Source organism: Hemitrygon akajei, chromosome 16 (genome assembly GCF_048418815.1).
Source record: "Hemitrygon akajei chromosome 16, sHemAka1.3, whole genome shotgun sequence".
Taxonomy (NCBI): Eukaryota; Metazoa; Chordata; class Chondrichthyes; order Myliobatiformes; family Dasyatidae; genus Hemitrygon; species Hemitrygon akajei.
The window spans coordinates 9203822-9275910 of NC_133139.1; the positions used below are offsets into that span (position 1 = coordinate 9203822).

General features: G+C 43.4%; 2 protein-coding genes across 3 annotated transcripts in view; one reads left to right on the forward strand and one right to left on the reverse strand.

Annotated features, from left to right (window-relative positions):
• Positions 1 to 641: 641 nt before the first annotated feature.
• LOC140739733 (uncharacterized) lies at positions 642 to 46924 on the forward strand. 2 transcript variants are annotated; one of them, XM_073068200.1, is made up of 7 exons: positions 642 to 840; positions 23507 to 23604; positions 27980 to 28026; positions 32751 to 32898; positions 39576 to 39719; positions 42464 to 42540; positions 46047 to 46924. In XM_073068200.1, exons 2-7 carry the CDS (start codon positions 23514 to 23516, stop codon positions 46701 to 46703), a joined length of 1164 nt encoding a protein of 387 aa, XP_072924301.1. In that variant the 5' UTR covers positions 642 to 840; positions 23507 to 23513; the 3' UTR covers positions 46704 to 46924. The 2 variants fall into 2 exon arrangements, with proteins under 2 accessions (XP_072924301.1, XP_072924299.1); XM_073068198.1 differs by having other exon boundaries at positions 643 to 826.
• Positions 46925 to 63020: 16096 nt separating this feature from the next.
• amh (anti-Mullerian hormone) overlaps positions 63021 to 72089 on the reverse strand; it is a 52142-nt gene continuing 43073 nt past the window's right edge. Inside the window, exons 6-7 of the mRNA XM_073069471.1 lie at positions 66186 to 66357; positions 63021 to 64054 (exon numbers count right to left, since the gene is read on the reverse strand). Coding sequence (XP_072925572.1) covers positions 63097 to 64054; positions 66186 to 66357 — 1130 coding nt within the window. The 3' untranslated portion in view covers positions 63021 to 63096. The remainder of the gene's footprint in view (positions 64055 to 66185; positions 66358 to 72089) is intronic.

Below are 72089 nucleotides of genomic sequence, written 5' to 3' on the forward strand. Positions count from 1 at the left end.
TCAGGGAAGTTTATTCGTCATGTACACCGGGAAAGCACTAGATCCTTTCTCAACTGTGTTTTTATTTATTATGTAATTCAATATTGCTGCTTATATGATGCTCTGTGCCTGTGATGCTGCTGCAATATGTTTTTCATTGAACCTGTTTATACATGTATTTCTGCATTTAACAATAAACACAAATTGGACCATAGTAAACAAAATGTTTTAATTTTAATGAAAACTTATAACACTGTATAGAAACAAATTTGTTGTTTAAAACATATCAAAGACGTTATCAAAAATTTGCTGTCAGATTTTTATTTCAAATCACGGATAAAAATTGTAACCTTTTATGATACAACCGTCTTCAAGTACAACCTCTTCTCATGATTCTTCCCATGTAACAAAACCAGGAATCACAACAGTTTTCGTAAAGAATTTTATAATACTTTGCTTCAGCCTAGGGATACGTTTATCACATTAGGCCCAGAAGAGGTAGAAAAAAAACTTGGACCTATAATGAGTAATATCTATTTATAGCACATTAGCATTTAGTCGTCTTTATTGTGAATGGCTTCAAGAGATGATGGAATTAGAGGTCTTGCTGCCAATAATACACACTTCAGTTCCAGGCTAGTTCAATCCCACTGCTCAATCGTGGTGTTGCTTTCATTGGTGTCTGAGCTCTTCATCATTATCACACATGATTGGTCGATATTTTGATTCCACTGGAGCTGACACCTGTTGGCTCCCATCAAGCCTAGACTGAGGCAGAGAAGACGCGAGGGGCAGCCTAAGAGCTCAGCACGGCTTAAAGTCAGGACTTTCCTTCTCCAGACTGAATGTGAGTCTTCTTTGGTAACGTATTTATCTGGTTTTCCTGTATTCATTTAACAATTAATAGGCTTATTACTCATTAAATTTTACCACCCCTGGAGTCCATTACTACTTCTGGAAGAATTGCTATAAGGAACTGAAACCTGCAGATCCAGCAAATTATTGCTGACTTTAAAACAATATTGTCAAAGCAAGTAAAGAAAATGAATAAATTCTTGTGCCTAGGTGGGTTTTGGTATTTGAGTGTGTGGAAAAATTGAGAACTGTAGGTAACATAACCTTATTCTTTGGCAAGAGCAGTATGATTATCTTACTAAATTTAAATTGTGACTGTTTCTCTATAACCCAGTGACATTGGCTCTAAATATGTTTTTTTCCTCAATACTTGAATGTTAACTTACTTGAATGTATAATAAAGCAGACAGCCAGTCAGGTTTGTGAGTGAAATCTAAATCACTCAGCTCAAAGCCTCAGGTCGTTATAAGTGTAAATGAGTTGGTCTCAATATAGAGATGTATAGATTATATAGGTCAATGTCAGCCGAATGCCCTTTTAAACCTAACTGATTGTATTACAGTAATTTTTGTGGGATCCTTAATACTCTCCTCCCCACTCTCTCAGATAAAATAAAACAATAATGCTTGAAAGAGTCAACAACTCAGACAGCACCTGTGGACAGAAAACCCAAGTGAATGTTTCAGGTCTTTCCTGTTTACTTCCAGAATGTATCATTGCAATGCCAAGATAACCAAAAGACCCCTGTATTTCCCCATTGAGGCAAACATTTTTACTGCTGGTCGGACTTGAGCCTATTGCTTCTCTTTCCCTTTGACCTCATTTCTTTCTTTCTCCCTGGCTCCGCAGCCCTTTTTCCTATCTATCCAGATGTCTGTTCTTGTCCCCTTTGACTGTGTCTGCACGTGGATACTTGCTCAAACCTAATCTATACCTACTCTACACCTTTATGATTCCCCAACCGTTCTATAGCCTGTTGGTGCTTCAGGCTTCACACATGGTCATCAACACCTCTCGCAGTGTTCCTCTGAAGGCCTCCAAAGTACTCAACAGAACCTCCTCTTTAACCAAACTTGCCATCCCATATTTCTACTGGAAGTCTGCCTTTAGGTGGCTGATCTTGTTAAACTTGGTTCTGCCCATGCACCCCACCTACCACTGAATCTGCCACCCAATGGATCTTTGCTCCTTCCATGTAATGTGTTCTCTTATGGAATGCTCTTTCATTTAGCTGTGTACATGAGTATGGTTGAATGATGATTAAACTTATTTAAAAGTGGTTGTTTTAGGAACAGCTTCTACCCCTCCACCATCAGATTTCTGAACAGGCAATGAACCAATCCATGATCACTATCTCACTACTTTTGGTCTCTTTTTGCAGTACTTAGTTAATTAATCTCTGTAAATTGTTGAAATTGTGGACTGATTTTTGGTGCAGTTGGGTGGTTTGAGTATTTCAGAAACTGCTGAACTCCTGGAATTTTCACACACAACAGTCTCTAGAGTTTACAGAGAGTGGTGTGAGAAACAGAAAACATCCAGGGAGTGACAGTCCTGTGGGCAAAAATGTCTTGTTACTGAGAGAGGTCAGAGGAAAATGGACAGACTGGTTCAAGCTGACAGGAGGGTGATAGTAACATAAAAAAAACACACATTCCAACAGCGGTGTGCAGAAGAGCATCTCTGAACGCACAACACATTGAACCTTGAAGTGGATGGGCCATAGCAGCAGAAGACCACGGACATACACTCAATGGCCACTTATTAGGTGCAGGAGGTAGTTAATTGCGGCCACTGAGTGTATGTCAGTGATATTGAACATGATTCTGATTATGGGTAACAAAAATCTTGCTGAATTCTCCTCTCCCACCAATAATGTGACGGTGGTGTGAGCTAATCACCAAATCTCACCTTCAGTTGAGTCTATTCTTTAAGTGGCTCGACATCTTCCATCTCTATCTTTGAAGAGGAAATAGAGGCAGTTAATATAGTTGATGTAATTTCTCTAGATTTTCAAAAGGCCTTTGATAGGGCATCACATTGTAGATTAGTAAATATGATTAATGAATGTGGACCCATACGAGGATTACCACCTTGTCGTGATGGAGAGGCTTGTGAGTTCCTGAGATCCCAAGAGCACTGCCGCCTGGGGTTTAGCCGTCTGGTGCTAAGCTTCTGGTAGGGCCACCCATGGCACTTAGGTCAAGGGGGGAGGTTCCAGACAAAGAGCAATCCAGCCTAGACCTCAGAAGATGATGACAACATCACACCGGCAGAGAAGGTGGAGGAAGGTTGCAGCACTGAAGGGTCCCAAGTCATCTTGCATTCCATGCCTCTGGACCCTGACCCCAATCCCTCAAAGACCATGTGGTGGCTGCCCGTGCATCAGCCTCCCCATGTTAAATAAAGTTACACACAGGCATTCCCCTTGCTCCCTCAAGCCCTTTGGAGAACATCATACTCGACTCAAGTGATTACAAGAAGAAGAAGGATCCAATAGAATAGCTTACTAGTGCTGAAGAATTGGAACTTAACTGTAGCAAAAAGTAGGTTTCTACATAGAGGAATAATGGAACCACCGTCATTCACACTTTAACAGGAACATCATTGTGAGTGTCTTGTCTAGCTGCAGTGAAGGAGCTGCAAGGGATCAGACCGCAAGATCCTACAGAGGACAGTAAAATCCACTGAGAGGATCACCAGGGTCTCCCTTCTCCTACTTGTGGCATTTACCAGGAGCATTGTATACAAAGGGCCCGAAGCACTGTTGAGGATCCCTAGCACTCATCCCACAATCTCTTTGACCACTACCATCAGGAAGGAGGTACAAGAGCATTAGGACCAGGACTGCCAGATTGGGTAACAGCTTCTTCCCTCAGGCTGTGAGACTAATGAATACCCTGCCACCACCGAGGTCTTGTCACTGGGACAGCGAACTGTTTCCCGTTTGCCGGTGCTGCACACTTCACGTGCATTTTGAATCATATTGTATTAATTTATTTGCGGTACTGTTTGGTATTCTGTGCTGTGTGTGATACATGTTTTGTGGGTGCACCGTGGTCTGGGTGAGTGTTGTTTTGTTTGGTTGTACGTATGTACAGTCAGATGAGAATAAGCTTGAACTTGAACTTGTATCAACCACGTACACTTGGAAATAGGGCAACATCTGGATCCTTCAGCAGTTTCCCTGAGGTTTCCCAGCATCTTGGTGGTAAACACTGAGACTTGTGCCAGCTTCATGATTGAAGACTCTGTGGTAATTTCCAAATTGTTGGGGGGAGGGGAAATAAGGCGGAAGAAGACATTAACAGGTTCGAGGAAATAGATCTGTATAACATCTGCACTCACACCACTCAATGTGAGATATTGCTTCTTATTAGGAAAATAAATGAAACCCAAAGAGCAGAAGTTACTCAGAGAGCAGAACTCAGGGTGGCACAGTAGTCTAATGTTAATGCATCACTTTGCAGCATCAGCAGTCACTGATCTGGGAACATCTCCCAATGTTGTCTTTAAGGAGGTTGTACGTTCTCCGCTTTCCTCCAGGTGCTCCAGTTTCCTACCACATGGTTAGTCAGCGGTGGGCGTGCTATGTTGAGACAGGAATCGTGGCAACCCTTGTGGGCTGCCCAGCACAGACCTCGCTAATTTGATTTGATGCAAATGATGCTTTTCACAGAATGTTTCAATGTACGTGTGACAATATAGCTAATCTTTAAGCGTTATCTTTAAAATTGTAAAGTAACAGGATAAATTATTAATTCCATTTTGTTAAAAAGCATAAGCCAAGCTCAATTTTGATGAATGGTCATTGACCTGAAATATTATATTTGATTCCCTTTCCTGGATGCTAAAAGCCATGTAGGCTACATCAAAACCACTTCCCAACCTGATAATTATTTCCAGTATTTTCTGTTTTTACTTCAGATTTCCAGCATATACATTCAGTAGGCTCTCTACCTCATGTACCTAATAAAGCCAATGAGAGTAGGCTCACAGTCTTCTGCTGCTGTCACCCACCCACTTCAAGTTCAACATGTTGTGCATTCAGAGATGCTCTTCTGCACACCACTGTTGTAACGTGTGATTATCTGAGTTGCTGACCTGTCAGCTTGAACCAATCTGCCCACACTCCGCTGACCTCTCTCATTAACAAGGCGTTTTTGCTGACAGAACTGCCGCTCAAAGGATGGTTTTTTTTTGTTTATCAAACCACTCTCTGTAAACTAGAGACTGTTGTGTGTGAAAATCCCAGAAGGTCAGCAGACTTTGAGGTGCTCAAACCACCCGGTCTGGCACCAGCAATCATTCCAGGGTCAAAGTCATTTAGATCACATTTCTTCCCCATTCTCCATTCCCTGAGCAAGTGTGGCTCAGAGGACTAGAATGACCTGTTCTGCACTGTATCTCTAAATAAATAAATACATATACTGCATGCACAATTGAAATTACAGCAGACTTGAACCTGAGCTTTAATAATTCACCGTGCAGTACAAGTCGTAAAATAAAATTTGCATATGTTTTTCCTTTAGATGAATAACTGAGTTTTACTTTAAGTGTTCCTTAAATTCACATTTGAATAGATGGAATATTCAAATTATGCTTCAGGAGATAATAATAACCAGTGACACATTATTTGAGCGTTGCTTTTTAAAGCTCCTGAACAATTAGCAGCAATAAAAGCAAGAAAATTAGTTTTAGTCCCTAAATAATTCCTCAATAAATATAAGGCACTGGGAATATTGGCAAGAGTCACAGGGCAGTTGTGTGCAAAATGAGGAAGATTGTATTTCAAGATTCTCAGTTATAATTCTCCAGAATTTGAAAGTATAATTTACTGGGGCAGGTTAAAGCTGCCCAACCCATCACTGACACCAGCCTAGCCACCATCAAGGACACATATACAGAAAGGTGCCGGGGAATGGCTAGTAACTTCATGGAGGGTCCCTCCCACCCTGCTCATGGACAGTTTGTCCCACTCCCATAAGGGAAGAGGCTTCGTAACATCCACGCCAGGACCACCGGACTCAAAAACAGTTACTTTCCCCAAGCAGTGAGGCTGATCAGCACCTGCACCCACTAACCCACCCCTCCACACCCCCAACCACCACTACTTTATCATTTCCTGTCAGAATCACCTCATGCAGACACTCCTGTGCCTAGAGTCACTTTATGGACATACAATCACAGCATATATATAAGCTAATCATGTATTTATAATTACTTTGGGGGGTTTTTTCTTGTGTTCTTTATGCACATTGTGTTTTTTATGTGCTTTAGATCTGGAGTAACAATCATTTATTTCTCCTTTGCACTTGTGTACTGAAGAAAGATAATAAATAATCTTGAATCTTGGTACAGTACTGTGGATCTGCAAGTTTGTGGTTACTTGGATGAGATTTTAAATCATATCTATTTAGTTAGATATTGAGATACAACCATTTTTAAATGATGTTATCCACTGACCCTTTTAGTTTTCAAGTAAAATATCATGTCATTTATATCCCTGCTATGTCAACGAGCCTGGATTACCCTCCTCCATAAAAACAGTGGGTTGTATTTCAGCCATGCAATCTTGAGAGTCATGCTTTGAACCGTTTCCCAGAAGTGAGATCATAGACTACGTAAAAACAAAGTTACTTTCTTTACAACATAACTTAACTGGAATGATCGTAAATACAAGAGGTTCTGCTGTTGCTGGGAATCCAAAGCCACACACACAAAATGCTGGAGGAACTCAGCAGGTCAGGCAGCACCTACGGAAGGGAATAAAGAGTCGATATTTTAGACCGAGAACCCCTTGCCCCGAGACATCGACTGTTTATTCCTTTCCACAGATGCTGCCTGACCTGCTGAGGTCCTCCAGCACTTTGTGTGTGTTCCAACTGGCATGACTTGCTTTCTCTGACTTCAGGGAGCAACGTTTTACTGCATAAATGGTGAGGTAACAGTCATAGGTCAAAGTACAAAATTCAAAGAAAATCTTATTTTCAAAGTTCATACTGTGTATGTCACCATATACAGGTTCATTTTCCTGTGGGCATATTCAGCAAATCTATAGAATAGTAACTATAACAGGATCACTGAAAGATCAACTAGAGTGCAGAAAACAACAAACTGTGCAAATGCACATATAAATAGCAATAAACAACGAGAATATGAAATAACGCGATAAAGAATTCTTAAGGGGGAGATCAGTGGGGTGGAAACATTTCAACAATGGGGTGAGTGAGTGCAGTTATCCCCGTTTATTCAAGAACCTGATGGTTGAGGGGTAGTAACTGTCCTTGAGCCTCGTGGTGCAAATTCTGAGGATCTAGTACCTTCTACCTGGGTACAGCAGAGAGATGACCTGGGTGGTGGGGATCTCTGATGATGGATGCTGCTTTCCTACAACAGTGTTTCATGTAGATGTGCTCAGTGGTGGGGAGGTCTTTACCCCTGATGTACTGGGCTGAATCCATTACTTCTTGTAGGATTTTCCATTCAAGGGTGTTGGTGTTTCCATACCAGGCTGTGATGCAACCAGTCAATACACACTCCACTACACATCTGTAAAGTTTATCAGGGTTTTAGATGTTATGCCCAATTTCTGCAGACTCCTAAGGAAGTAGAGGTGCTGCTGTGCTTTCTTCGCAATTGCACTTGCATGCTGGGTCCAAGACAGGTCCTCTGAAATAGATAGGAAGATAAAGTGGGGTAAAAAAAACCGAAAATAAACAGGATCAATGCTAATGAACTAGTTTGTCAACCTACTTAAATTTCCTCTCCTAAAGCAACAACATACCTCTAGATATTTAGCTGAAACAGAACTTATCTCCACTCCCTCCGCACCAATCCTAACCTTGCCATCAAACCCACAGATGGGGTGGGGCTGTAGTGGTCTGGCAGACTGACCACCGCCTTGCTGAGGCCCAGGGACAATTGGCAGACACCTCCTCTGACTTGCCCCTCGAACAGGTTCCCACTAAGGAGCACCAGGCCATTGTCTACCACACCTTATTAACTCTGGGGATCTCCCATCCACTGCCACAAACCTCACCCCGCAGCTCCCATTTCTACCTCCTACCCAAAATCCACAAACCTGCCTGTCCAGGTAGACCCATTGTTTCTACTTGTTCCTGCACCACTGAACTCACATCTGCAGACCTCAACTCAGTTTTATCCACCCCCATCCCCCAGTTCAGTCTCTTCCTACCTACATCCGTGACACCTCACATGCTCTTGATCTTTTCCAATGATTTCAAGTTCCCTTGTCCCAAGCATCTTATTTTCACTATGGATGTCTAGTACCTATGCACCTCCATCACCCACTAGGAAGGCCTCAAAGCTTTCCATTTCTTTCTGAACATCATAAGACCATAAGGCATAGGAGCAGAATAAGGCCATTTGACCCATCAAGTCTGTTCTGCCATTTAATCATGGCTGATCCTATTTTCCCTTCCTCAACCCCCCCCCCCCCTCCCCAGCCTTCTCTCCATAACCTTTGATGCCAAATCCAATCAGGAACCTATCAAACTCTGCCTCAGATACACCCAACAACCTGGCCTCCACAGCAAATTCCACAAATTCACCGCCAGCTGACAGCTCCGCATTTCTGTGCATTTCTCTGCATCTCTAATTTAAATGGACGCCCCTCTATCCTGAGGCTGTGTCCTCTTGAACTAAGATTCCGCCACCATGGGAAACATCCTTTCCACATCTACTCTGTCTAGGCCTTTCAAAATTCGAAAGGGTTCAATGAGATCCCTCCTCATCCTTGTAAATTCCAGCGGGTACAGACCCAGAGGTACAAAATGTTCCTCGTTTGATAACTCTTTCATTCCTGGAATCATCCTTGTGAGCACCAGACCCAACCAGTCGCTCTCCACCACCACTCTCCCCCATCTGGCGGAACTTGCCTGCACTCTCAATAATTTCTCCTTTAGCTCCTCCAGCTCCTCCTCCTTCCTTCGAACAAAAGGTGTAGCCAAGGTGTGGTGAACTAAATATACCTGTCTGGACACGCCCCCCCTGCTGACTGCTCCTGTGGCTCCTCCCACTGACCCCGGTATAAAGGCGATTGGAGCCACAGACCCTTCCTCAGTCTCCAGGATGTTGTGTGGTGGTCACTTGCTGCTTGTGCTTTCTTCCAGCCAATAAAAGCCTACCTTAACCCACGTCTCAAGGGCACTTGCATGGGTCCCAACTATGCCTGCTTTTTTTGTTGGCTATGTGGAACAGTCTATGTTCCAAGCCTACTTTGGTGCCACTCCCCCACTTTTCCTATGCTACATCGACGACTGCAATGGTGCTGCTTCCTGCACCCATGCGGAGCTTGTCGACTTCAACAACTTTGCCTCCAACTTTCACCCTGCCCTCATACTTACCTGGTCCATTTCCAACACCTCCCACCCCTTTCTCGATCTCTCTGTCTCCATCTCGGGAGAACCCACTGATTCTCACAGCTACCTGGACTATACCTCTTCCCACTCTGTTACTTGTAAAAATACCATCTCCTTGTCTCAATTCCTCTGTCTGCACAGCATCTGTTCTCAGGATAAGACTTTTCATTCCAGAATGAAAGAGATGTCCTCCATTTTCAAAGAAAGGGGCTTCCCTCCCCCCACCACCAACGCTGCACTCAACCACATCTCTTCCATTTTGTGCAAGTCTGCCCTCACCCAATCCTCCTACTAGCCTATCAGGGATAGGGTTCCTCTTGTCCTCACCTACCACCCCACCAGCCTCCACATCCAGCAGATAATTCTCCGAAGCTTTCGCCATCTACAACGGGATTCCACCACCAAGCACATCTTTCCCTCCACCTCCGCACCCCCCCCCCAGCTTCTGCTTTCCACAGAGATCGCTCCCTACATGATTCCTCTGTCCATTCGTCCCTCCCCACTTACCCTAACACTTAACATTTACCCTAACACTTATCCTTGCAAGTGGAACAAGTGCTACACCTGCCCCTACACCTCCTCCCTCATGACCGTTCAGGGCCCCAAACAGGTGAGGTGACACTTCACCTGCGAGTCTGTTTGGGTCATCTACTGCATCCGGTGCTCCCGGTGTGGCCTCCTGTATATTGGTGAGAACTAGCATAGATTGGGAGACTTGGGAGACCACTTCACTGAGCACCTCGGCTCCGTCTGCCAGAAAAAAATGGGATCTCCTAGCGGCCACCCATTTTAATTCCATTTCCCACTCCCATTCTGACGTGTCAGTCCATGGCCTCCAGGTTGGAAAAGCAACTCTGGGTAGCCTCCAACATGATGGCATTGATTTCTCAAACTTCCTCTCACATTCCCCATTCCCTTTTCCCTCTCTCACCTCATCTCCGTACCTGCCCATCACCTCTCTCTGGTGCTCGCGCCTCTTTCTTTCTTACATTAGATACCCGCTTCTCTAGCCCTGTATCTCTTTCACAAATCAACTTCCCAGCTCTTCACTTCACCCCTTCTCCCCCCCCCCCCCCTCTTCCAGTTTCACCTATCACCTTTTGTTTCATCTTCCTCACCCCCTCCACCTTCCAACTCTGACCTCCCACCGTTTTTCTCCAGTCCTGATGAAGGGTCTCGGTCTAAAACGTCAACTGTACTCTTTTCCATAGATGCTGCCTGGCCTGCTGAGCTCCTCCAGCATTTTGTGTGTGTTGCATGAATTTATACAGTATATGTAAAAAAAAAACAAAATCCTACATCACATCAGGAATAAGAGAATATCAGTTATTATATGATATATCAGTAATTGAACACACAACTCCCTGATTTACAGTCTAACTATGCTGCTTCTAAGTTTGGCTTTGCTTATTTGCCATCTGCGAATATTTGCATTCCCAAAGTATTTGAAACCAGAATATGTACTCACTGCCGAGCACTGGATGTTTTTTGTTCTTTTTGCACTATTCTCTGCAAATTCTAGAGACCGTTGTGCACAAAAATCCCAGGAAATCAGCAATTTCCGAGAGATTCAAACCATCCCGTCTGGCACCAACAATCATTCCACAGTCAAAGTCACTTAGATCACATTTCTTCCCCATTCTGATGCTTGGTCTGAGCAACAACTGAACCTCTTGACCATGTCTGCATGCTTTTATGCATTGAGTTGCCGTCACATGATTCGCTGATTAGATATTTGCATTAATGAACAGGTGTACTGGTGTACCTAATAAAGTGGCCACTAAGTTTTATCCTCATAAGTTAGTGTTCTTCATAATAGTCTGTCATGACAGGCCCTTTGGCCCATCTAGTCCATACCAAACTATTATGCTGCCTAGTGCCATCAACCTGCATTCGGACCATAGCCCTCCATACCCCTCCTATCCATGTACTTATCCAAACTTCTCTTAAATGTTGAAATCAAACCCACATCCACCACTTCCACTAGCAGCTCATTCCACACTCTCACCACCTTCCGAGTGAAGAATTTTCCCCTCAGGTTCTCTTTAAACTGTTCACCTTTAACCTATGACCTGTGGTTCTAGTCTCACCCAATGTCAGTGGAAAATGCCTGCCTGCATTTACTCAATCTATACCCCTCATAGTGTTGTATCCCTATAATCTTCAGAAACCACTTTCAGGTCAGTGAACACGAGTTGCACTTGTAAACACTTGAGAAGTTCTAAAGCGAAAAATCCACTTGCTTGGGCTTTTATCTTTTTTTAAAATTAAGATACTGTGTGGAATAGGCCTTTCTGTCCCTTCGATCCACACTGCCCAGCAATCCCAGATTTAACCCTAGCCTAATTACAAGGCAACTTACAATGACCAATTAACCTACCAACCAGTACGTAGAAAGATAGAAACCCTACAGCACAATACAGGCCCTTCGGCCCACAATGCTGTGCCGAACATGTACTTACTTTAGAAATTACCTAGGGTTGCCCATAGCCCTCTATTTTTCTAAGCTCCACGTACCTATCCAGGAGTCTCTTAAAAGACCCTATTGTATCCGCCTCCACCACCGTCGCCGGCAGCCCATTCCACACACTCACCACTCTCTGCATAAAAACCTTACCCCTGACATCTCCTCTGTACCTACTTCCAAGCACCTTAAAACTGCGCCCTCTTGTGTTAGCCATTTCAGCCCTGGGGTAAGGCCCCTGACTATCCACATGATCAATGCCTCTCATCATCTTATACACATCTTTGGACTGTGGGAGGAAACCGGCACACCCAGAGGAAACCCACATGATCACAGGGAGGACATACAAACTCCTGACAGGCAGCGACAGAGATTGAACCCAGGTCGCTGGGATGGTAAAGCGTTGTGCTGACCACAATGTGCTGCCCCTCTCATTCACAAAGGAGGACAAACGGCAACTTGATGGAGGTGTATCGGATAAAGAGGCAAAGATAAAGTTAATTGCTAATACCAAATGACATCATTTTAAGGTGAGCAGGGATAGTTTAGGGGAGATGTCAGAGGTAGGTTTTTTTTTAATTAACACAAGTAAGTGCCTGGAACACACTGCCAGGGTTGCTTGTAGAGGTTGATGCAATAAAGATATCTAAGGTACTCTAAGATAGACACATGGATGAAAGTAAAATGGTGGGCTATAGGCTGTGTACGGTGAAGTAGTGTTACCACCTCACCTGGCACTCAGTGTCAGTAAGACGAAAGAGCTGATTGTGGACGTCAGGAAGGGTAAGATGAAGGAACACATACCAATCCTCAAAGAGGGATTAGAAGTGGAGAGAGTGAGCCGTTTCAAGTTCCTGGGTGTCAAGATATTTGAGGATCTAACCTGGTCCCAACATATCGATGCAGCTTTAAAGAAGGCAAGACAGCGGCTATACTTTATTAGGAGTTTGAAGAGATTTGGCATGTCAACAAATACACTCAAAAACTTCTATAAATGTACCGCGGAGAGCATTCTGACAGGCTGCATCACTGTCTGGTATGGGGGGGGGGGGGGCTACTGCACAGGACTGAAAGAAGCTGCAGAAGGTTGTAAATCTAGTCAGCCCATCTTGGGCACTAGCCTACAAAGTACCCAGGACCTCTTCAGGGAGCAGTGTCTCAGAAAGGCAGCGTCCTTTATTAAGGACCCCCCAGCACCCAGGGCATGCCCCTTTTCTCACTGTTACCATCAGGTAGGAGATACAGAAGCCTGAAGGCACACACTCAGCGATTCAGGAACAGCTTCTTCCCCTCTGCCATCCGATTCCTAAATGGACAATGAACCCTTGAACACTACCTCACTTTTTAAATAGATATTATTTCTGTGTTTTGCAAGATTTTTAATCTATTCAATATACATACACTGTAATTGATTTACTTATTTATCTATCATTTTTCCCCTCTTCTATATTACGTATTGCATTGAACTGCTGCTGCTAAGTTAACAAATTTCACGACACATGCCGGTGATAATAAACCTGATTCTGATTCTGTAGGAGGAAAGGATCAGATGGATTTCCAAAACCTTGATTCACATCCTTACTGTAATGGGGTGATTGGAATTGGATGCGATGCTCCAGCTTGCTGCATCTTTTATTGCAACTGCAATTTGATCTCTGGTGATGCAGCTGATCTCCGATTGCCATCCTCGCAAGCTGTCAGAAAGCCACTGCAATGCCTTTTGCTGACTTTTATTTTGGACAGTTTGTTTTGTTTCTCTCTCTGCACATCAGGTGTCCGTCAATCTATATGGGTTCTTCTAGATTTCTTGTCTTGTAGCTGCCTGTAAGGAAACAAATGTCAAGGTTGTAAGATGTATATATACTTCAATAATAATTTACTTTAAGCTTTGAACTTCGAACTTTAAAAACTTTGTGGGAGTGCAGCGGATTGGAAAGGTGACAAGGGGGTGAATTGGATCTGCTGCTGCGGATTTTTGGTTTCTTTGTTGAAGTGAGCAATCAGTGAAAGAGCACATGGGTGTAATTGGCAGACGTGGGCTTGTTGGGCGACAGGAGCCTGTTACCCTGATGTATCTCCAAAATGAAATAGAATTATAATAACCACAACCTCTTCACTTCTCAAATGCGTTAAAACAATGGATCACTTCCAGTAGACCCTTTCAGAGCTACCGATACAATCAATCAAGTTATCTAACATGTTCTCTCTCAGATTCTGCCTTCTGTTTATTCTTGAAATTAAAGAGATAAGCATCATTAGCTTTACTAGCCACATGAGCATCTAAACATAGAATGAAATGTGTCATTTGCGTTAATGACCAAGGATGTGGTGTTGCAGTCTCGCTTCCTGCACCGACATAGTAAGTTGTGGGCATGCTATCTGTACGCCTTTGGAACGTGGGAGGAAACCCACGTGGTCACAGCGAGAATGTACAAACTCCTTACAAATGGCAGAGGGAATTGAACCCCAGTTGCCGGCACTGTAAAGCCTTAGGCTAACCGCTACACGACCGCACCACTCTGTTATTGACAATTACTTGGTATAAAAATGAATCTCACAAATCACATCAGGAAATTTGCTGCTGATTATCGCTAGAAATTGTTGATGCATCCCTCTCAGACACACATCTGATCCCTGCACTGATTACCTAGCACTCAACATTTACTGAAAAGCATTCACTGTTGGAAAATACTTCTAATAGCAGTGGCTGCCAGGGCTGGTGGTAGAGGCAGATACATTAGGGACATACAAGAGACTCTTAGATAGGAACATGGATGATAGAAAAATGAAGGTTTATGTGGAGGGAATGGTTAGATTAATCTTGGAGTGGGTTAAATGTTAGCTTAACATTGTGGGCCAAAGGATCTGTACCACTAAACCTTGATTACACTTACTCCAGGGCTCACACTACACGTTCTTCTTCTGACAGGTCGACCAAAACTACAGAGGATGTCTAATGAGGCTCTAACCCAACACTTGTTCAATAATAGCAATACTTTCTTTTTCCAATCCATGCCCTTTGCAATATAGACAAGCCATCATTTTCCAAATTACTCACTTCATAAACTTGTTTGACAAGATCCCTCAGAATATCAGTAAACAGCATTCAATAGCTTCTCAGAATTTAAGCTTAATTGGTTCCTTTGTGCAGAACCTCACGTTCATACTCGACTCACCTGTTTCTATGCCATTGCTAAGTCTCATATCTCTGCAACTCACACTTCTCTGCAGAATTCCCACCCTCAGGTCTACACACCCCTTGATATGAAGCAAGGCTTCATAGCGTGAGGGGTTGGAAACCTCTGGTATAGGCCAACCAGGGTGAAGAACGAGTTCTAGGTGACAGACATCTCCAAGTCCATTTTATCCAATAGTGAGAGAGAGAGAGAGAAAAAAAAACATCAATCGATATGGGAACAAAAACACCTCGGTATTATGATGAATAGTATCCAAAACATATAGATTTAGTCAATTGGTAAATTGGTTTATTATTGTCACATACATCAAGTTACAGTGAAAAACAGTTACTAAATACCTCCTGTACCTAATAAAATGGACACTGAGTGTATGTTCATGGTCTTCTGCTTCAGTAGCCCATCCACTTCAAGTTTCAACATGTTGTGCATTCAGAGATGTTCTTCTGCACACCACTTTTGTAATGTGTGGTTATTTGAGTTACTGTCATCTTCCCTATCATCTTGAGTTAGCCTGGCCATTCTCCTCAGACCCCTCTCATTAACAAGGCACTTTCACCCATAGAACTACAAATGAACTTCTTGACCATGCTTTTATACATTGAGTTGCTGCCACAGGATTGGCTGATTAGGTATTTGCATTAATGAGCAGGTGTGCAGGTGTATCCAATAATGAGGCCACAGAGAGAGAGAGAGAGAGAGAGAGAGAGAGAGAGAGAGAGAGAGAGAGAGAGAGAGAGAGAGAGAGAGAGAGAGAGAGATTGATTGATTATAGGTGAAAGGTGAAATATTTAAGAGGAACCTGAAGAGAGCTTCTGCACTCAGAGAGTTGTGAGAATGTGAAAGGAGATCAGGGGAAGTGCTGCATGTGGGTTCGAGTTCGACTTTTAAGAAGTTTGGGTGGGAGGGGTATGGAGGGCTATGGTCCAGGTGTAAGTTGATGGGACCAGGCAGAATAATAGTTCGGCATGGACTAACTGGGCCGAAGGACCTGTTGGCGTGCTATGGTGGGCATACTATGTTGGCGCCAGAAGCTTGACGATATTTGCGGGCTGCCCCCCAGCACAGTCCTTGCTGGTTTGATTCACTGTATTGTTTGATGTGCATGTGGCAAATAAAACTAATCTTAAATCATGTAACGAGCCACTGAGACCCCCTTACCTACTCTGCCTATGATAGTCCTAAAAACAATACCACATTTGTAAATGTGATATCGAGGCAACATTTCAACCCAAAAATTGACAGTTCCTTTGCATTCCCAGATGCCACTCAACCCACTGAGTTCCTCCAGCTGATTGAGTGTTGCATCACATTTGTTAAAATCCATTTTCTTTCATAAAACCACATTGAAATTACCCAAACACATTGAAGTATAATTATGGAGCCCTTAATGATGGATTCCAACAATGTACTGGAAAATATGACGATAAAGGCCATTAGCCACAATACTTCCATTCACTCTTTTCTTATTCAGCAACGTCATAGTTTAGAATCAGGTTTATTATCATTGCCATAGGGAAGACTGGGGAACCACTTGGTCAAACTCCTTCAGTCCATCTACAAAAAAAAAACAGGATTTCCTGGTGACCAACCATTTGAATTCAAATCCACATTTCCATTCTGACCTGTGGGCTATTGCCTCCTCTACTGCCACGATAAAGCCACTCTCAGGTTGGAGGAACAACCATTCATATTCCATTTAGGTAGCCTCCAACTGAATGGCATAAACATCAATTTCTCTAACTTCTGGTAATATATACACCTACCCCTTCCCTCCTCTTCATTTCCACACTCTGGCTTCTTCCCTTCTCCTCCTCTGGTGCCTCTCTTACCCTTTCTTCCATGGTCCACTCTCAGATTCCTTCTTCTCCAGCCCTTTTTCAACCCATCATCTCCCAGCTTCTTACTTCCTCCCCCACCCACCTGGACCACCTATCACCTGCCAAATCGCCCTCCATTTGAAACATCAACCGTTTATTCATTTCCACAGAGGCTGCCTGACCAGCTGAGTTCCTCCAGCATTTTGTGTGCGTTGCTCTGGACTTCCAGCATCTGCAGAATCTCTTGTGTCGTAAAGTTTTGTGGCAGCAGTACAGTGCACAACATAAAAACTGCTAGAAGTTACAGCAAATAAATAAACAAATTGTGCAGAAGTGGAGTAGTGAGGTAGTCTTTGTGGACTCACGGACGGTTCAGAAATTGCCATTTTTAATCAGCTAAGACTAGATTCCGTGAGTTCACGAAAGCTGCCATTATCTCTGCCATCACGCCTTTTAGAACCATGCGTTGCAAGCTGTCAGATTAGGCCACACGGTGGCATTGCGGTTAGTGTAACATTATTACAGCACCAGCGACCCAGGTTTGATTCCCGCCGCTGCCCATGAGCAGCCTGTACATTCTCCCCACGAACACATGGGTTTCCTCCGGGTGCTCTGGTATCCTCCCACAGTCCAAAGACACATGGATCTGTAGGTTAATGATCACAAGAGTGTAACGGGGGGGGGGTTTAGGCTTATTGGGCTGGAAGGGCCTGTTACAATGCTGTATCTCCAAATAAAATAAAATTTTAAATTGTCTAGTTTTAGTCCCCCTATTTGTCTGTAATTCCCCTTTAATGATAGTATTTACTTTATGCTCCTCATCATTATTAGTCCCTTCATTCTGAACAGGCTAACCCCCTATTGACATCAATGGATCTGGGGTTGAGAGGATGAACAGCTTTAAGTTTCTTGGCACCCACATCACCGAGGACCTCACGTGGTCTGTACACACCAGCTGTGTGGTGAAAAAGGCACAACAGCGTTTCTTTCACCTCAGATGGTTGAAGAAGTTTGGTGTGGGCCCCCAAATCCTGAGAGCTTTCTACAGGGGCACAATTGAGAGCATCCTGATTGGCTGCATCACTGCCTGGTATGGGAACTGTATCTCCCTCAATCGCAGGACTCTGCAGAGAGTGGTGCAGACAGCCCAGTACATCTGTAGTTGTGAACTTCCCACGATTCAGGACATTTACAAAGACAGGTGTGTAAAAAGGGCCCGAAAGATCTTTGGAGACCTGAGTTACCCCAACCACAAACTGTTCCAGCTGCTACCATCCTGGAAAAGGTAATAGGCATCCGTTAGTCTTGTGAGACCATGGATTTGCACCTTGGAAGGTTTCCAGGGCGCAGGCCTGGGCAGGGTTGTATGGGAGACCGGCAGTTGCCCAAGCTGCAGGCCTTCCCCTCTCCACGCCACCGATGTTGTGAAAGGGAAGGGCACTAGGACCCAAGCAGCTTGGCACCGGTGATGTCGCAGAGCAATGTGTTGTTAAGTGCCTTGCTCAAGGACACAACACGCTGCCTTAGCTGAGGCTCAAACCAGAAACCTTCAGATTATTAGATCAATGCCTTATCCACTAGGCCACGCACCAACACGTGGAAAAAGTACCTCAGCATAAAAGCCAGGACCAACAGGCTCTGGGACAGCTTCTTCCACCAGGCCATCAGACTGACGAATTGATGTTGTATTTCTATCTTATATTGTCTGTCTTGTTGTACATACTATTTATTATAAATTACCATAAACTGCACATTGCACATTTGAACGGAGACATAATGCAAAGGTTTTTACCCCTCATGTATATGAAGGTGTAAGAAATAAAGTCAATTCAATTCATTCAAAGTCACGTTTATTTTTGAGTTTATTGTCATATACACAAGTACATGTGTGCATAAGTGTAAGAAAAGCTTGATGGGATGAACATTGATTTCTCCTTCTGGTAACATTTTTCCCTCCCCATTCCCTCTTCTTCTATTAACCACTCTGGGATCTTACCTCTTCTCCTCACCTGTGTATCTGTTCCCTCGAGTGCCCCTCCTCCTTCCCTTTCTCCATTGGTCCAGTCTCCTGTCCTATCAGACTCCTTCCTCTCCAGCCCTTTATCTTTCCCACCCACCTGGCTTCACTTTTATTGATTGATTGAGATACAGTGTGGAATAGGCCTTTCCAGCCCTTCGAGCCTCACCACCCAGCAACCCCCTGGTTTAATCCTAGCCTAATCATGGGACAGTTTACAATAATCAATCAACCTACCACATGGTACATCCTAGGAATGTGGGAGGAAACCGGAGCACCCGGAGGAAACCCATGCAGCGATAGTGAGAACATACAAACTCCTTACAGGCAGCGGCAGGAATTGAACCCTGGTCACCTGTACAGTAAAGCATTGTGCTAACCACTACACTACCATGGCACCCTTCCAGCTAACCTCCTTCCCCTCCCCTCACCTTTATATTCCAGTGTCTTCCCCCTTCCTTTCCATTCCTGATGAAGTGTCTCATCCTGGAATGTCGACTGTTTATTCCTCTCCATAGATGCTGCCTGACCTGCTGAGTTCCTCCAGTGTTTTGTGTGTGTTACTCTAGATTTCCAGCATCTGCCAAGTCCCTTGTGTTTATAAATTATACATAATTTTTTTCAAAAAAGATAACAAAGTTAGAACGAAAGTCCAAAGTCCATGTTAATGCAAAGTGACCAAGAGGTTCTAGTGTTGCAAAACTGGAGTGATCAGGGTTGTGCTGGCTGGTTCAAGAAAGATCTGAATGGTTGAAGGGAAATAGCGGTTCTTGAACCTACTTGCGTGGGACTTCAGGGTTTTAAAGCTGAGAAAAGATGGCATGGCCTGGACGGTGAGAGTCTTCGATGACAGATGTTGTCTTCTTGAGAAATGTGGATGCTGCTGATGGTCGGGAGTGATGAGAGTCTACAACTCTCTACAGTTTATCACTCTCCTGTGCATCTGATCATGATGGACCCCTTACCTTAGAAAGGATGTGCTAACCCTGGAGAGGGTTCAAAGGAGGTTCACAGAAATAATTCCAGGATTGAATGGCTTGTCATATGAAGTACGTTTGATGGTTCTGGACCTGTATTCACTGGAATTCAGAAGAATAAGGGGGATCTCATTGAAACCTATTGAATCTAGAAAGGCCTCAATACCTATGGTGGGGCAGTCTAAGACCAGAAGACACAGCCTCTGAGCAGAAGGGCATCCTTTTAAAACAGCGATGAGGAGGAATTTCTTCAGCAGGGAGTAGTGAGTCGGTGGAATTCATTGCCACAGGCAGCTGTGGAGGCCAAGTCCACATATAATTAAGGCAAAGATTGATAGATTCTTGATTGGTCAGAGCATGAAGGTATATGGGGGAAGGCAGGAGATTGGGGCTGAGAGGGAAAATGGATCAGCCATGATGAAATGGTGGAGCACATGAACCAGTTCTACTCCCATGGTCTTGTGATGCGGCCAGTCGGGATATTCTGTATTCTGATAATGTGTTTCACTTTGTGCTACCTCAATATATTTATATTTGGAATAATCTACACGAATGGCATATGAAACAAAATTTTTTACTGTATCTCGATACATGTCAACTTCAGCCATTACTGTCTGGTTTGGTACAGCGTCCTCTCACAATGTACAAAAAAATGACAGCAAACAATGAGGACATCAGAAAAGGTCATTGACTGCAGTCTAGAATTGCTACAGGGCTTATATTGTCCAGGACAAAGAAAAAGGCAGTAAAAATCACTGTGGACACTACCCGATCTGCAAACTGTCATTTCCAAAAGCACCCTTCTGAAAAGCTCTATAGAGTTATTAAAACAAAACTACAAGCCATCTTTAAAGTTTCTTACCACAGCCAGTTAATCTGATCAACCATTCTAGTTAACTACAACACCCCCCTCTACTCATTGCCCTCGTCACCACACTGCACTGTAAACACTTTAAACCACTGTTTATAATGCAGTTTACATTGTAAGTACATGCTGCTATTTATGTAATCATCCACATTTTATTCCATATCAAAAATTTAACCTCTAAGTTTAATTCTCTAGTGTCTGAAATTATTGGATTTTTTTTTTGTTGCATGTCGTGCCAGCACGCCACAGCAGATTCCTAATACACGTAAATGTACAGGGTGAATTAAGCTGATCCTTGATTTTTGATGTGACAATAATAAATCGGTTACCAATGACTTCAGAATCAGAATCAGGTTTATTGTCACTAGCATACCGTACGTCATTAAATTTGTTGTTTTGTGGCAGCAGTATATTGCAATTCATAACATTAAAATAATCTATAAATTACAAATAAGAAGTATATATATTTAAAAATCTATTTATATAAGTAGTACAAAAAGAGCGGGGGAAAAGTAGTGAGGTAGTTCATAGGTTCAGTGTCCATTCATAAATCTGATGGCGGAGGGAAAGAAGCTGTCCCTGGATCGTTGAGTGTGTATCTTCAGGCTCCTGGACCTCTTCCTGGTTGGTAGCAGTGAGAAGGGGACATGTCCTGGGTGATGGGGACTCTTTATGACAGATGCAGCCCTTTTTGAGGCTGGCTCAGTCTGCACCTTTCCGATCCCACCGTACCGTGCAACCCGCAAAACAAAATCTCAAGCCATAAATACAAAGCAGTCCAAAACCTCCTTAGATTAAAATAAACTTCATTAACTATCAGGAGCTGCATCTTTAGCCCTGTACCTTGAAGGTAGATGAATTATAATATTAAAAATTTAGCTTGCTGAGTCACCTTGGCAGTCTTGATGTAGGACTCTTCCTCTGTGGTTTTATCCCGAATTCTCAACGATTCCCATGGAAGAGAACCCATTATTTGAAATTTAGGACATACATGCTTTGGGATATTGGGAATTAAAGAGCTTTCATTTAAAAGCTACATTTAGCATTAGTATGGTGATGGCATTTATCATTTCGATATATAACCTCCTGCCATATTAAGTATATAATGTCTGGATGGTTGTTACAGCCGGGGGTGGTAATGGGGACAAGCTCCCACTACCTATTAAATGTTATCAAATATCTGATATCCAAGTCCAGCTCTTGGCCTTCATGTGTGGCTTAGTGACTAAGCCCGGCAGAACTGTTTCTACTAGAAGAAGAGGCAAAGATTACTGGCGCCTTAAAACCAGTCGCTTTGGGCAAAAGGGGGCTCTTCGGCCATGGTTAGCAGCTCATCTGGGAGAAGGCAAACTCTGATCTCAAATCTCCAGTGCCTTATAGTTATACCCATTCGTGGGAAAAATCCAGAGCTGGAGTCTCTAAGGCAGTCCTCCGTTGAGTTCAATGCTGACTACAATTTCCGCGACCCTGCTGGTACCAAAACGTATTAGCCTCTGCCATTCCTTTTGGTTGCGTGGAGAGGGGATCTTGCCACGTAGGCAACAGCTTGCTCTCCATATTGTACTGCCCTGGCTTGTGTACCTAGATAGCTAGGATGCAATATCCATGGTCAACTCTGACCAACAGAGACCCTGATCCTCACTAATATCTGGATTTCATTATATAAGGTGCCATATAGTGAATATATTTTCTTGACATACACTCAGTGACCACTTCATTAGGTGCAGCTGCACACCTGCGCATTAATGCAAACATCAAATCGGCCAATCATGCAACTCAATGCATGAAAGCATGCAGACATGGTCAAGAGGTTCCGTCGTTGTTCAGACCAAACATCAGAATGGGGAGAAATGTAATCTAAATGACCCAGTACCATCAGGAAGGAGGTACAGGATCATCAGGACTAGGACTGCCAGACTGGGCAACAGCTTCTTCCCCCAGACTAATGATACCTAGCCAGTACTGAGGTCTCATCACTAGGACAGCAAGCAGTTTGCTGTGCACTTTGAATTATATTTTATTAACTTATTTACGGTGAGATATTGGTTTATGTGCTGTGTATGGTATATGTTTGTGGGTGCACTGTGGTCTGGAGGAACTTTGTTTTGTTTGGTTGTACACATATGACGATAAACTTGAACTTGAGTCAATGGTAAAATATAATAGTTAGTTCTGTTGAAAAATATGTGTCTGGAAAAAACGCACAGAAGCCAAAGATAAGAATAATAATTACTGAGCACTACAGTTTGTTGGAAGACCAGGGTGCGCAGAGTACATCTCTTTATGAAAGCTATGATCCTCCTAAGGTGTGTACACACACATCTATTGCTACTATTCTGAGTGCTAAATGATTCTGTCAAAAACAAACGGAATGTTCCTCTGTCATTCGCACTCCTTCTTGATCTGCATTTTGTTATAAAACTCCAAGAAATAATCCTCACCACTTCAAATGTGAAGCACCACATGATCTGGCTGTTCAAAGGATTCAAACACTTCAAAGGTACATTTATTGTCAGAGAAATGTATACAATATACATCCTGAAATTCTTTTTCTTCACAAACATTCACGAAAACAGAGGAGTGCCCCAAAGAATGAATGAAATGTTAGAACCCCAAAGAACCCCCAGCTCCCCCCTCCCGCGCGTAAACAGCAGCAAGCAGCGATCCACCCCATCAGCAAAAAAAAATCAGTACCCCCCCCCCCCCACTGAGCACTCAAGCATGCAGTAAGCATCAATAAAGACAGAGTTGCAGTACCCCAAAGACTACTCGTTCACCCGGTAATTCGACATACCACAGGCTCGCTCTCTCTCTCTGTCTCTCTCTCATGAGGGAAAAAGAGGTGTCTCAGTTTCACAGCGAGATGGGAGACATAACAAACAACTCGCTGATTTACGAACTTAAGTTAGGAAAGAAACTAAGAAATCTCTTGTCTTTTTTTTTCGAAGATCTGACATGGAACAAGACATCTCTAAATCAGTTGAGGAAGATCTTGCAGAAGCCATACAAGAAATAACGTCACAAGAAGAAGCGCTGCTAAATTCAGGTGTACTAAAGTCGAAACACTGTACAGTCACATGTAACCACTAACATGTACAGTCTCATGTTACAGCCCATTTTTCTGACCCGGATATATTTTAGGAATAACCATATAACCATATAACAATCACAGCACAGAAACAGGCCATTCCGGCCATCCTAGTCCGTGCCGAACTCTTAATCTCACCTAGTCCCACCTACCCGCACTCAGCCCATAACCCTCCACTCCTTTCCTGTCCATATACCTATCCAATTTTACCTTAAATGACACAACTGAACTGGCCTCTACAGGAAGCTCATTCCACACAGCTATCACTCTCTGAGTAAAGAAATACCCCCTCATGTTTCCCTTAAACTTTTGCCCCCTAACTCTCAAATCATGTCCTCTCGTTTGAATCTCCCCTATTCTCAATGGAAACAGCCTATTCACGTCAACTCTATCTATCTCTCTCAAAATTTTAAATACCTCGATCAAATCCCCCCTCAACCTTCTATGCTCCAATGAATAGAGACCTAACTTGTTCAACCTTTCTCTGTAACTTAAGTGCTGAAACCCAGGTAACATCCTAGTAAATCGTCTCTGCACTCTCTCTAATTTATTGATATCTTTCCTATAATTCGGTGACCAGAACTGTACACAATATTCCAAATTTGACCTTACCAATGCCTTGTACAATTTTAACATTACATCCCAACTTCTGTACTCAATGCTCTGATTTATAAAGGCCAGCGTTCCAAAAGCCTTCTTCACCACCCTATCTACATGAGGCTCCACCTTCAGGGAACTATGCACTGTTATTCCTAGATCTCTCTGTTCCACTGCATTCCTCAATGCCCTACCATTTACCCTGTATGTTCTATTTGGATTATTCCTGCCAAAATGTAGAACCTCACACTTCTCAGCATTAAACTCCATCTGCCAACGTTCAGCCCATTCTTCTAACTGGCATAAATCTCCCTGCAAGCTTTGAAAACCCACCTCATTATCCACAACACCTCCTACCTTAGTATCATTGGCATACTTACTAATCCAATTTACCACCCCATCATCCAGATCATTTACGTATATTACAAACAACATTGGGCCCAAAACAGATCCCTGAGGCACCCCGCTAGTCACCGGCCTCCATCCCGATAAACAATTATCCACCACTACTCTCTGGCATCTCCCATCTAGCCACTGTTGAATCCATTTTATTACTCCAGCATTAATACCTAACGACTGAACCTTCTTAACTAACCTTCCATGTGGAACTTTGTCAAAGGCCATGTGGCCATATAATGTTGGCCATATAATAATTTGTTTGTAGCATTGACAGGAAGAGAATGTACTGACCTAGCTTCAGCTGTTTAAGTGATGGTAGCACTACGAGGAGTGATTGACAAGTTCGTGGCCTAAGGTAGAAGGAGTCAATTTTAGAAAACCTAGCACATTTATTTTTCACCCTCCCCTGGTGTTGCCACCATGTCCTTGTGGACCTCCTTGGGTGATAAGCCCTTGACACCGAGGTAGCGGATGACTGCATGAAGGCCGATGTTATCCATTTTCTCAGACAGTGCTTACTTGCAATTTTCAATTATCTGAAACAGAAATACCACAAAAGTTATTAACTTCAAACTTTCTGCATAATCACTCAAAGAGTTGAACTGCATGTGCCTGTAACGAGAGCTGTATAACGCATCTCCTTCTACCCGAGGCCATGAACTTATCAATCACCCCTGCTGTGGGCCACTGCTGGAGGTCCAAGATGCCAACTTCTACAAAGAAGGGATCCGTATGCTCCACGATGCTGGACTAAGTGTGTAAATGTAGGAGGGGACTATGTTGAAGAATAAATGAGCTAGGTTTTCTAAAGTTGACTCCTTCTACCTTAGGCTACAAACTTATCAATCACCCCTCGTATATTCAATGTCAGAGCATCGAGATACAGCACAGAACAGACCCTTACGGCCCTTCAAGCCACGCTGCACAGCAACCCCTGATTTAATCCGAGCCTAATCACAGGACAATTTACATTGACCAATTAACCTACGAACCGTTACATCTTTGGACCGTAGGAGGAAGTGGGAGCACCATGCAGTCACAGGGAGAATGTATAAACTCCTTAAAGCAGTAGTGGGAATTGAACCTGGAACACCTGTACTGCAAATTATTGTGCTAACCACTGCACTACCACTATGTTACTATGCCGCCTATTTAGACTATAGGCCATAAGACATAAGAGTAAATTTAGGCCCCAGCCTTTGAGTCTGCTCCATCATTTGTCATGGCTGAATGATTTTCTCTCTCAACCCCATTCTCCTGTCTTCTTCCTGTAACCTCTGACACGCTGACTAATCAATAACCTATCAATCTCTGCTTTAAATGTACCCACTGACTTGGCCTCCATAGTGGCAATGAATTCTACAGATTCACCACCCTCTGACTAAAGAAATTCCTCCTCATCTCTGTTTTAAATGGACGTCCTTCTGTACTGAGTCTGTGCCCTCCAGTCCTAGACTTCCCCCACCATCAGAACCATCTTGTCCACATCCACTCTATTCGGGCCTTTCACTATTCAGCAGGCTTCAATGATCGGGGGGTGGGGGCAAGGGTAAAAGGGTGCCACACCTCACCCAAGGGTGACCTGCAAGCTAGCGCAGGGAAGGAGCACCTTACACCTCCTTTGGCAGACATATCTCCACCCTGCCTCCCAATAGTAGTGACACATAGTGTAATTGACAAAGAACATGGAGCAGGCCATACGGCCCACAATGTTGTGCTGAACTAACAAAACTAATGATGCCTAATTAAACTAATCGTTTCTGCCTGCACATGGTCCATACCCTCCATTCCTGCCTTTTCATCTGCCTACCTAGCATCCTCCTAAAGCACTTTGGTTAAAGTTCCTTTAGGCGTTTTCAATTCTAAGAAATGGTATTGGAGAATATGACAAAACCATGACAACGGGAAGTATTGGCATTGCTATTAATTGGGATTGGGATTGGTCGTGGTAGGGCGGCACAATAACGTAGTGGTTAGCCCAACACTTCACAGTACCAGTGATCAGGGTTCAATTCCCACCGCTGTCTGTAAGGAGTTTGTACGTTCTCCCAGCGAACACGTAGGTTTCCTACGGGTGCTCCAGTTTCCTCCCACAGTCCAAATTCTTGCAGGTTGGTAGGTTAATTGATCACTGTAAATTGTCCCTTGATTAGGCCAGGGTTAAATCAGGGGATTGTTGGCGTGGATTGAAGGGCCAGAGAGCCTATACCCCGCTGTATCTCAGTAAATAAATTATTGTCACGTGTACCGAGCAGTTCATACCGATCAGATCATTACTCGATGCGTTGAGGTAGAACAAGGTGAACCAGTAACAGTGCAGAATAAAGTGTAACAGCTATCGAAAAAAGTGCAGTGCAGATAAGCAATAAAGTGCAAGGTCACAACGAGGTAGATAGTGAGGCTAAGAATTCATCTTATCGTACCAGAGGCCCATCCAGGGGTCTGATAACCGTGGGATAGAAGCTGTCCTTTTTCTGGTGGTAAAAGCTTCAGGGTTATAGACAGGGCATGTGTGTAGATGGAAGAACTTCAATACACAATAGATCTTTTTTCAGATTCTGCCCATCGAATTATTTCTTCTTTCCATTTTTTCCACAATGTTAGAACATAAAAGAGCACAGGACAGGCCCTTCAGCCCCTTCAAGTTAAACTAACCCCATGATCTCTATTCCTCCATTGTCTGCCTGCTCATGTGCATACCTAAATGCCTCTTAAGCATTGCTATCATACCTACCAGTTAGCATTTCATTATCTTCTTCTCACATTAGTGTCCCTCCCGTTCCCCTTTTCCACACCCAGACTCATTGTTGTCATTGTACAAAACCGACAAGTGCAGAAAGTTGCAAACTCACCCAGCTCCATCATGGGCAGCAGCCTCCCCAGCATCGTACGTCTTCAATACGCAATGCATCAAAAAAGGTGCTATCGATTACTAGGACCCCCATTACCCAGGACATGCTCTCTTCTCATTGTGACCATCACGGAGGAGATATGGAAGTCTAATGACACATTCAACATTTCAGGGACAGCTTCTTCCCCTCCATCGTCAGATTTCTGAACAGACAATGAACCCATGTACACTACCTCACAAGTTTTTTGCTTTCTTTTTGAATGACTTAATTAATTTATATGTATTTCTTATTGTAACTTATAGTTTTCAATTATGTATTGCAATCTATTGTTGCCACTAAACAACATATTTCATGATATACTGGATGCCAGTGATATTAATTCTGATTCTGACAAGTGAAGTGATTAGAATGAAGTGTAATTTCACATAGGAAGGTCTCAGTACAGAATTTCCTGAGGTATTTAACAGCTCATTCTTTCATTACAGATGATCCTAGTTTGAAGACAAGTAAAAAGATCAGTGAAAAATTAGATGTAAGTGACCTTTCATGGATTTTAGAATGTTGCTTGGTGCACTGAGATAACACCGGTAGGCATTTGGGTGTAATGGTTATAGGGATCTCCATCATGGGCACTAGCCTCCCCAGCATCGAGGTTATCTACAAAGGGTGATGCTTCAAAAAAGTGGCAACAGTCATTAAGGACCCCCAACAGCCAGGACATGCCCTCTTCTCATTGCTACCATCAAGAAGGAGGTACAGGAGCCTGAAGACACATGCTCAATGTTTTAGGAACAGCTTCTTCCCCTCCACCATCAGATCTTCTTGCTCTCTTTTTGTGTATTTATATATATATATATATCAATGCCCTTCGCCTAACTATTCCCCTGCTGATCCCCTATCACTGACCCTCTCTAGTTACCCTTGGCCCCAACACCAATCTGAACAACCCACGGCCGCATAGCGGTTAGTGCAATACTATTATAACTTGGGGCATTGAAGTTCTGAGTTCATTTCCTGCGTCCTCTATAAGAAGGTTTGTACATTCTTTCTGTGACTGCATCAGTTTCCTCCCACAGGCCAAAGATGTACCATTTGGAAGGTTATTTATTCATTGTAAATTGTTCTATGATTAGGTTAAGATTAAATAGGTGGGTTGCTGGGCTTATTGGACCAGAAGGACTTGTTCTGTGCAGTGTCTCTAAACAAAATATATGGAACCTCCTCCCAACCCCCCAACACCAATTCTCAGCAACAACACAGAAGGCACTGGAGAAAGCATTCCCAGTCGGTGACTCACGTGCTGTGGACTTTGAGCTGCCTGAAGCCAGTTGTGAAGGTGCCTCTTGTGTTATTATGTGTGTAAAGAACTGCAGTTCCCAGTGAGCAGTGCAGGCAGTTCACCCCAGGACCGGAAGTGACGTCGGTGAGCTGGTCACACGTGCTCAGGTCAAGTTGAAGCCGTGAGCGGGTCTCATGAGATCGTGTGGAGCTAGAGCCATTGCAAGAGAGTCCTGTAAATAAATATGTGTTCTTGTTTTTATTTACGCCGTTTGCCTTTATTAAGAACAAACCTAACACCTCTTGGTGTCCCAGTGTCAATGCATCTATGGAAATAAATAAACAGTTAGCATTTCAGACCTGGCCCAAAATGTTAATTACAGTATGTACTCCTCTCCATAGTTGCTGCCTGACCTGCTGAGTTCCTCCAGCACTTTGTGTGTGTTGTTCTATATGCCGCTACATTTACAGAGCACTCACCACCACAGATATGGTGTGGAGTTTGGGGATCTAACTCGTGCAGATGTGGGCAGAAAACTGTATATCCAAAAAAACTGGTGTGAACCTGTTGCCAGAGAAATCCTAGGTCTGGCTCATGTGAAGAGTCCTGTCTTGTGAGATCCCACACAGTCTGATCTGCCCTGGGTTAAACTGGAACTGCATTACAAATATGTATGAAAGTACCAGTACAACGCAATTCAACTTCCGTGTCCTTGTGATACTGTGCATTCATTGTCATTGAGACTCGCGAAAAGTTGCAGATGCCAGAATCTGGAGCAACAAACAATCCACTTGAGGAACACAATGGATCGGGCAGCATAAGTAGGAGCAGAATCGAGCCATTCGGCCCATCGTCTGATCTACTATTCCATCAAGGCTGATCTATTATCCCTCTCGATCCCAAATGTATGAACTGGAAGATTAGCTTTTCTACCATCAGGGACATAAATCGAGAAAGATGTCAGAAAAGTCCCAGTAACATCATAAAGGATTCTTTCCACCCTGCTCATGGACTGTTTGTCCCACTCCCACCAGGAAGGAGGCTACGTACCTTCCTCAGCAGGTCCACCAGACTCAAAAGCAGTTACTTTCACCCTGCTTTGAGGCTGATCAATACCTCCACCCCTTCACATCCCAACCATCACTGCTTTCCCATTCCCTGTCAGTCACCGTATGTGCAGACACTCTCGTGCCTAGCATCACTTTATGGACATAAAATCAATCTACGTATATAAGCTATCAGATGTATTAATATTTATTGTTATTGTGTTCTTTATCTTATTGTCTTTTTTTCTGTGCTGCATCAGATCTGGAGTAACAATTATTTTGTTCTCCTTTACATTTGTGTACTGGAAATGACATTAAACAATCTTAAAAATTCAGAACGTGAAGCCAAATCATACGGCTCCACTTCTCTATAACAAGTTGAATATGTCAGAGGTAACCTGCCCACCTGTTTTAGAATGCAAAGCAGTACAGGCCCTTCATCCCACAATGTGCCAACCTTTTAACCTACTTCACGATCAATCTAACCCTTCCCTCCCACATGGCCCTCCATTTCTCCATCATCCATGCGCCAATCTAAGAGCCTTTTAAATGTCTCTAATGTATCTGCCTCCGCCGCCACCCAGCAGTGCATTCCAGGCACTTACCATCCTCTGTGTAAAAAAAACCTACCACGCACAGCTCCCCTAAAGTTTCAAGCATTAATCCTAAACTGGGAATAAACAGTGCCGCCCTGGGAAAAAAAGGCACTGGCTGTCTAGCTATGTCTCTCATACTTTCATGCAACTCTATCAAGTCACCTCTCGTTCTCCTTGTTCTGCGCAGTCTCCGGCGTGTGAAGTAGGAGGGAAACAATTCGGTTTTAAGCCAAACTCCACTCAGCGGAACTCGAGAGTCTGGATGTAGCGTCCGAGCTCCAGCAGCTTTATCAGGCAGCGTTTATACATGCAACTGAATCTGAGACAGAAACAGCAAAGTACCTTAAGTACTTCATACAGCAACTTATGATGATTAAGTCACAAATCCATAAGATATTAGGAATATATGAAGCAAGACTTACATGTAAAATTATACATGACATGAATGAAAGAAGTTTTAAAGTATACAAGAAGATTAATATCATATAAGCATTCTTTTAATTACAAAGGACAGTCAAATACCATACTGATATTCTAGAATAAGCATTTACATAATCATCTTCATGATTATTATTTCATATAGTCATAAAGCAAAACGGCCTGGAAACAAGTCCTTCAGCCCATCTTTTCCATTTTGGCTAGTCCCACGCTGACCCTATCTGCATACTTCACTAGATCGCTTTTCCATGTTGCCAAAATGCCTGCCACGACCACTCTCTGCCCCTATGGCACTACAATATAGTGAAATTATTACATAAATGATAGAATTATTGCTCGCAGTAAGAATTCTTAACCCACATATATTTTGCCTCTTTAAAAAGATTAGAACCTTCTCCTTTATGAAAGATGGGTTGAACACTAATTCAGGTGGTTCTGAGACTTTTGAATTTTTGGCGTGGATTAGGCCCTTTGAGACGTGCCACCCAGCAACCCACTGATTTAACCCTAGCCTCGTCACGGGACACGGGACAATTTCCTGTGCATGTCCTGATGAAGGGTCCTGGCCCAAAACATTGTCTGTTTATTTTCCTCCGTAGGTGCTGCCTGAATTGCTGAGTTCCTCCAGTGTATTGCATGCATGTTTCCTCTGCACTCGCCCATTCAGAGGTGTTGTAATTGTACATGCCTCTACCACTTCCCCGGTAGGTCATTCCACATAACCAACCGACTGTGTGAAAGCCTTGCCCCCTCAGAACCCTTTTAAAACTTTCTAAATCGTCTTTTTAAATCAAGATCAATAACTGTAGCTCGGCATCCTGGGATCACTCTTCTGCTTCCTTCATCAGCTCACCAGCCTCTCCAGTATAAGAGCAACACGTAACTTTTACTTCTAAAATCACCATACTTGAAATAACACGTTACTCTTAGTAACCCCTGTGTCTTATGGTGATGGTTCACACCAAGACAGCTGTGGTGAACTACATATACCTGTCTGGACACGCCCCTTGATGGCTGCTCCTGTGGCTCCTCCCACAGACCCCTGTATAAAGGTGATGGAGGTCTGAGCCCGGCCTCTCTGTCTCCAGGATGTAGTATAGTGGTCAATCACTGCTCGTTCCTTCTTCCAGTCAATAAAAGCCGATATCTCGCTTTTACGTCTCAGAGTGAGTTATTGATGGTGCATCAGCAGCAGATGGTGTGTTTGCTAATTGCCAGCTGCCATTGGAGGAAAGCCCTTTGACTCGAGTGATTCCTCTCTCTCTCTCTCTCTCTCTCTCTCTCTCTCTCTCACACTCACTCACTCACTCACTCTCTCTCTTTCTCTTTCTCTCTCTCTTTCTCTCCCTGTCTGTCTCTCTCTCTCTCTCTCTCTTTCTCTTTCTCTTTCTCTCTCTCTCTCTCTCCCTCTCTCTCTCTCTCTCTCTCTCTCTCTCTCTCGATAGAGAGTGAGAGCCTGGCGGTCTTTGAAATGGCGGGGTGGGGGGGCTTGGAGAAGCGACGTGGAAGATCATAACATCAGAACAGTGAGTTCCTGGGAGAGAGGGGGCCTGTCTGAGATACTGAAGTGCTGGTTTGTGGGCTGCAGTTTTGAAGGAGCCTGGATCAAGGACTCTATGCCTGCATGGTTGGGTGGAGGGGGTTGGTGCTTCTTGCAGGCGTGGGTGGAGGGCAGGGGGTTGATCTTTTACTGCTGCTTGTATGAGGGAAGGGGGAGCTTCAGGGCTTTAATGTTTCCATCATTCATTCTATGGGGTCTCCTGTTTCGTGGTCGTCTGTGAAGAATACGAATTTCAGGTTGCATACTGTAAACATTCTCTGTTATTAAATGGGCCTTTGAAAGCTTTGATAAGAAGTTCTGCTGAGGTGGTGTGATTCACTTTTGTACCTTTTTCAGGACACAGAGAAGGAGAAAGATGAATTACAAATTGAGGAGATAAAGGCAGAAATACCTAAACACTCAAGGGATAGACAAAAAACACGGCAGAAGTCGAGTCCTGAAGCAACAAGGGAGGAACTACCCAGCAGCAAGAAGACTGAGGAAGGTAACGTTAGACAGGCCTCACAATTAAAGACAGGAGTGAAAAAATATTGATTAAAAAATTGTTGTGTTACAATAAATTATAAATTGAAAATACTTGAAACATCCTAAATGGTGCAAATTTATATCAATTTTAACAACTAATAGGAGGAGGGTCCAAGTAGGAGACTGGCACAGTAGCATAGTGATTAGCACGATGCTTTACAGCGCCAACAATCACCATTTGGGATTCAATTCCTGCTGCTGCCTGTAAGGTGATTTTACGTTTTCCCCATTACCGTGTGGATTTCCTCCCACATTCCAAGATGTACATGTAACTCTCGGTTCAGCTAGTGGCTCAATCTAGGGGAAGACAGCCCCCGGCCTGGCCAAACTTATGAAATCTCCTTTGGCTGGATGCTGCACGATGTGTCCCCTGTTACAAATCAGTACCACAAAATAACGAACAGTACACAATGTGCGATTAAACGATTGAGTTTTATAATTCTTAATTTGACCACATGGTTAGTAAAGAAACAAAATAAAAGGGCCCATTCCCATGAAACAGTCTAATGCACAAACGTTGGAGCTCACGGTTCCGTCCACTGGTTTACCGTCAACCTCCTCCGAGCGTAGCCGCCCCTCAGACCCTCACTCCAAGTCCACTCCATCCAGCGGTCTACCAACTCTCTCCATCGCAGCTCTCTCCTCATCTCTCCCTGGCAAAAGACAGCAAAATCCCTGCTCCCAGACCCAAAGAAAGAACAACATCCCTCTCATTGGATAGCCCCACATTCCAAAGTCCCGTTATCTCTAGCCATAACCCAAACATTGCTGCTACAGAGAAACCATTACAGCAGTTTACATACAGTTTAGTGAGATGTGGGCATTCTACGTTGGTGCCAAAAATGTGGCGACATTTGCCGGCCGTCCCCAACACATCCTCAGACTGTGTATGTCATTGACGCAAAGCGATGCAGTTCACTGTATTTTTTGATGTACATGTGACAAATAAAGCTAATCTTCATTTTTTTAAAAAAGTAGATCCATATGATTGTTAAACCCATGCTAATTTGCATACATAAAGTTACCAAGTTTAGGGTCTAGGCACTAATTAGACAACTTTTATTGAAAATTATCCTTGTCAGCTGAGGACAAGTGCCAAAACTTTCAAACGACACAAACAAATGCGACCGGAACTGAGCGAGCTGGGATTGATGGGCAGGGGTGTCCCGGTTTAGTAAGTGGATTCCCAGAAAACAGATTATTGCCGGGTATCATTGCAACTCTGGAATATCTTGTCACCAAGTTCCCAACCCCCCTCACTCAATTCCATTTCAGGGCCCTAACACGTGGGAATGGCAGCACACAGTTCCATCCTCTAAATGCCAAGAAAACAAGATCAGGTACGAGAGGGAAGGAAAATAGTTTAAAAACAAAAGTGGTTGGTTTCTGAAATGGAAATCACTGGGAAATCACCTCACTGGTGCTTGGGTATTGTGATGCACATGTCAGTGGAGCGTTCTCCTCCAAAGTTGGAGAGGCTGGACTTGATAAAGAAAGGCTAAAGGAAAGTTATTTCTCAGCAGACAAGGAACTGAGGTGAATTGGAATTGGTTTACTATTGTCACATGCAGCAAGGTACAGTGAAAAACTAATCTTGCATACTGTTCATTCCTATCAAATCATTGCAGAGCGCATTGAGATCATGATCATAATTATGTGCCATGTTGTGTATAGTAGGTGATCATGATCGATGACTCTGATTGTGCTTGGCAACTCCTTCTACAGAAGTGGTTTTCCATTGCCTTCTTCTGGGCAGTGTCTACACAGATAAGTGATCCCAGCCATTATCAATACTCTTCAGAGATTGTCTGCAAGAACCTGTGATATACACCAGTTGCTCATATGACCATCCACCACCTGCTCCCATGGTTTCATATGACTCTGATCAGGGAGGCTAAGCAGGTGCTACACCTCACCCAAGGGTGACCTGCAGGCTAGTGGAGGGAAGGTGTGCCTTACACCTCCTTTGGTAGAGATGTATCTCCACTCCACCACCCAATGTTGAGGTAGAACAATGTAAATCAATAAAAGAGTGCAGAATAAAGTGTAACAGCTGCAGGGAAAGTGTCATCTAGATAGAGGAGAAGGTGCAAGATCATAAAGAGGTAGATTATGAGGTCAAGAGTCCATCTTATCTTACTAGGGAACTATTCAATAGTCCTATAATAGCAGGCTAGAAGCTGTCCTTGTGAATGGTGGTATTTGCTTTCAAGCTTTTGTATCTTCTGCCCAATGGGAGGGGTGAGAAAAGCAAATGTCTGGGGTGGCTGGGATCTTTGATAATGCTGGCTGCTTTACTGAGGGAGGTGAGAACTATGGACAGAGACCATGGAGGTGAGAGTCATTTCTGTGTTGTGCTGAACTGTATCCAAAACTTGTTGAAGTTTCTAGAGGTCACGGTGATGCACCATCAATAACTCTCGGAGACGGGAGGCAAAAGATAGGCTTTTATTAGCTGCAAACGTGACCACAACATCTTGGAGACTGAGGGAGGAGCAGTGCCTCCAACCGCCTTTATACAGGGGTCTGTGGGAGGAGCCACAGGAGCAGTCAGCACAGAGGCGTGTCCAGACAGGTATACACATAATTTACCACACACGGGCAGAGATTCACTCGAAAATGGTGATTATACATCCACCTAGAGCAGGGGTTCCCAACCTGGAGGCCCGCAGACCCTTGCTTGATGGTATTGGTCCATGGCATTAAAAAAGTTTGGGAGCCCCCGATCTAGAGGTTATTATGCATCCAGACAGAATGTTTTAATAAAATTTGGTGAGGATCTATGGGGACAAATTTCTTTAGCTTCCTGAGGAAGCGGAGGCGCTGAGTGCTCCAAGTAAGATTGTCTCTATAGGCCACAAGGCCATGAGAGGCACAGGTAGGGTGAATGCACTTAAGACTACTTTGCCCCAGGGTTGGGGAATCAGGAACTAGATGGCATTGGTGTATTTCACCCTCAAGCAGCAGAACAGGAACACCCACCTTTCTCAGAAACTAAGGTGTGCATAAACTGGCCACCACACTTCCTGCAGTGCAACATTGAACAGCTGGCAATAGTTTCTCGTTGGCTTGTCTGTCCTGTTGTGGGCAGATTTTCACTGATTCTATGGTGTTTCTTTGTACTTACTATGGATACCCACATGAAAATGAACCTCAGGGCCGTATATATGGTGACATACACATAATTTGATAATAAACTTACTTTGAACTTCCACATTTTGGAAGGTCATACAAGTCACAATACAATGCAACCCCTTCCTTTAGTTTCAGAGGTGACGACAACGAGCAGCACTGTTGTTACTTGGGGCAGATAGGAACGCAGAGCAGAGAATATTAATGCAGTATGGAGAGAATTGTGACCGTTTCATCACCACCTGAGGTAGAGGCACCAATGCACGGGATCGTGAAAGCCTTCAAGGGGTCGTAGACATCAGTAGCACTAGCCTCCCCACCATCAAGGCGACGCTTCAAGAAGGTGACATTAAGAACCCTCACCATCCGGGACACACCCTCTTCTCATTCCTACCATCAGAAAGGAAGTACAGGAGCCTGAAGAAACACACAATGTTTTAGGAACAGCCTCTTCCCCTCTGACAACACATTTCTGAACCCACGAACCCACGAACACTACCTCACTTTTCCTCTCTGCACTATTTATCTTTTATAATTGTAACATTTAGTATTTTTTCTGTCTCACGCTGCACTGCTGCCAGAAAACAAGAGATTTCCGGACATGCAGTATGTCAGTGATAATAAACCTGGTTCTGATTCAGATTCTGACATCAGATAGAACCGACTCGAAAGACTAAGTGGCCACTTGCTGCTGATGATTTTGTACCCCTACCTGCACGTGAGGTTGTGTCGTGTATAACGCCACTCAACAGGAAAGAATGCTGCTGTTAAATTAAGTGATTTAATTAATGATCTTTGATTGAAGCTCAGTGTGAAAGTACAACTACTGGATATTACCTGGTTTTTTTTTTAAATTATCGAGTCGTAGGACACCACAACACAGAAACAGGCCCTTTGGCCCATCTAGTCCTTAATGAACTATTATGCAGCCTTGTGCCGTCGACTTGCACCCTGACTATAGCTCTCCATCCATGTACCGTTCCAAACTTCACCTAAGCATTGAAATTAAACCCACAGTCATTTCATTCCACATCACACTCTCACCATCCTCTAAGTGAAGACGTTCCCCTTCAACATTTCACCTTTCACCCTTAACCCATGACCTCTAGCTCTAGTCTTACCCAGCCTGCGGGCTAAGGCCAGCTTGCATTAACCTTATCTATGCCGCTCATAAATCTGAATACCTCTACCAAATCTCCCTTCAATCTTCTACGTTCTAGGGAATAAAGTCCTGACCTATTTAATCTTTCCCTATAACTCAAGTCCTCAAGTCCTGGCAATATCCTTGTTAACTTTCTATGCACTCTTTCAATCTTATTGAAATCTTTCCTGTAGGTAGGTGACCATAGCTGCATACAATTCTCCAAAGTCGGCCTTACCAATATCTTATACAAGTTCAACACTACACTCCAACTCCTGTGCTCAGTACTTCGGTTTATGAAGGGCAATGTGCCAAAAGCTCTCTTTACAATCCTATCTACCGGCAGTGCTACTCTCAAGGAATTATGGTGTGCATTCCTTCTGTTAAACTGCTCTCCTCGGCAGCGCCCTCCCATACACTGTGTAAGTCCTAGTCCGTCCTCCCAAAGTACAACACCTCTCACTTGTCTGCTTTAAATTCCATCCGTCATTTTTATCAAATCAAATTACTTAAATTTTGTTGACAAGCCCAACAATTCTGATGCCTTCTCTATTTTCTGAATATATTATAGATAAAAGCATATCAATTAAGCACTTGTTATAAATTTTGCAGTCAATGAGTGACCAGCTACTTCCCTGTCATCTTTTGATATTTGAATTTTATCTCCTTCAATAGGCAAAGCCTCTGACCTTAATGATAATTGACGAGCTGCACTAGCAGCCCTAAAGCAAGTTCAAAGTTATAAACTGAACACTCACATGCCACAGTTATAAGCTGAAGCAGAAAACAATCAGACCAGTCTTCACATCACAGAGCTCATCTGGCATTAATAAATGATTGAAATGTCCCTTTTGGTAGTTCTGGCATGATTTGAATTTGTCAGTTATATTCAGTCCTCTAAACACTGCCTGGCCAGAGGCAAAGGAGTGAGATTTAAGGATTTAATTGAGTTTCTCTCATTGACAGTAGTAGCTAAAAATATCCTGGCAATACTCAGTAGTAATTCCCATTCCCTTTCTGACATCTCAATCCGTGGCCTCCCATCGATGAGTCTGCTCTCAGAGTGGAGGACTAACACCTCATATTCCATCTGGGCAGCCTCCAATCTAATTGCAATTTCTCTTCCCCCCCCCCCCTTTTTCTGTTCTCATTCTAGCCCTCTCCCTTTTTTCACTTTCTCCATTCCCCATTCTTGTTCACCTCTCATCCCTTCTCTTCTCCTCACCTGCCTATCACTTCCCTCTGGTTTCCCTCCTCCTTCTCTTTATCCCATAGTCCACTCTCCTCTCCTATCAGATACTTTATTACTGGCCTTTATCTCTTCTACCCATCACCTGCCAGCTTTTAACTTCCTTCCCCTGCCCACCCATCTTCCCCCTCACCTGGTCTCGCCTATCAGCTGCCAGCTTGTTACCTTTCCCTTCCCCTCCCCTTCTCCCCTGTTCCTTTCCAGTCCTGGGATACACAGGTTCAATCCTGACTTTGGGTGATATCTGTAAGAAGCTGGCATGTTCTCCTTGTGGATTTTCCCTGGGAGCTCTGAGTTCTCCCCACATCACAAAGGCATTTGGGTTAGTAGGGTTACTTGGACACTGCAAAAGGGAGAAAAGGCGAGTTAATGGGAATTTTGGATGAATAAAATGGAATGAATTTACACTCAGTGGCCACTTTACTAGGTAGACCTGTACACCTGCTCGTTAATGCAAATATCTAATCAGTCAATCACGTGGCAGCAACTCAATGTGTAAAATCACGCTGACATGGTCAAGAGGTTCAGTTGTTATTCAGACCAAGCATCAGAAATGTGATTTAAGTGCCTTTGACTGTGGAATGATTATTGGTGCCAGATGGGGTGGTTTGAGTATCTCAGAAACTGCTGATCTCCTGGGATTTTCATGCACAAAAGTCTCTACAGTTTACAGGGAATGGTGCAAAAAAAACCAAATAACATCCAGTGAATGGCAGCTCTGAGGGTGAAAATGCCTCGTTCATGAGAGAGGTCAGAGGAGAATGGCCAGACGGGTTCAAGCTGACAGGAAGGCGACAGTAACTCAACAATCACGCGTTACAACAGTGGGGTGCAGAAGACAACACATCAAACCCTGAAGTGGATGAGCTAGAGCAGCAGAAGACGATAAACGTTCACTCAGTGGCCACTTGATTAGGTAGAAGAGGTAGGTAATAAAGTGGCCACTGAGGACAATTAAGTGTTTGACATTGGGGCTGAATTCAGTGGGCAATGGTTCTGCCGCCATGGTGTATGACTATATGACCATCCACGTGAAAGAAAGTAATAAGAAAAAAAGTGGAAAAATAAAACATTATTGGGTAAATAAAATATTTTTCCATGCTTCCTTTGCCAGTGAAATTGAAAAAAGTGGCTGTTGAAAAAATTCAGGCGAAGTACGTTGGTGAGGAGGACCCCTGGTCACAGATCACCTTGAATAGGTGCATCATTGCTGCCGCCGCTATTGTGGTTATCAGCATGGGCGTCCAAATGATTGTTGGTAAGTGCCATTGCTGGGTGATACCTCTGGAATCCAAACAAAGAGTTAAGTAATGGACGGAAAGGGAGTTCAGAAATAATCCTCGTCCCATTCCAGGGAGGATGTGGGGAATTTGGAGAGGGTGCAGAAGAGGTTTACCAAGATGCTGCCTGGATTAGAGAATGGGAGCTGTAAGGAGAGCTTAGACAATCCTGAGTTGATTCCTCTGGAGGCTGAGGCAAGATCTGAAAGAAGATGATGAGAGGCAGTGGATAGGGGAAGACTGTTAGTCTTTTACACAGGTTATAAATGTCAAGTACTGGAGGGCGTGCATTCAGGTGAGAGTGGGAAAGTGCCTAGGAGATGTATAGGGGATCTTTTTACCCAGAGACTGCTGGGTGCCTGGGGATAGTGATAAAAGCAGAAGCAACTGTGTTGTTTAAGAGGCAGTTGAATAGACACATAACTATCTATCTAACGGCACAATAGTGTAGCGGGGTGGCATGATGGCATAACGCAATTATGGTGCTAGAAACCAGGGTTCAATTCCCGCCACTGTCTGTAAGGAGATTGTATGTTCTCGCCGTGACTGTGTGGGTTTCCTCCGGGTGCTCTGGTTTCCTCCCACAGTCCAAAGAGGTAACAGTTAGAAGGTTAATTGGTCACACGGGTGTAATTGAGTGGTGTGGGCTCATTGGGCCAGAAAGCCTTGTTATCGCACTGAATCTCTAAATAAAAATAAAACAATATGCAAGGAATAGAGGTTTATGTGCAAGCAGAAGAGAATTGTGGTTGGGTTGAGTTGTTCTCTGATTTTGGCAATTTATTTGCAAACGTTTCATTACCATGCAAGGAGACATCGTCAGCATGCTGTTGATTGTGGTGTGTCCTCTGAATGCTTGGCCTTTATATACTTTTCAATCACCTGATTGGACATCATTTCTGAATCTCATTTGTGATGTGGGGAGGAAATCTTGTTGCTGATTGGCTGGGTAGCAAACGTTCTATGTTGCGGTCTGGAACTTGGCCCCACATTGGTTCATAATTACTTTTCCACCAACCATTCTGTAAAGACCTCAATCCTATTTATCAATGCAAGCAAAATTCCAGGTGACATGAAGTTCACCACACAGCCAATGGGTGACAAGATTTCCTCCCTACATCACAATCGAGTTTCCAAAATAACATCCATCAGCTGATTGAAAAGTATGTAATGGCCAAGCATTTGGAGGACACAGCACCATCAACAGTGCTCTGATGACGTCTTCTCCCATGATGATGAAATGTTTACAAATAAATTGCCAAGATCGGAGAACAACTCAACCCAACCACAATTCTCTTCTAGAAGAGAGTTATTTAAATTTGGTATCATGTTCAGTACAGGCATTGTGGGCCAAAAGGTCCTGTACTGTTCTATGTTCATAGTAATTTTTAATCTATGTGACGAGTGAGGAAAGGACTAACTCCTGCATGATTGACGTCCATTGTTACCAAATGTTTTGTTAGATGAAGTGTAGTCGATGATTGGAATGGGCCAGACAGTCTCAGGCAGAGAACGTCACCGGAAAGAATGACACTTGACAATTGTTTTTTGCCCACTGGGCTCTGCATCTGGTATGTCTGAAGTTATGTATAACCTAGACCAGATCATGGTGGGAATTATTACCAGATGGGTTTTTACGTCAGTCCTGCGCATACATCACTGACACTAACATTCCAGTCCAGTTTTATTTAACTCAGTTTGGTACTGGAGCTGTTTTATTATTATCACAGAACATAGAACACTACAGCACATTACAGGCCCTTCAGCCTGTGATGCTGTGATGACATTTTAGCCTACTCTCACATTAATCTAGCCCTTCCCTCCTATATAGTCCTCCATTTTTCTATCATCCATTAAGAGTTTCTTAAATGTCCCTAATGTATCTGCCTCTACCACCACCTCTGGGATGGCATTCCGTGCACTCACCACTCTCTGTCTAAAAAAACTTAACTCTCACATCCCCTTATACTTTCCTACAATCGCATTAAAATTAAGCCCCCTTGTATTAGTCATTTCCACCCCGGGATAAAGTGTCTGGCTATCCACAGGATCAATGATTCTTATCATCTTGGAGACTCTATCAAGACTCCGCTCATCCTCCCACTCCAAAGCAAAAAAGCTCCAGTTCGTTCAGCTTCTCCTCATAAGGCACGCTCTCTAATCCAGGCAGTATCCTGCCTAATCTCCTCTACACTCTCTCTAAAGCTTCCACATCCTTCTTATAATGAGATGACCAGAACCGAACACAATACTCGGTGTGGTCTAACCAGGGTTTTATAGAGCTGCAACATTACTTCACGGCTCTCGCACTCGGTCCTCTGACAAATGAAGGCCAACATGTCATATGTCTTCTTAACCACCCTATCAACTTGCACAGCCACTGTGAGGGATCTATGGACATGGACCCCAAGGTCCCTCTGTTCCTCCACACTGCCAAGAATCCTGACATTAACCTTGTATTTTGCCTTCAGGTTTGACCTTCACAGGTTTCTGGGTTGAACTCCATCTGCCACGTCCCAGCCCAGCTCTGCATACCATGACTGTCCTATTGTAACTTATATATACTATACTATCCACAACACCCACAACCTTCGTGTCATCTGCGAACTTACTAACCCACTTCCTCATCCGAATCATTTAGAAACATCACAAGTGTGGACAGGGCTTGAAACAACGAGATGGTGTCTTCAGTTTTTGCCTCATGTAGGTGATCTGTTTGCAGGTATTTTTGACGTAGATGAAGCTTCAATATTGGTGTACACTGACAACAGCTTCCTTGATGATGAAGAATTAAAATTGGTAAGAATAGCTCTACACTTTTACTAAGAAAATAAAAGTTTATGTCTTAAGTTTCAAAAACTCATTTGCAGATACCAGCCATGAACTGTAAAATTTTAATGACATGGTCATATTGTCATAGAACACTACAGCACCGAAGCGGGTCTTTCAGCCTATCTAGTTTGTGCTGAAATATTATGCTGTTTAGTCCCATCGAACTGCACCAGATCATAGCCCTCCATACCCCCGCCATCCACATGCCTGTCCAAATTTCTCTTAACTATTGCAATCAAGACTGTATTCAGCTACCAGCTCCTTCCTCCCTCACACCACCTTCTGAGTGAAAAGGTCATAATGTATTGGCATACTCCACAAGCTGATTTCTAGCAGAAAATCCTCAACGTGTAATAAACTTTGTTTAAATGTGATTTCTTAGTAAATACCTTTGAACCTATAACAGACACAGTCTGGATGGGCCGAAAAGCCTATTTCAGTGCTGTGTTGCTCTGTGATTCTCGAAAACAATTCAAGCAATCAGGCTACTAATTAGAAATAAATTTTATTTCAGCACTTTTGATACCTTTCAGGATATTCATTAATTGATTAAGTAAGGCACAGGAGACTCAGAACTCACACCACCAGATTCAGGAACAGTTATTACCCCTCAGCTATCAGGCTCTTGAACCAAAGGAGGTAACTTCACTTGCCCCATCACTGAACTGTTCCCACAACCTATGTACTCACTTTCAAATACTCTTCATCTCATGTCCTTGGTATTTCAACGTTCAAAGCCCGAAGTACATTTATTATCAAAGTGCGTATACATCATACAACCTTGAGATTCGTCTTTATTTATTGCTTTTTTTTTTCTCTTTTTGTATTTGGACAGTTTGTTGTCTTTTGCACACTGGTTGTTTGTCCATCCTGTTGGGTGCGGTCTTTCATTGGCTCTATTGTGGACATTGGACCCATGAGTGTACCCATAAGAAAATGAATCTCAGGATTGTATATGGTGACATCTATGTACTTTGATAATAAATTTACATTGAACTTTGAACATTGATTAAGGTTTCATTGAACCACGAACACATTACTTAAATAGAACGTACAGACTGCTGATTCATATTTCTGGACAAAGTGTGACACAGCAACAGGTCAGCATACAACCACCTTTCCACCTACTCAAAAGCAAATAAGCACTGGCTTCATCTTGAAAACCCTAGAATGTATAAAACAAATGTACAGTTCCACCTAGAATATAACGTTCATTTTTTAGAAGAATGAGGAAGGATCTCATTGAAATCTACTGAATATTGAAAGGCCTTATTCGAATATTGAATACTGGACGTGGAGAGGAGTCCAGGACCAGAGGGCACGGCCTCAGAATAGAGGGACATCCATTTAGAATGGAGATAAGGATGAATTTCTTTAGACTGAGGGTGGAAAATCTGTTGAAATCATTGCCACAGACGGCTGTGGAGGCCAAGTCATTGGGTATATTTAAAGTGGAGCTTGATAGGTTCTACATCTAGTTTAACATCTGTAGTTGGAAAAATGCTTGAAGCTATCATTAAAGAAGAAATAGTGAGGTAATTGGAAAGAATTGGATCCATCAGGCAGACGCAGCATGGGTTCAACAAAGGCAGGTCCTGTTCGACACACTTACTGGACTTCTTTGAGAATACAACCATCGCAGTGGATAGAGGGGAATAATGGACATTATTTACTTGGATTTCCAAAAGGCATTCAATAAGGTGCCGCATAAAGGATTTATCCATAAGATAAGGATGCATAGAGTTGGGGATGATGTATTAGCATGGATAGAGGATTGGTTAACTAATAGAAAGCAGAGAGTTGGGATACAAGAGTGTTACTCTGATTGGTAATCAGAGGTGAGTGGTGTGCCACAGGGGTTGGTGCTGGGCCTGTAACTATTCACCATATACATTAACGATCTGGAAGAGGGGACCGAGTGTAGTGTATCTAAGTTTGCTGATGATACTAAATTGAGTGGAAAAGCAAATTGTGCAAAGGATACGGAGAGTTTGCAGAGAGATATAGATAGATTAAGTGAGTGGGCAAGGGTCTGGCAGAGGGAGTACAATGTTGGTAAATACAAGGTCATCCACTTTGGAAGGAAAAATGTGTGTGTGGCATCCGTCGGTCTCGAGAGACCATGGATCTGCGCCTGGAGTTTCCAGGGCGCAGGCCTGGGCAGGGTTGTATGGGAGACCGGCAGTTGCCCAAGCTGCAGGCCTTCCCCTCTCCACGCCACCGATGTTGTCCAAGGGAAGGGCACTAAGACCCATGCAGCTTGGCACCGGTGACGTCGCAGAGCAACGTGTTGTTAAGTGCCTTGCTCAAGGACACAAACACGCTGCCTCAGCTGAGGCTCGAACCAGTGACCTTCAGGTTACTAGTCTGATGCCTTGCCCACTAGGCCACACGCCAACAGAAGGAAAAATGAAAGAGCAGATTATTATTTAAATGGTAAAAGATTGCAGCATGCTGCTGTGCAGAGGGATTTGGGAGTGCTTGTGTATGAATCACAAAAGGTTGGTTTGCAGGTGCAGCAGGCTGTCAAGAAGGCAAATGGAATATTGGCCTTCATTGCTAGAGGGATTGAATTTAAGAGCAGGGAGGCTATGCTGCAACTGTACAGGGCACTAGTGAGGCCACATCTGGAGTACTGTGTGCAGTTCTGGTCTCCTTACTTGAAAAAGGATACTGGCTTTGGAGCTGAGGAGGTTCACCAGATTGATTCCAGAGATGACGGGGTTAGACTAAGAGGAGAGATTGGGACTATACTCACTGGAATTCAGAAGAATGAGAGGAGATCTTATAGAAACATATACAATTATAAAAGGGAGAGATAAGATAGAGGCAGGAAAGTTGTTTCCACTGATAGGTGAGACTAGAACTAGGGGACATAGCCTCATGATTCAGGGGAGTAGATTTGGGAGGAACTGCTTTTCCCAAAGAGTAGTGAATCTGTGGAATTCTCTGCCCAATGAAGCAGGAGGCTACATCAATAAATATATTTAAGACAAGGTTGGATAGATTTTTGCATAGAAGGGGAATTAAGAGTTATGGGGAAAAGGCAGGTAGGTGGAGATGAGTCCATGGCCAGATCAGCCATGATCTTATTGAATGGCGGAGCAGGCTCGACCGTCAAGATGGCCTTCTCCTACACCTATTCCTTATGTTCTTATGCTCTTGATTAGTCAGGGTGTCAAAGGTTGCGCAGAGAAGGCAAGAGAATGTGATTGAGGGGGATAATAAATCAACCATGATAGAACAGCAGAGCAGACTCGATGGTTCGAATGGCCTAATTTTGCTCCTGTGCCTTATGGCCTTTTGGCCTTATTTCCTTCACATTAAGTTTCTGGTTCTAGAATCAAATAAGATGATACTGTAAATTCAGTTGCATAATGGTGATTATTTTCCTTCCATACACTGCTTCTTGCTTAAGTTATCTAAAAGTGAAGTATGCCAAGTAGCTATGACCATGTTTTTATTTTCATTAGGCAGAAAGGACTGTACTCAAGGATCAGGGACTGACTTCAGACACTGAAGAATCTGTGAGTGAACTCAGGGAGTTTCCTCCTCAGACTCCTGGCAGGCCCGAGTTGAAGAAGGCACATGGCACCCAGAAGGGAAAGACAGGAGGCTGCAGAACTGAAATGGACAATAAAAAGCAGATCTCTCCCCACGCTAAAGAGATCAGGAGTGTTAAAAGCGGTTATAAGCCAAGAGAAAAAGACTCAGAAACCAGGTACAGTAAGGACAGAAAAGATCACAAGATTGAGGCTGTAAAGAAGGAGCAAAAGGAAGACAAACACAGGGCCCACCTTGAGCAGCACTTCAAAGACAGGGACATCAAGAAGCTCTCCAAGGCCAAAGAGGGATGCGATAAAGGGAGTAAGCTTAATCAGCACCACTTTCCAAGACGACACGAGAAAAATGTTAAACAAAAAACATCTAGCAAACACCAAGGCCATTATGTAGACTTTGAAAAGCACAAGTACTTCTTCAAGCAGAATGGCAACAAAAAGCAGGATTACAGAATTCATAAAGAATATAATAAGTACAGGATTGGCAAGCATGGTAAACATTATGGAATTGAAAAACTTTTTAAGAAGAGTGGTATGGGAAAACATTTTGGTAAAAATAAAATAAAGTAGAAAGTATGAATAGTTCAGTTCAAGGCCAAGCTATATACAGTACAATCATTTGTGTCTAGAAATATTCCCTTCATAGAGTAAAAATTCTAAGCAGAAATATATTAGTGAAGTTTAACATTTCTAAGTGAAGTACATTGCTGCTGCACCAAATAACACTCTCCTTGTAAAGAATAACACTGGATTGTGAAGTTAAATTGTTTTTAATAAAATACAGTCACAAAGGTGTTTTAGTCATTTAGAGATAGAGCCGTTCGAGAATTAGAAACTGCAACTGATCTCCACTCTGGAACAAGGACTGAAGAAGGGTGGGAAACAAATGGTTTAAATTCCTGTAGCCGAAACTACATCTATAGTATCATAAATTATACTACAGGTATGTGTTTTTGTGCTCTCATATTTTAATAGCGGATTAAACAAAGTGTATATTCTGAGTAATGCCCCATTTCTCTTCCTTTTAGTGCACTTCTCTCATAGAATTAAGATTACAGGGTAACATTGTATTGTAGCATTGGACAGCCAATGGATAAGAATAACTGGGTGCTGCGTGGTTCTGATAAGTGCACATTTACATTGCAGGGATACAGGCGATAAATATGTGAATGATTTTATTTAGAGATACAGTGTGGAATAGGCTCTTACGGCCCAACAAGCCCAGCAGCCCACCTATTTAACCCTAGCCCAATTACAGGACGATTTACAATGCCCTATTATCCTACTAAATGGTACGTCATTGGAAGGTGGGAGGAAACCCATCTAGTTCAAGGGGAGGAACAGACCCCTTCCAGACGGCGTCAGAATTGAACTCCAAACTCCGAAGCACCCCGAGCTCCGGTGGTGTTGCACCAACCAGTACACCACCGTGCCAAATAGTCCACTTCCACTGGAGACTGCTGCCCTGAGCATGGAGGTGTGCAGGAGCAAGAGAGTGATCTCTCAAGTTGAGAATGATGTTCTGCAAAAGGGTTGTCTATTAGTGGCTCCTCACTAATAGTGGCTGTTAGTGGTTGTAGAGGACCATCTACGATCCAGATACTCTGAGCCAGTGTGGACAAGACTAAGTGGTAGCTGTGGTCAGTGGCTGAGTCTTTTGCTTGTCTACTGTCTCCTTTCACAGCTGCCACTTGTTCTGTTCGGTACAGCAGAGGTCACTCTCAAGTAACGCAGCTCCCCCTTCAATAGATTTCCTCCAGGTTTATCTATCGAGTGCAATGTCTTCCCAGTTTCTAGATGTAATATGGAATTTCTTCAGGCTGATTTGAGTGTTATCTTTGAAGCATTTCCTTTGCCCACCAGGGACTTACTGACCTTCCTTCAACTTTATCAGGTACTTCCTGCACCTGGTAAGTGGCCACTGAGTGTACGTCCATGGTCACTGTCGATGTAGCCGACTCGGTTCCAGGTTTGATGGGCCGTGTGTTTAGAGATGTTCTTTTGCACACCGCTCTTGTAGCACATTTGAGTTACCGTCACCTTCCGGTCAGCGTGAATCAGCCTGGCCGTTTTGCTCTGACCTCTCTCATGCACAAGGCATTTTCGCCCACAGAACTGATGCTCAGTAGATGTCTTTAGCTTCTCACACCATTCTCTGTAAACTCTAGAGACTGATATGAATGAAAATCCCAGGAGATCAGCAGTTTCTGAGATCCTCAAACCACCCCGTCTGGCACCAACAATCTGTCAAAGCCATTTTGATCACATTTCCTCCGCATTCTGATATTTGGTTTGAACAACAATTGAACTTCTTGACCATGCCTGCATGCTTTTATGCTTTGAGTTGCTGCCACATGATTAGCTGATTAGATAACTGCATTAACGATCAAGTATACAGCTGTACCTAATAAAGTGGCCATTGAGTGTACGTGGGAATCAAGACATTCACTTCGGTAATGGTGATCATGAACGTGAACAAACTGGTTTGTTTTAAAAATGTATCTGGTTCAACAAAATTCTCCAAGGGAAGGGAAGGGAAGCTCCCATCCTTACCGGGTCTACCACAATAGACAATAGGTGCCGGAGTAGGCCACTCGGCCCTTTGAGCCAGACCGCCATTCACTGTGATCATGGCTGATCATCCACAATCAGTACCCCGTTCCTGCCTTCTCCCCATATCCCTGTCATTATGTATAGCGTACAGCTCTGTATTTGTCCACGTGGAGTGGAGAGTGAGGTTGTAAATCTGGCACCAGCGGAGGATGTTGGGGATCATGAGAGTGGCGTGCTGTGGGAGGGGTGTGGGACAGGTGGCAGAGAACGAATGCCTGGGGTGGGGGTGGTGTGAGTGCAGACACACCCAGCCCTGAGACACCGGACACGGTCATTTGATTCCAAACAATCGGTTTATTGATCATTACAGAATGTCTCTCTGGTGCTTCCCACTCCCTCCGCTCCCCTTTCCCCTTTTCCCAACCATGATTCCCCTCTCCCTGCCCCTTTCCCACTATCAGTCCACAATAGAGACCCATATCAGAATCAGGTTTATCATCACTCACATATGTCATGAAATTTGTTTTATTTTGCAGCACATAAAATTGCTAGAGTGCTGTGCCAAAGTCTTAGGCACCCTAGCTACAGTATATATATGTGCCTAAGACTTCTGCACAGCATTGTAAATGCAGCTGAAATGTCACCGTTGTCCACACATCCCAGAAACAAGTGAAAAAGTTGTCACTTTGTGCTCTTGAAGGATTATATAATGTCATTTCTCTTTTCATTGCTTTCTGTAGGTTCAGTATGAGACAGAAATTACTGACTGAGAAAAGCTACACTCCAAAACAACACATTTAAAGCAGAGATTGATAGGTTCTTGATTAGTCAAGGTGTTAAAGGTAACAGGGAGAGGGCACGAGAATGGGGTTGAGAGGGATAATAAATCAGTCATGATGGAATGACTGGGCTGAATGGCCTAATTCTGCTCCTATGTCTTATGGTTTTATTCAAAAACAAAGATATTTATTGGAAGCATCATCATCATCACTATCATCATCACCATCAATACCATCATCATCATCACCATCATCATCATTATCAACATCATCATCATCATGTGCCGTATCATATGACATGAGCGATCATGGTCTTTCACCATGATTGTTCTTGGCAAATTTTTCTACAGAAGTGGTTTGCCATTGCCTTCACTTAGAGGCAGTGTCTTTACAAGACAAGTGATCCCAGTCATTATCAATACTCTTCAGAGATCATCTGCCTGGTGTCAGTGGTCGCATAGCCAGGACTTGTGATATGCACTAGTCGCTTATACGGCCACCCACCACCTGCTCTCATGGCTCCACATGATCAGGGCAGGGGTGTTAAGCAGGTGCTACACCTTGCCCTGCAGACTAGCGGAGGGAAGAAGCACCTTACACCACATCTCCACCTGGCCACCCGATGGGTTGCATTACATGAGGAGGATTGCAACTGTGCCGTAGAGAATGAGTAGCAGCTGTGAAAGGAGAGACGGAACACCCGCCATGCTTTTTGGAAACGTATGTTTAAAAAAGGCAAAACAAAAAAGAAGGGAAAAAAATACATTTATAAAATGGTGACGAGAACAAGGAAGAAGAGAGAATTATGATGCTGAGTAAGCTCTCCTGATAAATCTTAAATGCCCTTCAGAGAGAGTAAGTAAGAAGATACCAGGTTTGTGGGTCATGACATTTACCAACAAAGACTTTACTTAATATCATTGGTGTATATCATGTGGCCTCTCAGTTGCACCTGACCCTCAAGGTATTTTGTCCCAGTTTCCCTTGGAATCACCATTTGCTTATGTGATAAGAGGTCTCATTGGCCAGTCTGACCTCTTCTCCTAAGACACAAAGTCTTTCCAAACAGCAACAGATCTTTAATGAAATACAAGAGAAAAAGATAGATTGCAATTCAGTGTGGAGTTTGAGATCATCGACCCAAGATATTAAGGAACTGAGGGCAATAAGAGTGTATCAGTACAGCAACACACGAGAAGCTGGTGGAATTCAACAGCATGGTCAGTGTTCTCCACATCAGAGCTCAGCAATGGACATCAGTAATCTGGACGCTGGGTCCAAATGGGTGGTCTCAAACCAAATCATCAACTGTTCATTTCCCTCCTTTTGGGACCATGGAAGTGTAGCGGTTAGCACAATGCCATTACAACTCGGGGCATTCTGGAGTTCAGAGTTCAATTCCAGCGCCATCTGTAAGGAGTTTGTATGTTCTCCCCGTGAATCACATGGGTTTTGTGCTCCGGTTTCCTCCCACAGTCCGGACAAATACAGGTTAGTAGATCAATTGGTCATTGTAAATTGTCCTGTGATTAGGCAAGGGTTAAATTGGCGGGTTGCTGGGCGGTACAGTTCATTGGGCTGGAAGGGCCTGTTCTGTGCTGTATCTCTAAATAAATAAAAACATAAATAAATGGTCCTGACCCACTGAGTTCCTCCAGTATTTTTGTGTTGTTGCTCCAGATTCCCAACATGTGCATAACCTCTTATGGGCCCAAAGCAGAAAATATGTTTCTCTTTCCATAGATCCTCCTCAGTTATTGCCAACTTTTTCTCTTTAATATCTGACTCTGAACATCTGCAGAATTCATCTTTTGGAAACACGGCAGGGCTGGTCAGTACACTCTTTGTCAAAGCATTTCCAGAGTTCCACAGGTGGGAATTTGGGAGCAAAAATTCAGCTCTCTTGCCAAGATAATATTCGAATGTTGTTTTATGTCTCAGTGACATTGGCTGGAGCTTCAGAAATAGCTCAGTGAGTGGCAGACAAGTCAAAGAGTGATTAATAAAAGTCAAAAAGTCAAAAGTTGAGTTTATTGTCTTGTGCACAAGTATATGTACACACAGGTGCAATGAAAAACTTACTTGCAGCAGCATTACAGGCACAGAGCATCAAAAGCAGCATTCGCAAGGAAAACAAACAAATTATACGCATTTTTACAAGAAAGAACACAATTAGAACTAAAAATGTGAGGTCAATTTTAGTGCAAAATTATCAAAGTTCAAAGTAAATTTATTATTAAAATACATATATGCCACCATATATAACCCTGAGAATCATTTTCTTGTGGGCATACACAGTAAATCCAAGGAACAGAATAGAATATTAATAAATAAGGAATAAATGAAGAGTTCTTGAGAGTGAGTCCACAGGCTGGAGAAACATTTCAGTGATGGGGCAAGTGAAGTTAACCACTTTGGTTCAGGAGTCTGATGGTTGATGGGGGTAATAACTTTTCCTGAACCTGGTCCTGAGGCTCCTGTACCTTCTTCCTGATGGCAGAAGTGAGAAAAGAGGATTTCTCTGGGTTTTGGGGGTCTTTGATGATGGAGGCTACTTTCCTGCGACAATGCTCTGTGTACATGTGCTCAGTGATGGGGTGGGTAGAAGTGGTCATAGTGTTACTAAGCTGCAGTGATTAGGGCTGCACTGGTTGGTTCAAGAACTGAATGGTTGAAGGGAAGTAGCTGATCTTGAACATGGTAGTGTAGGACCTCATGCTTCTGCACCTCCTGCCCGACAGTAGCTATGAGAAGATGGCATGGCCTGGACAGTGGGGATGTTTGATGATGGATGTGGCCTCCTTGAGGAAGTAGCTCCTATGGATACTACTGATGGCGAGGAGGGATGTGACCATGATGTATTTTAAAACAAGGTTGTAAAAATACATATTTTCTCTAACCTCAATCTAATTTTCCCAAGAATCGACAATGGCTCTGCAGATGTTGGTGAATTGGAAAGAACTTTGTTTTTCTGCCATTCTGGCTTCTGGGATAGACTGTAGAGGTAATTATGGAAATTGGTGGGGAAGTGGGTGGTGGTTGCAACACCCCCCGCCCCCCCCAGGCAAAAATGATCTTCCCATTTCACCATGGTAGTGTCTGCAGAAAAGCCAACAATGTGTGTTTCCAGGGAAAAGTCAGGAATGAAGTTTCAATATGTTCATTCCCTAATGAACTCAATCAGTGAACTCAATGGAGCTCTATTAGTTTCCAAAAGTATGCCATAATCTTCCATGTAAAACTATGATTTCAAAGTTCAAAGTTTGAGGTAAAGTTATTATCAAAGTACATATGTCACCATGTACTAAGCTGAAGATTCATTTTCTTGCGGGCATTCACAGTAAATGCAAGAAACACAATAGAATCAATGAACAACCACACCCAACAGGACTGACAAACAACCAGTGTGCAAAAGACAACAAGCCATGGTAGTGTAGCGGTTAGTGCGCTGCTATTACGGCTAGGGGCGTTCCAGAGTTCAGAGTTCAATTCCAGCGCCATTGTGTAAGGAATCTCTGTATGCCCTCCCCTTGGAATGTGTGGGTTTTCCCCGAGTATTCTGGTTCCCTCCCACAATCCAAAGAAGTACTGGGTAGGTTAATTAGTCATTGTAAATTGTCCCGTGGTTATGTGAGGGTTAAATCGGGTTTGATGGGATTTTCTGGGGCAGTATGGCTTGAAGGGTCCGGAGGCCCCACTCCGTGTTGTATCACTAAAATAAAAAGTAAAAATAGACTGAGTAAATACTAAAAGAGAGAAAAATAAGAAAAAAAGAACAATGATGATAAATTAATAAGCAATAAAGATCAAGAACCCTTGAAGGTGAGTCCATAGATTTTGGGAACAGTTCAGCATTGAAAGGAGTCAAGTTATCCCCTCTGGTTTAACAGCCTGATGGGTAATAATTGTTCCTGACCTTGATGGAGTGGGTCCTGAGGTTCCTATACCTGTACCTGTAAGTAATTGTTAATGCTCTGCTGGGTAAGCTGTTTAGTTTTCATTAGTAGTTTCTCAGTGCAGACCTAATGATTCCTTAATCTTATGTCAACCTTAGTATAAACCCAGTTAATTCAGTCGAGAGCAGAGCTGAAGATGTAAGATGTAAACGTTCAGGCTCTGTCGTAATAAAGCATAGAACATAGAACAAGGAGGCACAGTACAGGCCATTTGGCCCACAATGTGATGTTGACCTTTTAACCTACTCTAAGATCAATGTGACTCTTTCCTCCCACATAACCCATTTTTCTATCAGCCAAGAGTCTCTGAAATGTCCCTATTGTATCTACCTCTACCACCCAGCCCGATAATACATTGCATACACTTACCACCCCGCGTGTAAAAATACCACCTCTGACTTCACCCCTATACTTTCTTCTAATCACTTTAAAATTATGCCCTCTTGTATTAGCCATTTCCGCTTTGGGAAAAGAGCATTTGGCTGTCCACTCGATCTATGCCCCTTATCTTATTCACCTCTATCCAGTTACTTCTCATCTTCTCTTGCTTCAAAGAGAAAAGCCCCAGCTCGTTCAACCTATCTTCATAAGAAATGCACTCTAATCTAGGCAGCATTCCGGTAAATCTCCTCTGCATCCTCTCTAAAGCCTCCACACCCTGCCTAAAATGAGGTGACCAGAACTAAACTCAATAGTCCAAGTGTGGTCTAACCAGGGTTTTACACAACTGCAACATTACCTCAAGACTCTTGAACTCATTCCAGCAAGTACTGACAGCCAGCACACCAAACACCCTATCATCTTTGAGGGATCCATGGAGAAGAGCGATGCGCTATGCTTTGGGAAACGGTTGCAGAGGTCGGGGAGGTGGCAGGGCAAACAAAGCCACTGTCTCTCAGCTCCAATGACCCGGGTTCAATTCTGATCCCCCACCACTGTCTGTGTGGAGTTCCCACGTTTTCCCTGTGACTGTGTGAGTTTCCCCCCACATTCTTCAGTTTCCTCCCACAGTGTGGCTGGCACGTTACTTGGCTAATATGAATTGTCCGCAGTGTGTGGGTAAGTGACAGGTTGCCTGGCAGTCTGGTATGGAAACACCAATGCTCTTGAAAAGAAAAGCCTACAAAAAATAATCGATCCACAGATAAAGTCCTCCTCATCATCGAGCATATCGACAAGGAGCATCGTCACATGAAAGCAGCATCCATCATCAAGGACTCCCATCTCCAGGCTATGCTCTCTTCTTGCTGTTGCCATCAGGAAGGAGGTTCAGGAGATTCAGCAAGTTCAGGAATAATTACTCTTCAGCCATCAAGCTCCTGATCCAGAGAGGATAACTCACAGTAACACTGAACTGATTCCACAACCTATGGACTCACTTTCAAGGACTCTACAACTCATATTCTCAATATTTATTTTCTGTCCCTGTACTCGCGAGAGTTGAGAAGAATTGCACCATCTTGGATCGCAAGACCCTGCAGCGGATAATGAGGTCAGCTGAGAAGATCATCGGGGTCTCTCTTCCTGCCATCACGGACATTCACACCACACGCTGCATCCGCAAAGGAAACAGCATTATGAAGGACCCCGTGCATCCCTCATACAATCTCTTCTCCCTCCTGCCATCAGGGAAAAGGCTCCGAAGCATTTGGGCTCTCACGACCAGACTATTTCCTTCCTCCAAGCTGTCAGACTCCTCAATACCCGAAGCCTGGACTGACACCTTGCCCTATTGTCCTCTTTATTATTTACTGTTTTTGTGCACTTTATGCAGTCCTGTGTAGGTCTGTAGTCTAGTGTAGCTTTCTCTGTGTTTTTTTATTACGTAGTTCAGTCTAGATTTTGTACTGTGTCATGTAAACCATGGTCCTGAAACACATTGTCTCAGTTTTACTATGCACTGTACCAGCAGTTATGGTCGAAATGACAGTAAAAGTTGACTTGACTTGACTTGAATGAGGGAGGATGTCATTGAAGCCTATCGGATATTGAAAGGCCTAGATAGAGTGGATGTGGGGACGGCCTAAGCACAGCCTCAGAATAGAGGGGTGTCTATTTAGAACAGAGATGAGGAGCAATTTCTTTAGCATGAGTTTGGTGAATCCGTGAAATTCATTGCCACAGATGGCAAGTCATTGGGTATATTTAAAGCGGAGTTTGATAGGTTCTTAGTTATTCAGGCTGTCAAAGGTTACAGGAAGAAAGCAGGAGACTGGGGTTGAGAGCAATAATGAATCAGCCATGATGGAATGGACTGACTGGCTTAATACTGATCCAATGTCTTATGGTCTTATTATTATTTTACATGCTTTCTTGTTGTATTCACATTTTGGGCATTTTTTTTCTGTCTTTGCAGCTATTCATTGATTCTATTGTATTTCTCCGCACTCACTGTGAACGTCCACAAGAAAATGAATCTCACGGTTGCAGGTGACATATACATACCTTGATAAGAAGTTTACTTTGAACTTTGAACATTAAGTGGTAGAATCTGGGAGGAGTTGATGGGTACAGATGGACAACAAAATAGGTTAGAGTTGGATTGAAGGAAATGAGAGTTTGATGGACAGCACCGACTCGATAAATCAAAGATCTGTTGCCAGCTGCATCTTCTCTTATGACTTTGTGACGGGGAATAACAAAGGCTCTTTGCAATTGTGTACAGCACTCCCAACAGTGACCACTACTGCATGCCAGAGTTAGAAAGAAATGATAAGAATTTATCAGAAAGTTACATCGATAATCATGAGGTTTTTAGTCCAGATATAGACCAAAATCATCATTTAGATAAAGAGTTCTAATCGAGGAGTCTGTGGAGGTTCCCAGAATAGTTTGTAAGGACATCATATCTGGAGCCAACCAGAGAGGTAGATTATATTAGCCCTGGTATAAAAATAGAATTGTAATTAATGACCTCATAGTGAAGACTCTCTTTAGCAGCAGCAATTATAATGTGATTGAATTTTACACTCATTATGGAGAGAGAAGGTTAAACAAGGACAATTGCTACACAAGAGCATGAAGACAGTCATGGCTAAAGCAAACTGGAAAATTGGGTAAAGGTGCAGTGACAGAGATTAAAAAAGAATTAAAAGACCATAAAAATGTTCCATCATTCCATCACGGCTGACTTATTATCCCTCTCAACCTCATTCTCCTGCCATCTCCCCGTAATCTGTGATGCCCTGACTAATCAAGAACCTATCAACCTCAATTTTAAGTATATCCAATGACTTGACCTCCCTGCCCATCTCTGGCAATGGATACTATGGATTCATCATTCTCTGCCTAAAAGGAATTCCTCCTCTGCTCTGTTCTAAATTCTGTTCTGAGGCTGTGCCCTCTGGTCCTAGACTCTCCCACTAATTGAAACATCTTCTCCATGTCCACTCCATCCAGGCCTATCAATATTTGGTAGTTTTCCATGCTACCTCTCACTTTCTTCTGAACTCCAGTAAGCACAGGCCCAGAGACATCAAACATCAAGTTGCATGCCATCTTGGACAATGTCTCCCATCCACTCCATAATGTACTGGTTAGGCACAGGAGTACATTCAGCCGGAGACTCATTCCACCGAGATGCAACACTGAGCGTCATAGGAAGTCATTCCTACCTGTGGCCATCAAACTTTACAACTCCTCCCTCAGAGTGTCAGACAGGCTGGTCCTGGATTTATTTCCACTTGGCATGATTAACTTATTATTATTTAATTATTTATGGGTTTGTATTGCTACATTTCTACACAATTCTTGGTTGGCGCGACTGTAACGAAACGCAATTTCCCTCGGAATCAATAAATTATGTCTGTCTGTCTGTAAACCTCCTCGGGGCACTTTCCAATCCGCCAAATCGATGTTCTCTGAGAAAAGCAGTTGAGACCATGAGACCATAACACAGGGGAGCAGAATTAGGCCATTTGGCCTTTCATGTTTGCTCTGTCTTTCCTTCATGGCTGATTTATTTTCCTTCTCATCCCTATCCTCCCGCTTTCTCCCCATAACCTTTGACACCCTGACTAATCACAAACCTATCATCCCATATTTACCATCGCCAATAAGCAGGTGGATTTCTCCTTGCTTCCATCTTAAATCTATTCGCCTGAATCTTGGGGCTCTGTACTCTAGTTCTAGTCTCAGCTACTAGTGGAAGCAGTTTGAGTCCTGATGAAGGGTCTCGGCTCAAACCATCGGCTCGTTATTCCTGACCTGCTGCTTTGCTCCCGCATTTTCTGAGCGTTACAGAGGGAACAAGTTCCCAGCTTCTATCAAATCTCTGAGGCCTCATTGGTCGGGCTCAAGCACAGATGTTGCACCCCAGCTGTCTAGATTTGCAAGCCAGGGCAGTACAATATGGAGAGCAAGTTATTGCCCAAGTAGCAGACTCCCCCTCGCCACTCAATGAACCCAAAGGAATGGCAGAGATCGATGCAGTTCAGCAGCAGAAGCGCCATGGGAGTTGCCAAGTCAACGTTGAACTCAATGTAGGACTGCCTTAGGGACTCCAGCTCCAGATTTTTCCCTTGGGGTTTACTCCTGAAGCTTTCCCCATGAGTGGGCACAGCCACAAGACAACGGAGGTTTGAGATCAGAGTTTTCCTTCTTCTAGATGAGCTGCCAACCACGGCTGACAAGCCCCATCTGCCCGAAGTGACTGGTTTTAAGGTGCCAGTAACCCGCCTTTGCCCCTTCCTCTATCAGTTGGTACCGTAAAGCATTGTGCTAGCCAACACACTACTCATGGAAGATGAGGTGTCATTCCTCAAGCTTGTAACAGTACAGGTGACTATAGACCAATAGACATGAACATTGATTTCTCCAATTTCCTGTAATTACTTCCCTCTGGGATAAACTGTGAACAGGTTTATCTGGTCAATGAGTGAAAGGGAGCAGTTTGAGAGGGAGAACATACCAAAAATTCAAAGACAGAAGAAAGTAAAGTTTTCAAAACTTGTAATACCCTGACCCTCCTGAACTTCTGGCATTGTGCAAAGGGGCTTGGGAGTCCCCTAAAGATTAACTTACAGGTTGTGTCAGTAGGTAAGAAAGGCAAATGCAATGTTGGCATTTATTTTGAAAGAACTAGAATACAAAAGAAAGTATGTACTGCAGAGTGGTGGAGTGGAGATATGTCTCTAGGAAAGGAGGCGTAAGGCTCTCCTTCCCTTCACTAGCCTGTAGGTCACCCTTGGGTGAGGTGTAGCACCTGCTAAGCCCCTGATCAGGGTCACGTGAAGCCATTGGAGTAGGTGGTGCATGGTTGCATGAGCAGCTGGTGCAAATCCTGGCGTCACAAACCACTGACAACCTTTGATGAGTATTGACACCGGTCGAGGTCACCCGATTTGTAGACACTACCCAGAAGGAAACATTGGCAAACTACTTCTATAGAAAAATTTGCCAAGAGCAATCATGGCCACAGATCGTGATTACCCACTTCATATGACATGGCACATGATGATGATAATGATGATGTAATGCTGAGACTTTATAAAGCACTGGTCAGATCACATTTGGAGTGTCGTGAGCAGTTTTGGGCCCCATATCTAAGAAATATATGGATTGTACTCATTGGAGTTTAGAAGAATGAGGAGAGATTTCATTGAAACCAACTGAATATTGATAGTGGGAGAGTCTAGGAGCAGAAGTATGGCCTCAGAATAGAAGGACATCCCTTTAGAACAGAGATGAGGAGAAATTCCTTTCAGAGGGTGGTGAATCTGTGGAATTCATTGCCACCAGTAGCTGTGGAGGCCCAGTCATTGGGTATATTTGAAGAGGAGGTTGGTAGGTTCTTGATTAGTCAGGGGTTCAAAAGTTACTGGGAGAAGGCAGGAGAATGGAGTTGAGAAGGAAAGTGAATCAGCCATGATGGAATGGTGGAGCAGACTCTACTGGCCAAATGACCTAATTCTGCTTCTGGGTGTAATAGTTCTATGGTCTTTCCTAACATAGTTGTCATCAATATGCTTTATGGAGGTACTCAGTCACAATCACATGAATCTAATTGATCTGAGCGCTGTGATTGCTAAATTATCCAGATTAGGACTATTTCCGTTTGGATCAATCTCAAAGTGATCCAACACCAATCACAACTTCAACAGTTGTGTGAGTGACTGAATTGAAAAGACAGTGATGCATTTTTCAGACTTATCGTAAGATTCCTTCCGTACATATTCACATCAAATATTCGCTCTGCTGTAACATATAGAACATGGTGGAACATAGAACGATGGTTTACCAACTTTTAACCTACTCCTCGATCAATCTAATCCTTCCTTCCTGCATAGCACTTCTCTCCTCCATGTGCCTATCTAAGAGTCTCTTAAATTTCCCTAATGTATCTGCCTCTGTCACCAGCCCTGACAGTACTGTCCAAGCACTTCCCCCTCCCATTCCGTATAAAAAGCCTGCCACTGACATTGCTCCTACACTTCCCTTCAAATCCTCTTGTATTAACCATTTCTGGCCTGTAAAAAAGTCTGTTCACTCTTTCTGTGCCTCCTATCATCTTATACACTTCTATCAAATCACCACACATCCCTCCTTCGCTCCAAAGAGAAAAGCCCTAGCCTGCTCCACTTATCTTCATATAAGACATGGCCTCTAGTCCAGGCAAGTCCCCTCTGCACCCTCTCTAAAGCATCCACATCCTTCCTGTAATGAGGTGACCAGAGCTCTACGTGTAGTCTAATCAGAGCTTGAAAGAGCTGCAGCTCTTGAACTCAATCTCCCGACTTCTGAAGGCCATCACACCATTCACTTCCTTAACCACCTTATCAGCTTGCACAGCGACTTTGAGGGGCTATGGACGTGGACCCCACAATCCCTCTGTTCATCCACGCTGCCAAGAACCCTGACATTAATCCTATATTCTGCATCCAAGTTTGACCTTCTAAAGTAAATCCCTCCACACTTTTTCGGGTTTATCTCCATCTGCCACTTCTCAGGCCAGCGCTGCACTCTGTCAATTTCTCGTTGCAACCCACAACAACCCTCCACACTGTCCACAACACCACCGACCTTCCTGTTGCAACCCACAACAACCCTCCACACTGTCCACATCTCCACCAATCTTTGTGCCATCTGCAAACTTACCAACCCACCCTTCACTTCCTCATCTAAGTCATTTATAGGAATCACAAAGGGATGGGGTCCCAGAGCAGATCCCTGTGGAGCACCATTGGTCTTTGACTTCCAGGTAGAATAAACACAAGAGATTCAGCAGATGCTGGAAATCCAGAGCAACACACACAAAACGTTGGAGGAACTCAGCAGATCAGGCAGCATATACGGAGGAGAATAAAGCATCAACGTTTGGGCCAAGACCTTTTATCAGGACTGGAAAGTAAGGGGAAAGAAGCTAAAATAATAAAGTGGGGGAGGGAACTAGATATGCTAGATGGTAAATAGGTGAAGCCAGGTGAGGGACTAGGTAAGTGGGTGGGGGAGGGAGACGAAGTGAAAAGCTGGGAAGTAATAGGTAGAAAATGTAAAAGGCTAAAGAAGGAATCTGACAGGAGAGGAGATTTGACGGTGGGAGAAAGGGAAGGAGGAGATGAGGAGAAGAGAAAAGAGAGGAGCCAGAACGGGGAATGGAAAAAGAGAAGGGGGGAAGGGGGAGAAATCTCAGGAAGTTAACACTGAACATCTTCTGCTGGCTTGTTTAATGCTAATTTTGGTCATCTTAAATGAAGCATATTGATTATTTATTGCAGTTGGAGTGGTAAAGTAGCATAGCTTGACATCACCAGTCCTTACGGATGGGGGTTGCATTCCCACCGCTGCCAGGAAGCTGTTTGTGTGTTCCGTGACCGTGTGCTCTGGCTTCCTCCCACATTCCAAAGACACACGAGCGAGGGTGAGGGAGTCGTGGGCGTGCTACGTTACGTGTGTCGACACTCGAGAGCTGCCCAGCACGAGCCTCGCTGATTTGATTTGACGCAGACGATGCATTTCACTGCGTGTTCAGACGCATATGTGACAAATAAAGCCAATCCCTTAACGGTCCTAGATATAGTCACTGTGACATTTCAAAGACTCCAAAAGACAGTGAGATTTACATAAGTAAAGTTTTATTATTAATTATTAATGTATAATAATGAAAAATACAAAACATATAATAAAAGCCAACAAGAGTCTTTCCAGTTTCATTGGCAGAAGATAATATTATTTCCCATGGAATGCTTACGGAATGTTTCCCTGTCTTTAACTGTTATGTTTTCCTCTTTGGAGCAGCGCCTTGGTCTGCAGTAGCCACTAGCCCTGAGATGATCACCATAAAACCATTATAGCTTCAGGCATGGGAGCAGAATTAGGCCATTACTGAAAAGCATCAAAGAGTAACACTTCTCCCGACAGTCAGTGAGCTCCAAGTGCTTTCTGCTTCCCACTGAGGTTTGAACAATATCACATGCTTGATTTCTAGTTTTCCACCTTAATTCCATTTCAGAGATACTACAGAATAGCAAATCACCGATTCAAAAGCATTCCGTAATTGACAACTCATTAGAGGAGGATACGGGGACCAGTTAAGAACGTAAAACTAATAGGTGTGAATACTCAATTTAGAGTAAGTTGTCCAAGAACTTTCATTTAAAAGCCATTAAATTATGGAAAGGTTACATGATATACAGGCACATTAACTGTATGCGTATGTGTGCGTGCGTGTTAGCCCATAGCCGATTTCTAGTCTGTATTTTCAGTTATAGCATCATCATATTTAGGTTCAATGTGTTGACTTACTCCTTCAGGGGATGCCTGCAAGGCTGCACCAAATTAAGCCTCTTTTCCAAGCGATTGAGCTCAGTCTAACATTACTTATTGAGCAATGTTCTCCCGAGACTTCTGTGGGTTTCCAATCTGATATTCTTTAAGTATTCTGTTAAGATGTGATTCAGACACACACAACTATACGCAGGCATGAAAAGAGACACATTTACACACACACACACACACACACACACACACACACACACACACACACACACACACACACACACACACACACACACACACAAGCACAAACACAAATATGTACACATGCAAATGCACACACTCACATTCACACTCAATAAACACACACGCACATGCTGTCACAAATACAGTATGCAGACGTGCAAATGCACTTTGCACGCAATGCACACTCAGCTATACTGTACACACACACACAAACCTCTAGCAAGCTTCCTTTGGAATTGAGATTTCCTGCTGCATGTGACTAACAACTGCATGCCAGCAAATGGGAATAAACAGATTGGTCTGAGGACCCATTGTGAAATTTAGATCATCACTTGTTTGATTTGGGGTCTCACAGAAATTTAAAATTTCCTCTGGCTTGTTACATTTAACAAATCATTATAGACTACTTTCTATAGAGAATTTTGATCTAAATTTAGAAAAAAACTAAATTAAATGAGAGGCAGCAATCTTAACTTCAAAATTCATGTCAACAATTTTCATTGAGAATTTATGAAATATTTGAACTTTACATTTCTGATCTATTTGAAAACAGACCAAAACTCGACAGTTGCAGAATATGGCCACGCTAACATATGATGTACTGTAAGATCATACGCAGCTTGGCTGAGTAAAATGTCACCATAAATGTTCTTAATATAGATATACACTGGCTTTTCCTGATAATATTTGACTCATGAGATAGCCGCATTGCCTGGGTCATCTGCACTTACATTCCTCTGCCACCATGTTCTTGTACACGGTGATCATGCTGCTTTGGTCATTGACAACAGCCAGGAGCAGTTCAGAGTACTCCACCGGAACACAACACGGCTCTCGTTTTGTCGGAAGCCCTTGCTCCTGCATCTTAATGAGCAAGACAACATGATTAGATACATTCCCCGTCAAGGGAATACTACAGGATCCAACACAATTGTGTATATTGTACAACTTGGGCACCAAAATCCAATCGTAGGACAAACGCTCAAAGTCGATGCTAAGTTCCTCTAGTTTGCAGATGGACCGGTTGGTTGCACTCCTGTTCTGCCTGAAAATTTTTTGCCTCTTGTCCCAGAATGTCTTCACTGTCTGCAATGTCTTCAGCAACAAGAAAGTATAATAGGTCTTTTGCCTTCGATTTATCTTCTTTGAGCCATCCTGAGGTGAGATATTAACTTGAGGGAACTCGGGAAGTGGAAAGGGATAGTTGCACTCATTCAGTAGATGAATCAGCTTCTTTAGAACCTTCTCCTTCTGGAAAACGGGGATCTCCAGGACTTTATTAATGGTGTTCTTCAGTTTGGTGAGGAACAGGTGTTGTATCTTTTCCTCAGTTTCCCCAACATTTCCATGTTCGATGATTTGCTCCAAGAAGTTCTCAGCATTCTCTGGCAACAAAAACACCAAAGGCTCCTCAGACTGAACCAGCAGCTCCAGGACGTAGGCATTAGAAATATTCAACGACTGGTGGGGAAGGCTTTCAATAGTTTCTTTATCAAGCTGGAGCACAGATCTGGAATTCTGGTCAGTGGAGTAATCTAACACTACATTCAAAAACCGATTGAGTTGTCGTAAGAACTCTCGCGGAGACCCTTGACTTGAGGATGCCGAGTGAAACGGTAAGTCCAATGTTTCCAAATGATCATCCTCTGCTCTCTTAACCATTCTGGAAGCTTCTCTGAAAATAGAATTGACTGGATTAGGCTTCACGTACTCAAAAACATACCTCTATATAGCCCACTTCAAAGTTCATAGCAAATTTATTATCAAAGTACATATCTGTCACTTTGAGATTCTTTTTCTTGGGGGCATCCACAGTAGAACAAAGAAATACGATAGAACAAAGAAAAAACACACACACACACACACACACACACACACACACACACACACACACACACACACACACACACACACACACACACACACACACAACGCAGTGACAAACAACCATTGTGCAAATACAAAAATAAATAAAATATATATACAAACAATATTGAGAACTCTTGATATCCTTGGCATTCCTAATGAACAAAGCATACACTATGACAACCCTTTCTGCTTATTCCATAGAGTCATAGAGCATTGAAACAGTCACTTCAGCCCATCTGGTCCCTACTGACTATGTTCCCCAAACAGCTGGCCCCATCTGCCCTCATTTGGCCTACAACCCACTCTATAACCTCATTTGGCCTATAACCCTATAACTCTGCTGTCCATGTAATTATCTGGATGAATTTTAAATGTGCCCACCTCAGCTACTCTTTCTGGCAGCTCACTCCAAATACGCACAACCCTTTCCGTGAGAAGCTGCCCCTGATGTCCCTTTAAATCTCTCACTTCTGATCTTAAAACTATCCCTGCAACACACATAAAGTGCTGGAGGAACTCAGCAGGCCAGGCAGTATCTATGGAAAAGAGTAAACCGTTAATGTTTAGGGCTGAGACCATTCATCAGGTAACCTATGATTAAACCTATCCCTTCCCATTTTTAGAACCACCTCCCTGGGGGAGAAAAGGTTCTGTACTTTCATCACTCTCATGATCTCATCAGGTCACCCCTCAATTTTCCAATTTCCAAGGAATGAAGTTGGAGTTTACCCAACCTCTCATTGTATTGCACTGATCTACTGCTGCAAAACAATAAATTTCACAACATATGTCAGTGATAATAATAATAACCTCCATGTGCAGAGACATTATGGATAGATACAGTACTGAGCAAAGGCCTTAGGCGTGTATATATAACTAGGGTCAACATGGAGCAGAGAGCTTTGGTAAACCTGGCAGGAGCAAAGGCTGTTGGGAGTGGTGAGGGTGGAGCGCTATGGGAAGGGTGTGGGACAGATGGCAGAGAAGGAGTGCCAGGGTGGGGGGTACCGCGGGTGCAGACACACCCAACCCTGAGAAACCAGGCAAGGTCGCTTGATTCCGAACAATCGGTTTAATGATCATTACAGAATGTCTCTCTGGTGCTTCCCACTCCCTTCCTTCTCCCTTCCCCTTTTCCCAACTATGATTCCCCTCTCTTTGCCCCCTTCCCACTCTCAGCCCACAATAGAGACCCAGATCAGAATCAGGTTTATCATCACTCACATATGACAAGAAATGTGTTTTTTTTTGCGGCAGCAATACATGTAATACATAAAATTACAAGAGTACTGTGCAAAAGTCTTAGGCACCCGGGCTACAGTATATATGTGTGTGCCCAAGACTTTCGCACGGTACTCTAGATGGACAGACAGTCAGACAGATAGATGATGGATACAGTAGATAGTTAGATAGTTAGGTAGAGCAAAAAAGGAATAACAAGATAGAGCTCATAGATTCAGGGACCTTTCAGAAATCTGGAGGTTAATGTTTTAAAATAATGTTTTAAAATATTGAATATGGATCTCAAGCTCCTGTACCTCCTTCCCAATGGTAGTTATGAGAAGAAGACATGTCCCGGATGGTGAGGGTCTTTAATGAGAGATCCCACCTTCTGACAATGTGCTTGACAGTGGGGAGGTTCATGCCTGTGATGGAGCTGGCGGAGTCTACAACCCTCAGCGGCTTCTCACAAACCTGTTCACACAGCTATGTGGAGGGAATCTCAAATTAAGGTATAACTAAAATAATATAATGAGGGGAAGAAGCTGTTCCTGGATCATTGAGTGTGGATCTTCAGGCTCCTCTTCCTCCTCCCCGATAGTAGTAAAGAGAAGAGGGCGATGAGGGTCCATTACGATGGATGCCACAGTTGCATTGCTCATGGCCAAGGGGTTTAAAAAAGCACAGAGAGACACAAGATCTCAGCCCATACTTACTCACGGATGGGGGGCAGTATCTGTGTTTCCTTGGAGGAGGTACAGGATGACTCCATGGGATTGTCCTTCAGCTCTCTGACGAGGAAAAACAAGGCTGGTGTCATCCGCGTGAATCGCTTCTCATCAAAGCCAAACAGCAACTGTTGCAACTCTTCCTTCACCACTGGAACATCTGTTCAACTCATTAAATGAAATAGTCAGATCCTTTACCCAGGGAAGAAACATCTAACACCCAATTACATGAATTTAAAGTCCTAGTGCAGGATACCCTAAAGATTAACTTGCAGGTTGAGTCGGTGGTGAGGAAGGCAAATGCACTGTCGGCATTCATTTTGAGAGGATATAAAAGCAAGGATGGAATGCTGAGGCTTTATAAGGCAGTTGTCAGACCCACTCTTGGAGTATTGGGCCCCTTATCTATGAAAAAAAGTGCTGGCATTGGAGAAGGTCCAGAGGATGTTCATGAGAATAAGTCTGGAAATGAAAGGGTTAATGTGTGCGGAGCGTTTGATGATTCTGGGCTTGTACTCACAAGAGATTAAGCATATGAGGAGGGATCTCATTGTAACCATTTGAAAACTGAAAGGCTTAGACAGAGTGGATGTGGAGAGGATGTTTCCTATAGTGGGGGAGTCTAGGACCAGAGGACACAGATAGAGTGGACGTGGAGAAGATGTTTCCTATAGTGGGGGAGTCTAGGACCAGAGGACACAGATAGAGTGGATGTGGAGAGGATGTTTCCTATAGTGGGGGAGTCTAGGACCAGAGGACACAGATAGAGTGGATGTGGAGAGGATGTTTCCTATAGTGGGGGAGTCTAGGACCAGAGGACACAGAGTGGATGTGAAGAGGATGTTTCCTATAGTGGGGGAGTCTAGGACCAGAGGACACAGATAGAGTGGATGTGGAGAGGATGTTTCCTATAGTGGGGGAGTCTAGGACCAGAGGGCACAGATAGAGTGGATGTGGAGAGGATGTTTCCTATAGTGGGGGAGTCTAGGACCAGAGGACACAGATAGAGTGGATGTGGAGAGGATGTTTCCTGTAGTGGAGGAAGTCTAGGACCAGAGGACACAGATAGAGTGGATGTGGAGAGGATGTTTCCTATCATTGGGGAGCCTAGGACCAGAAGATACAGCCTCAAAATTGAAGGACGTCCCTTTAGAACAGAGATGAGGTGGGGGGGTTTTATAGCCAGAGGGTGTTGAATCTGTGGAATTCATTGCCATAGATGGCTGTGGAGGCCAGGTCACTGGCTGTATTTAAAGTAGAGTTTATCAGGTTCCTGATTCATAAGGGTGTCAAAGATTACGGGGAGAAGGCAGGAGAATGGGGTTGAGAGGGTTAGTAAATCAGTCATGATGGAATGGTGAAGCAGATTTGATAGGTTGGATGGTCTAATTCTGCTCCCATGACTTATGGCCATTGAATCAGTTTACATGCTTTAACACCTGGCTGGTGACATCATGGTATGGTATAGCAAATCAAAGTTCAAAATGGATTTCAAAATTCAAAGTAAATTTGCTATTAAAGTATGTACTGTTTATGTCACCATTTTCTACCCTGAGATTCATTTTCTTGCAGGCATTCACAGTAGAACAAATAAACACAACAGAATCAATGAAAAACTCCACACGAACAAAGACAAGCAAGCAATCAATGTGCAACAGAAGAGAACTGAGCAAATATTTAAAAATACATAATAGTGATAAATAAATAGTTCAATTGGTAACTGTAACATTGTATGATGTAGGCAATCCTAGTCTTTCCATGACCATGATTGTTCTTGGCAATTTTTTCTACAGAAGTGGTTTGCCATTGCCTTCTGGGCAGTGTCTTTACAAGACGGGTGACCCCAGAGATTGTCTGCCTGGTGTCAGTGGTCACATAACCAGGATTTGTGATCTGCACCAGCTGCTCATGTGACCATCCACCACCTCCTCCCATGGCTTCACATGACCCTGATCGGGGGGCTAAGCAGGTGCTACAACTTGTCCAAGCGTGACCTGCAGGCTAGCGGAGGGAAGGAGTGCCTTACACCTCCTTTGGTAGAGACATGTCTCCACCCCACCACACAAAATAACTAGCAAATAAATAATATTGAGAATTTGTGTCTGTAGGGTGTGAATCTGTTCAGTGTTAAGGTGAGTGAAGTTACCCATGCTAGTTTAGGAGCCTGATGGTTGAAGGGTAATAACTGTTTCTGAACCTGCTGATGTGCAAATCGAATGTACAGGAACATAAGAAGTTACAGGGGGTATTGGAGGCAAATACATCACAGGCACACCTCCGCACTATTGATTGTACCTACATGAGATGCTACCTTCTTATCTACCACCAAAGTTCCCCACCATCCAGGCATTGCCATGCCTCACAGCTACCATCAGGCAGGAGGTACAGAAGCCTAAAATCCAACAGCACCAGCTTCAAGAACAGCTACTGTACTTCCCTTCATCCATATGGTTCTTGAACCAGCTGGCACAACCCCAATCCATCATTAGGGACCCCCAACACCCAGGACATGCTCTCTTCTCACTGCTGCCATAGAGAGGAAGGAATAAGGCCTCAGGACTTGCACCACCAGGTTCAGGAACAGTAAATACCCCTCAACCATCAGTCTCTTGAACCAAAGGGGATAGCTTCACTTGCACCATCATTGAAATTTTCCCACACCTATGGTCTCATTTTCAAGGACTCTTCATCTCATGTTCTTGATATTTATTGCTATTTATTTATTATTATTATTACATTTTTGCATTTCCTCAGTTTGTTGTTGTCTACACTCTGGTTGAACACTTTAGTTGACAGTCATTCATTGATTCTGTTATGGTTACTATTCTATAGATTTGTTGAGTATGCCCACAAGAAAATGAACCTCAGGGTTGTATAAGTGACATATACAGTAAGAACATTGATAATAAAATTTAGCTTGAACTTTGAATCTAATCTTTGGAGTTTAGCAATGCCCTTTTCCCAGTGTGGTAATGGCTGATGGGAAAGGACACCCTTGTAAGGTGAGTGGAGGTAGGATTTTTTACACAACCTGACAGGAAGGCAACAGTTTAATGTATCAAAGTATGTAAATGTTATCATGCACTACCTTGAGATTCATTTTCTTGCAGGCATTTCCATGGAATTTTTTTTTTGAAAAACTATCCCTGAACAGGACTGACAAATATTAATGTGCAAAATAATTAAGGGCCTGGAATGCTCTGCTGGGGGTGGTGATAGATGCAGGTACTTTAGGGATGTTTAACGGGCTCTTTGGCACATGCATGACAGAAAAATGGAGGGCTGGGTAGGCAGGAAGAGTTGGGTTGATCTTGGAGTAGGTTTAAAGCTCGGTATAGCATTGTGCACTGAAGGGCCAGCACTGTGCTGGAATGTTCTATGTTTAAAGTTCAAAATAAATCTTATTATCAAAGTACATATATGTCACCATATACAACCCTCTGATTCATTTTCTTGCAGGCATTTAAAATAAATAAAATAGTAACCATAACAGAATCAATGACAGATCACCCAACTAGGCCGTCCAACCAGAGTGCAGAAGACAACAAACTAAGCAAATGCAAAGAGAAGAAATAATAATAATAATAATAATAATAATAATAATAACAATAATAAATCAGCAATAAATATCGAGAATATGAGATGAAGAGGCCTTGAAAGTGAGTCCATAGTTCGTGGGAACAGTTCAGTGATGGGGCAAGTGAAGTTACCCCAACTGATTCAAGAGCCTGATGGTTGTTGATGATTTCCTATGTTTTAACGGTATGACCACTTTGATCACTGTGCACTAAAGTGGGTGTTTTTATTTGTTCTAATTGTGCTTTTTGTTTAAAAAATAGTTTTTATTTATATTTAATGTATGTTTTCCTTGTGAATGCAACATCCCTGATTCTGTGTGCTGGCGGTTTTGCTGCACACAAGTTTTCATTGGACCTGTGCCTATATGCACATGACAATAAACTTGACTTTGACCCTGAGTTAAGGGAACATGACCCTTGGTTCCCTGTCGGAAACTGGGGGACTACTTCATTGAGCTCTTCCACTCCACCGACCAAAAATGGAACTTCCCGCTGGCCAAACATTTCAATTCCCGTTCCTATTCCTGTTACGACATGTCAGTCCATGACCTCCTCTTGTGCCACAATGAGGCCACCCTCGGGGTGGAGGAGCAATACCTTAACTTCCGTCTTGGTAGCCTCTAACCTGATGTTGATTTCTCCTTATGGTAAAAAAAATTCTCTCCCCCTCCTTTCTTCTATTCCCCACCCTGGCCTCTTACATCTTCTCACCTGACTATCACTTTCCCCTGGAACCCTCCTCCTTCCCTTTCTCCTATGTTCCACTATTCTCTCCTGTCAGATTCCTTCCACTCCAGCCCTTTACCTTTCCCATCCACCTGGCGTCACCTGTCACCTTCTATCTATCCTCCTTCCCCTCTCCCCACTTTTTTATTCCGGCGTCTTCCCCCTTCCTTTCCAGTCCTGAAGAGTCTCAGCATGGAAAGTCAACAGTTTATTCATTTCTACAGATGCTGTGTGTCACACTGAGTCCGTCCAGCATTTTGTCTGTGTAGCCTTGGCTGCCTCCTCTGAGACATTAGAACTTGCTGAGGACCAAAAACTGATTTCTACTGCCCTCCACTGGTTAACTCCTGCCAATGCAAGGAATCCTGCTGAAGACGAAAATAAACCGCCAAGAAATCTCCCAGCAGTTTGGGCAGCAAGTGTTGACAGAGAAATTAACGAAGAAGGACAGGTTTTAAAATGCAGAGAAGGGTTGAGGGGAGAGGTCAAAAGGGTAGATCAGATAGAAGATCCACGATAAGATAGAAGCAGGGCGGAGTGAATCAGGAAAGAGATGATGGTTCGGCAGTGCTGATAGAATGAGTAACAATGGCCCAGTCCACCACAGGCTGGCCACTTCCCTCTGTGTGCCCCACCTTCACGGTGTGTTGCTTCAGAATCAGAACTAGAATCAAGTGTATTATTACTGAAATATATAGTGAAACTTGTTTTGCAGCAGCACTACAGTGCAATACATAGAATATTACTGTTACAGTAAGAAATATGTAAAAAATTGGTAGTGCAAAAAGAGAGCAAAACAGTGTTCAGTGTATTTAATATTTCAGTAATAATTGAGTAATATTCTCAACATATTGCTTGATTAAGCATTTCTTGATTTTTTTACATAATTCATGATGGGTTATATGTAAGAAGTAAATTACTGTAAGTATAAATATTTTTTAATTAAATAAGCATTGCAAAAAGAGAGAAAAAAAGTGAGATCATTGGTTCAATGTCCATTCAGAAATCTGATGACAGAGGGGAAGAATCTGTTCCTGAATCACTGAGAGTGTGTCTTCATGCTCCTGTACTTCCCGCCTGATGGTAGCAATGAGAAGAGGGTGATGGGGGTCCTTAATGATGGATGCTGCCTATTTCAGGCATCGCTCCTTGAAGATGTCCTGTTTGCTGGGGAGACTAGTGCCCATGGTGGAGCTGACTGAGTTTAAAACTTTCTGCAGCTTACTTTGATCCTAGCCCAGTGGCCCCCCTCATACCAGATGGTGACGCAGCCGGTTAGAATGATCTGCACGGTACATCTGTAGAATCTTACAAGTGTTACACAGGAATTAATGGACCATTCAGAAATCCGATGTTGGAGGGGAAGAAGCTGTTCCTAAGACACTGAGTGTGGATCTTTGGGCTCCTGTACCTCCTCCCTGATGGTAGCAACGAGAAGAGGGCATGTCCTGGTCCTTAATGATGGATTCCACCTTCTTAAGGGGCAAAAGATTAGGGGTAACACGAGGGGGAACTTCTTTACTCAGGGAGTGGTAGCTGTGTGGAATGAGCTTCCAGTAGAAGTGGTAGAGGCAGGTTCAATTTTGTT

What these genes read in the sequence shown, in the direction of transcription:
- LOC140739733 (XM_073068200.1), top strand. Translation starts at nt 23,514, where the DNA reads ATGGAACAAGACATCTCTAAATCAGTTGAGGAAGATCTTGCAGAAGCC. An exon ending in AGATCAGTGAAAAATTAGAT is followed by an intron (nt 28,027 to 32,750) that starts GTAAGTGACCTT and finishes TACCTTTTTCAG; the next exon opens with GACACAGAGAAGGAGAAAGA. An exon ending in GGGCGTCCAAATGATTGTTG is followed by an intron (nt 39,720 to 42,463) that starts GTAAGTGCCATT and finishes ATCTGTTTGCAG; the next exon opens with GTATTTTTGACGTAGATGAA.